The sequence below is a fragment of the Mesoplodon mirus genome (genome assembly GCF_964341445.2).
Source record: "Mesoplodon mirus genome assembly, chromosome: 10".
In the NCBI taxonomy this organism is placed as follows: domain Eukaryota; kingdom Metazoa; phylum Chordata; class Mammalia; order Artiodactyla; family Ziphiidae; genus Mesoplodon; species Mesoplodon mirus.
In genome coordinates this window covers 103047725-103118906 of record NC_138986.1, presented here as the reverse complement: position 1 = coordinate 103118906, position 71182 = coordinate 103047725, and the positions used below count along the sequence as shown (strand labels likewise).

The following is a 71182-nucleotide window of genomic DNA, read 5'->3' as shown; positions in this document are numbered from 1 at the left end:
TATAAAATTGACTATATTCCGGTTATAAAACAAGACTCCGAATAAGCAAGAAATTTAAAAATATATAACCAATATTTTACCAAATAGTTGGATATTAAAAACATACTTCTGATTATTATGTAGGTCAAAGATAAAGTCGCAATGGGAATTAGAATTTTATTAATTGAATGATAATGAAAACATGCCATAACAAAACCTGTGGGTTGCAAATAAAGCTGTGGTCACAGAGAAGTTTATGTATTCAAATTATATTCTCTAAATGTAAAAGGGAAAGGAATAAAGCAACTAGAAGATCACCTATCACCCTGAGGTAGGCAGCTCCTGGACTGTACCTGGTGGGGAAGGCAGGGCAGAACTTCAGGAGGCCAGCTGAGAGCACGGTGAACACCATGTCAGGAGCAGTCTCCAAGAAAGGGCACTTAATGTACAAAGGGATGACTAAAATATATTTAAGAGCTAGCACCTGACTCCTCTTAAGGATGACTTAACGTTGCTGGGGAAAAAATAAGAAGTGCTCGATGTAGAAGGTAAATAGCTTTATAATTCCCAGGAGCATCTTGGTACCAGGACCACACAATGAAGAACTTGGAGTCCCCATGGCTAATCCAGCAGAGAGAAAAGGAGAAACAGAGATGCGAGAGAAACTAAAGGGAACTCTTGGTGCAATTTGGTGCTGCTGCAGGCCCAAGTCCAGGTGTGTGCTCTCTAGCTCCCCATCTTAAATAAAAGCCACCATGTTCCTCAGTCCTTCAGGTACTTAGAATTTCTCTTTAGAACCTGAAAATGGGGTCAGGTTTCCTGTCTGCATTGCTACAGTACAAAATAGAGGCAGGATGTCTGAAATAGTTCTCCATCTGGCAGAGGAGGCCTTGAATCTGTGAGCCACTCACTGCAAACCAGCAGGACATGAAGGATTCTTGAGCAGATCTGAAGCTACTGGGAGGCCTTTCAGGAGTTAAATCCCATAGTAGGTACTGTACCTTCAATTCTCCCTCTCTTTCCAGTCTTCCTCCACTCCCATGGGGGCCCAAAGGGGCTAAATGAGCACTCTTTGACTTGTACTTGGTGGTCCCAGAACTTGACTTGGGCTTGGAGACTTCCATGAAAAGTCTGCCTTCCACCTACTGGCTTGGGTTTCTTTTTTCTTTTTTTTTTTTTTTTTTTTTGCGGTACGCGGGTCTCTCACTGTTGTGGCCTCTCTCGTTGCGGAGCACAGGCTCCGGACACGCAGGCTCAGTGGCCATGGCTCATGGGTTCAGCCGCTCCGCAGCATGTGGGATCCTCCCAGACCGGGGCACGAACCCGTGTCCCCTGCATCGGCAGGCAGACTCTCAACTACTGCGCCACCAGGGAAGCCCGTGGCTTGGGTTTCTTGGTCTCTCTGCTCCAGGCTAATCCCTTCAACCTGATTTTTCCATTTCTGCCAATAATCCCCCTCTCCAGACCTTCCTAATGCTCTTCTGGGGTGGGAGGAGACTTACTGAGGGCAATGTTTATTTCTAGAGGGAGAGGTGACCACATGACTTCACAGTGGTCATCCCCTTGATTCCTCAGTTTCTGTCTAGATTAGTCGTGGGTGTCTGTGCACCCCAGCCTCACCCCCAGGAGGCTGTAGAACAGTGTCCTTATCTCAGTCCTGAGCCGCTCTCTATCCTCCTTCCCTCTCTCTCCTTACCCTTCTTTACCCACAGACTCGCAGGCTTTCTGGACCTCTGAGGAAGATAAGCACGTCACAGAACCTCTGCTACAGAACAAAACATACTGAAACAAAGCTATTGAAACAACAGAAAAAGAATACATGAGGATTGTTTCTCCTGAGCGTTCAATTACCTAGGGGGCCTTTAGCAAACTTTGATTGATAAATCTAACCTTTCTTTCCTTGGCAATAGTTGATCACACTGTGAGGAAAACAAGTTAGAGAATGGAAAAATAATATTTGGATTTCAAGGAAATAATAAAGATGCAGGGACTATCTTTGACTTTTGCAAGGTGAGAAGAGAGTTTACATTTTGATTATTGATGGCAGGAATCCCTTTTAAAACAGGGCCAGTCTGCATGATGCATTTAAAAATCAACCTTTTCAAATATAGCCATAGCCCCCACAAGATTTCTTGATTTCTCTGGGGTCAGATAAACCATCACATTTCACAGTGGTGCCCTGTATATGAAAGTGATAAACATAATCTGGAAGCATGGCAGTGGCTAAAAATATGGAGCTGGCAGCCACACGTTGAAAGGATTTTTTGCTTTTAATTCACTGCATAAAATGCTAATGTCCAAATTCAGGCAGGTAGATCTTACCAACCATCAAGAGCTTCAACCCTGCTAACAGCTAAGTATGCACTTTTAAACCCTACTTTGACTGCTCCAGAAATTTACTGGGTTTCTTTAATGCCTCTGTTACTATTTCCTTTGTGTCATTTTGTTTTTCTTTAAAAACACAGCTGTGTGACCTTGGGGAAGTTATATTATTTCCTTGAGACTTGGTTGCCTTCTCTGTGAATATCTGGGTATAATTTTAGTATTGCTCAATAGAATTTTTGGTGATAATGAAAATATTCTATATCTGTACTATGCAAAGCAGTATTCAATAGCTACATGGAGCTAATAAACATCTTTGAAATATGGCAAATGCAACTGAGGAACTGAATTTTTAATCTTATTTTTAAATTTGTTTACATATAAATAATGCCACATAGCTAGCATCTGTTGACAGTACAGATCTACATAATATTTTAAGGACACTCTCCACTCAAAAACTCTACCATTCATTAACTCAATCTAAATATTTTTGCCCTCTGACAAACAGAAAATAATTTATGCTTCCCTTGAAATTATCTGTCAAGACCTTTATCAGTTTGGGGACATTATATTCTTAAAATTGACTTTGCTTTATGAAACTTTAATAATGTTGGAGTTCCCTGCCCTTGGTATCACCTTTGTGATGATGGGAAATATTGTGGATGATCAAGAACCATTTCAAGAGATCATGGAGAGAAACCTCCTTCTGGATTTAATTTCATTATGACGATGTCAAAATGCTTAATTACTTAAAATAAAACCCATACTGTTTTTATGCTGTTATATTCTACATGTAGCTGGAAAAATGTTAAAAATATTTTTAAAGAACTGCACATCTATTTTTGAAGTTGATTTGGCTGTTTAAGGCTTGCTAGCACTTTATCCATCTCAGTACTATTTCACTTAGTAAACAAATGCAGTTGCCATAATTGCTGCATATGTGTCTGTGTTCCCTGCTAGGTTATATGTTTTTGAAGTTCGAAACTATATTTATATCACAGCCCCTATGTATAGCACAATATCCATTGCTAATTCAGATTGTGTTTTAAGATATGAGACAAAATTTAAGACTTTTATTATAGTCATAAACATCTAGCAAACCAACCAGAAAATAAAAGCTAATTTTCAATTGGTTGGCCAAGAACAAAAAAGAGAGGAATACCTAGTGCAAAACCATATCTCTAATAACTACTGTTGGATTTAGAGCACGCAGATGCTAAACTTCTTTTAAAATATCTTCTTATCAAAGATTTGAGGTTGGACCTGAAAAAATTATATCAAAAGTGAAAATAATCATGTGGTCTGACCAGCCTGGATCACACAAAGTAAGTGTATACTATATATAAAGTAGATAAACTACAAGGTCCTACTGTAGAGCACAGGCAACTATATTCAATGCCTTGTAATAACCTATAATGGAAAAGGATCTGAAAAAGAAATATATATATCTGAATCACTTGGCTGTACACCTGAAACACAACATTGTCAATCAACTATACTTCAAGTAAAAAAAACAAAACAAAACAAAACAAAGTAAGTGGAAAGGGAAGTATAGTTTTATAAATTCACCTCTGATATCCAATGGACCAACTTAAAGACAACAGAAACTACAACTTTCTAGGAGACAGGACATAGAATATAGCATGCAAAGAGTTTTGTTCCGTATTCCCAGCCTACTGCCTAGAATAAACAGTGTATGTGGAATTGAGCTCTTTCAGGAAGTAGAGAGGGGGAGAGATGATGGATGTTTGGAAAGAAAAGGATGTTTTCCTCTTTCTCTGTAATAGGAGAAGGAAGAATCAGACTGGCCCCCAAAGTCTTCTGTGTACCTTGAGGTTTTGTATCAAATGGCTCAGGGTATCATAGCAGGGGCCCATTTGAAGGAAAGCTTCTAAGCTCTCCTTTTCTTCTTCTTCTTCTTTTTTTTTTTTTTGTTTTTGCGGTACGCGGGCCTCTTACTGTTGTGGCCTCTCCCAGGCTCCGGACGCGCAGGCTCAGCGGCCGTGGCTCACGGGCTTAGCCACTCCGCAGCATGTGGGATCTTCCCAGACCTGGGGCACGAACCCGTGTCCCCTGGATCGGCAGGTGGACTCTCAACCACTGCACCACCAGGGAAGCCCTATCCTGTGGTTTTTAAGTATCCCTGCACACTCTGCCTGTCTCTAGAGTATTAAGTCCAGTTGCGCTGTTTTTACCTCTTTGTTTATTGAGATTATTATTTACTTGCATTAAAATGTACCAATTTCAAAGGTACAGTTTGATTAATTTTGGTAATTGTATACCAGGTGTAACCACCACCACAACCCAGATATAGAAAAGTTACTTACCCTTTAAAAGTTTTCCATCCCAATTTGCCCCAATTCAGTTTTGAGACACTTTATTGAGTTTTACTGCTTTCTCTAACATCGACTCTCCGGGTGATTTAGGAAAGTCACTTTACCTCTCTGGATGTGTTTTTGCTTTTATAACATGAAAAATGCCAGAACAGATGTGTTACCAAGGGCCCTTGCAATACTTTCAGGAAATGAGGGGGTAGGGTAAGGGCGGGAATCTCAGCCTTGCGTCCTCATTCTTCACGTAGCACACGCATGTGGCAGATCCTAGCGGGAAAAGCCTGTGGTCGCATCAGAGAGAATTAGGTTTCCATCTCCTCTCTTGCTAGTGTGTATGTAACCTTTTGTAAGCATCAGCTTTCTCATCTCCAATATCAGGCTTATTAACAAGGCCTATTTGTTTACTGTTGTGAGGATGAATTGAGATGCACCGGCAGCCTTAAATGTTAGTTGGTATTTGTTATTATGGCATAATAGAAAGGCACTGCATTCAACCATCTCAGTTACTACACGTTTATGCAGGCTGATTCTCACAGCCAAAACAGACGCACAAAGTACACCCACCCATTTACCCACCTGGGGAAGCCCGAAGCCTCCCTGCCTGCCTGCCTTACGGGGCTCAGAGAAAAGCTGCGCATGCGTGCAGTGCTTCCAAAGAGCCTCGCTAGGGGGCGGAATGGGAAACAGGAAGTTCTAACGCCTGTCGTACAAGCGCGACGTAAAGCGGGTCTGCTTTATGGCACCCTGCTTCCGCCGTAAAGCGCCGTTGGCAATCCCGCGTGAGTGGGTTGAGGAGACTACTTCCAGGTGAAAAACGCGATTCTTGGAGGTTGGGTGACTTGACGTCTTCCCCGTGGGCAAACGCGGGAGCCGGAGCCGGCGCCAGAGCCAGCTGCTCAACTCCCTAACTAAAAAGCAGAAGAAGCATCTAAGGGATTTCGGCGAGGAGCATCCCTTCTATGACAGGTATGGAGAGGCAAGGCTGGGACCGGCGCTGCCGGCGTCCTTTCCCGGTGGGAGCCCGCGTGTCCCCGCGTTTGGTCCGCCGGTGCCCCGGGGGTAGTGACAGGGCAGCTCCCGCCGCGTCCCACGCTGCCCCGGCGCCGGCCTAGCTCGCCCGGGGATCCTGGCGGCTTCCCGCCTGAGATGGGATTCTTCACCGGTCTTCCTACCCTTTGTTGAGCCTGTAGTTTTATGCTAGACGGCACGCCTCCTGTGTGGCGACTGGGCAGAGATTTTATAAGCTTGTGTTCGTTTGATATGTTTTTAAAGAATTGCTTGGGGGCTTCCCTGGTGGCGCAGTGGTTAAGAATCCGCCTGGCAACGGAGGGGACAGGGGTTCGAGCCCTGGTCCGGGAAGATCCCACATGCCGCGGTGCAAGTAAGCCCGTGCACCACAACTATTGAGCTTGCACTCTAGAGCCCGCGAGCCACAACTACTGAGCCAGGGTGGTGCAACTACTGATGCCCGCGAGCCTAGAGCCCCTGCTCCGCAACAAGAGAAGCCACCTCTCGCCGCAACTAGAGAAAGCCCGGGCGCAGCAACGAAGACCCATAGCACGCAAAAATAAATAAATTAAATAAGTTAAAAGAAAATAAAAAAAGAATTGCTTGGGACCTTCGACATCACCTATCTATTCAATGACCATGAGGAAACTAATGTTTGGGTAGTTGTGGGTTCCTCTAGAAGTGTCCAGACTCTCAGTTATGATCTTAGTGCTCATCCCACCCCTTTGGGCTGCTTTAGCAACAGTTAGAGGGATAGTCTACTTAAGAAATTTGCTAGAAAAGGTGAACCCCGAGGGCTTTTATTTGCCAAAATTTCCCATCTTTTGGATGAGAGCCTGTTACTGTGTGACTGTAGTATTTGTCATGTGGTCTTGTTAGACTTTTTCATTCGTCTCTTATTATCTATTTGGCATATCCTTCCAAAACCTGTCCAAATGCATATGGAGTTTTTACTTGACAATAGATATAATGTATTTATAGCGGTATAGTCTGCCACGTTCATTTAAAGTTGTATCATTAGACTTTTCCTAATTGCTACATACTAGTAGTTAAAGTTTAACATTGCCTGTTTCTTCTCAGGGTTTCCAGAAAGGAAGCAAAACCACAGACTTGTCAACTGGTAATGCTTTATACCTTCTTTATGATAGTAGATTCTGGACTGTTACTTTTTTTTTTTTAATATTTATTTATTTATTTATTTATTGCTGTGTTGGGTCTTCGTTTCTGTGCGAGGGCTTTCTCTAGTTGCGGCGAGTGGGGTCCACTCTTCATCGCGGTGCGCGGGCCTCTCACTGTCGCGGCCTCTCATTGCGGAGCACGGGCTCCAGACGCGCAGGCTCAGTAGTTGTGGCTCACGGGTCCAGTTGCTCCGCGGCATGTGGGATCTTCCCAGACCAGGGCTCGAAGCCGTGTCCCCTGCGTTGGCAGGCAGATTCTCAACCACTGCGCCACCAGGGAAGCCCCCTGGACTGTTACTTTTAAGATTATATATGGTAATAAAGTTTGGCTACATTTCCACTCTTTTTGATTTTAGATGTAAGCTATATTTTAGTAATATTGCTTAGTTTTAAGTGCAGATGTCTGTTAAAATGCCATTGTGATAACTAATATAGTATAGAGTATGAAACTGTCCTGAGAGATTAGCCTGTTAGAACCTGGTAAGGAGGCTTACCAGAGGGCTCTTGGTGACTCCTAAGAGGGAATGTCATGTTTGCTTAACATAAAATATAGTGCAAAATCATCAAAGGTCTTATTTCATTACCACAGACTCAGAAATAAAGTACACTTTTTTGTTGTAAGTTTTCCTGTTGCTCCTTTAAAGGTGCCAGATGTCTGACACATAGGTTAGATCGCCTTATAACCTAAAGCTCCCTGTGTTTAGTTTGCTGTCTTCCCATGTGGAACATTAGCAGTTCAAAGAAGAGGAAGCGCTTCTAGAATCATAGCTAGATTAGCTGTTTTAAACAAATTTGGTGGTAGGTTTGGTTGAATAGATAGGGTTGCATATTTGCAGAAAAGCTAGTTTTTATTTAGAAAAGTCTGAACTTGGTTCCACTGTGGGCCTGATGATAGTCATGGGGTAGCAACAAGAACAATATAATTTTTGTTTTTAAAATCCCCATTTTCCTTTTAGTCAGAGAGTTTATAGATACTTCCAGTTCTGAAAGTGAAGCACAGAGTGAACCAGAACAAGTTTCTGGTTACAACAGACTACTTGCCACATTAAAGGATGTTTCCAAGGAAGATGAGGAGGAGGAAGAGGAAGAAGACAGTGTTCTAGATGAGACGGAAATGAATCTTGAAGATGGCGATAGTGACATCGTTGTGGAGGAAGAGATGGCGGTAGAGTCTACTGACATGCAGAAGAGTAAGTGTCTCTGCAGGGACCACAGACAGATTGCCCCAGGGGCAGGGTGCCTTGTACCATAGAGCTGGGTGAAAGCACATGGATTCAAAGCAGAGAGTCTTAACATGGTTGGGCCCTGTGATATCTTCAAGAATCTGATGAAAACACAGGACCCTCTGGCCATAAAAATGCAGAAATGACATTTTTGCTTATGATTTCCAGGATTTCATCAATCCTACTTCAAATTCCCCTGATTGAGAGGAAAGGGAACATAATTCTGTTTTTGTAATGGTCTCAATTTATGAAAGAGATGATTGTTCCTGCCTTAGAGGAACCAAGTTTAATGGAAGATAGACATAAAATATACAAAACTTTTCAAGCATCAAATCTGAATGGAACCAATAAATACAAGGTGTTAAAGAGATGCAGCGTGGTCCCATGCTGCCAGGGTGCATGAGGGGAGGCTTCAGAGAAGAGGTGGAACTGAAAGCTTAAAGGAACTCCGTCTCACTCAGACATCTAGGGGACTATTTTTTTTAAAATTATTATTAATTTATTTATTTATTTTCGGCTGCATTGTGTCTTTGTTGCAGTGCGCCGGCTTCTCACTGTGGTGGCTTCTCTTGTTGTGGAGCATGGGCTCTAGGCACGTGGGCTTCAGTAGTTGTGGCACACGGGCTCAGTAGTTGTGGCTCACGGGCTCTAGAGCACAGGCTCTGTAGTGGCGCACGGGCTTAGTGGCTCGGCGGCATGTGGGATCTTGCCAGACTAGGGCTTGAAACCACGTCCCCTGCATTCGCAGGCGAATTCTTAACCACTGTGCCACCAGGGAAGTCCCCATAGATGACTTTTTAATGTAACTTTAAAATCAACTTTATTGAAGTATGAATTACATTCAACAAGGTGTACCCATTTTAAGCATGTAATTTGATAAGTTTTGACAAATGTGTATATCTATATTGTCATTGCCAAAGTCAAGATACAGAACACTTCCAATACCTGCAAAAAGTTCCTTCTTGTCCTTTTACAGTCCGTTTCCCAGGCCTGGCATCAGGCAACCACTGACATGCTTGCTTTCACTATGTATTAGTGTTTCCTGTTCTAGAAATTCATATGAATGGAAGCATACAATAAGTACCCTTTTGCACGTGGCTTCTTTGGCTCCTCATGTTGTTGTGACTCATCCGTGTAGTTCATATTAGTCATTCATTTCTCTTTATTACTGGAATAGTAGTCCATTGTCTGAATATATCTGGGTAACTTTTTATACTCCATTATCTTAATGCCTATTTGCCTTACTGTATTTTTTTCTATACTTTAAGGTGTCACACACCATTCTTAGTATTTTCATTCATCACTTGTACTCGGATAAAAAAAATCGTTGCCTCAGACTTAGGGATTTTTTAAATTTTGTTGGTTTTCCAGTTTTCTTCCATGTTTTAGGTTTTTAAAAATGAAAAGTTTGGTTTTTTAAATTATAAAAGTAATATATATTTACTGTAAAAATTTAAGAGGGTAATATAGTTAACGTATATCTCCTCCACCCTGGGATGAACACCTTTAACATTTTATAGAACCTTCCAGACTAGTTTTTTATGGATGTATGAGTGAATATATATTTGTGTGTATGTGCATAATGGCCTCATACATTTCTGTAAGTTACTTTTTTCTTTAATAATGTAACGTGTGTAACTGTGGGTTACTGCAGCTAGAACCCTGGTGTCCAAACTCCCAGGCCAAATCTCCTTCTACTACATTACACTACCATGGGGAGGTTTAAAAAAGAAAGGGAAAGTATGAAGGGTGATTTTTCCATGAATTAAATCAACTTTAAAAGGCGCATTTGGAGAGTCAGAGAGTATTAATATTGTTAGAAAGAAGAAAGGTTTAAAAGCTGGTTAAATCTCTTTTTTAAAAAATCCATATGTACCACATTGTAAAAAAGAGAAGGAAGACGGCATTCATGATCACTGGGCTGGCAGGGTAGGGGACAGTTGCCTGCTGGGGGTGGCTCTCGTACTGGCTCTTCCACTCTTCACACTTGTGCTCGGCCAGAGCCAGGGACCGCTGAGGGAGATCAGAGGAGAGGGTGGTGCCTTGGGGGTTCCAGGGAGTTGTGCAGTGGGCTCCCTTGCCACCCAGACTGCCCCAGGGTTCCCAGCCCCAAGGATTATGGAGCATCCCCACACCTGTTTGCTCTGCAGTTGCTGTTCTGCACGCATTTTCTCCTCCGGCACTTTCTGCAGTGTCTCCTTGGCCTTCTGCTCATAGCTGTTTTTCTGGTCTTCCATCTGTAATAGCAACTTATTCATTCCCCAAGAAGTGTATTTCTGTAAATTTGAGGCAATTCAACAAATACACATTGACCTACTGTGTGCTAAGGCCTGAGCAGGGATACAGAAATGAAAAGAAATTGGTCCTTGCCCACAGGGCAGAGATGTCAGTAATCTGGTGGACCTTCTTCCAGGCTGGAGGCAGGCAGGGAGAGTCCCTCAGGTGATCTGAGAGGTGAGTGGGGATAAAAAACTGCCCTGGGCATGCTGGGCATTCTCCCCTAGGCCTTCCACAGGCACTTGAAATCCGACATTTCCAAAGGGAAATCATCTTTCTACACCTGCTCCTATCTCAGTGGCCAGCATCACCACCCACCCAGTCTCCCAAACCCTAAACCAGGGAATCCTCCTTGATTTCTCTCTCACCTTCTTCAAGGCATCAGTTCATCCTCAAGCTTTGTCAAGTCAGCGTCTCTAACGGCTCATGACCTATGTCCTCTATCCCCACTGCCACCTCCTCAGTCCAGACCCTAGTGACACTATCATATGGGTTATGCAGAGACTATGTAGTATCTTCGTGCCTTGCCTCCCTTCAAACCCTCTTCAGTCCTGCAGCTAGAGAGTTCTTTCTAAAACTTAAATCTGATCCCATCACAACCTGCTTAAATCCCTCAGTGGTTCTCAGAGTTCTAAGAATCAGGTCCAAACTCCTTGGCATGGCTCCTGCTTACAAGCCCAGACTTTCATCTGCTGCCTCCACGCAAGCTGAACTGCTTGTAGGCCCCCTAAGCACTGTGCTTTTCAGCCTCTGCCTTTGCCCATAAAGCTGCTTCTGCTTAGAGTATCGTGACCCACGCTTCTCACCTGGTTAACTTCTACCCATGTTCCAGATTCAGCCCTAGAATCATAAATTCTGATAAACTTGGCCAACCCTACCTCCCCCCCGACTCTTTATGGATTAGGCAGTTTTACTGGTGTTCACATGGTATCTATATTGCTAATCTATTGACTCATCTGTCTCCTTTAAGGGATTGTAGACTCCTTTGGGGCAGGGAGCATTTTCTTAAAAATAAAATTATTTTTGTAGGCTTGGGGATCTGAACACTATTCAGTAAAGTCAAGTTTTAAAAATGAATACATTTGTATTTTTAGAATTTCTCCTGGCTTCAAGGTCAAAAAGAAAAAGACACAAGAGCAGCTTTGCAAATTCACTGGGGGTCTTGCCTTTCCAGTGCTTTTCATTTTTATGTCCTGTGATTTTTGGGAAACCAGGAGCCTTTTAGTGTCGATTCTGGGTTACCCAACTGGGTAAGAGATAGTCTAGATAATGCAAATTTAGAGTTCAATATCAAATCATTTCCATTTAGCTTTGGAGTCATCTGAAAATTTGGATTTAAATGTTGAGTGGGTCTTATGTTCTTGGAACTGTCATTAGAAACCAGATACAGGAGTTACTGGTTGAGATCATACATGGTTATGTCCAGGTTATTGGACTTAACCATACTGGTCACTGACCAGCTTTATTCCTCATTGAAAACGAGTAGACTGGCATTCTGGATGATATGTCAGTCTCTTATGAGCTTGGTTGGCATTACTGAAAAAATAAAAGTTGTGGATCCGCAAACCCATAGACTATATAGACTATGTTGCCCTGCAGAATTCTAACTACGTGGCCACCTTATCTTCCTAATGTCCAGTGGGAGCAGTCTGGCCGGTCCATCTCGTTCTCTTGATCTGGAGTCCTCTGCAAAAGACATCCCCCTTTTCTGCACCAGCACATACGTCACAGCCCTGAAGAACGTGTAGACATCTGAGATATGTTAACAGTGGGGGAGGGCTGATATCCCGTGCACAGACACATAAATGCCTGTTAGACCTGGAAATTGAAAACCAGAGAGGTGGGGCCACACTGGTTTTGGCCCAGGCCACCAGCCACTGGTGTTCCCAGCAAAATGTTCCCAATGTGGGAGTTTGAGGAAGCAGGGAAAGGCAGGTGGTGTGAGTTTATTAGGACTTGAGGCCCTCAGCCTCGCACTGAGGCCAGCTGAACCCCCAGAGCGTGCTTCCTGCCCTCCTATGGGCTGCTACCCCTAAAGGTACTTGGTTTCAACAGTTATTTGTGCATCAGATTAAAGACTGAAGGGAGAGGGAACAGCAAGCCTGAATTCTTCATATCATACGCCACCTCCCTTTCTCTTATTATTATATAAGCAATTCATGTGAAAAACCAATAAGGCCAACAAAACAAAACAAAATTACCTGAAATCTTGCTATCCAAAAGTTACCATGAGTATTTTGGTGTATACTTGTTCCAGATTTTTCTTTATTTTCAACCCTTCATTAAGGCCATTGTAGTCTTGACAGATGATGCTGGCACAAGCACTTGAGATGAGGCTCCTCTTTTTAAAATACTGTATTTGCATTTGGCTTAATTTCTCCCAGGCCCTGCCTTGCCTGGTCCCCAGCGTGGTGTTTTCTGCTGCAGTCTCTGTAAATTGGAGTTGGGGTGATGGGGCGGTCAGGCAGGGCTGTGTGTATCTGTGTCTGTATGAGGGAGGGCGGGCACACTTTCCAGTGTTTCTGGGCAACAAGCAGGCACTCACTGCAGTTTCCTGTCCCTCAGGCCTGGGCTGTGGAGACAGGGGAAGTACCAGGAAGGGGTGGACGACCCCGACCCAGCTAAATGGAAGGCCCAGCTCCGCTGTGCGCTCAAGAAGAGCAGGGAATTCAACCTGATGTACGACGGCACCAAGGAGGTGCCCATGAACCCAGTGAAGATATATCAAGTGTGTGACATCCCCCAGCCCCAGGGCTCTGTCATTAACCCAGGTGAGGCCCCAGCTGCTGGGGAGAAGGTGGACAGTGTGCCAGGTTCTGGGCTGGACCCTGAAAGCGATAGTCGACTTGAAAGTCGCCTCGCTTACAAAGTTGAAGACTGGTAAATAAGGCAAGAAATCCTGTCCCTAGAAAGAACCCAGAGAACAAAAGATATAAACTCAGCACAGTCTTCCTGCCCACCCAGTGGAACAGTAAAGCATTAGAAAGAAGAGGGGGTATTGAGTCCTATAAAAAATAACTTCTCTTGGGACTCAACACTGAGAAGAGAGGCCAGGTAGTTTAGAAGAAGGAGGGATTAAAACTTAGAAGGTCTGAGTTGTAAACCTCGGTCTTTCCATTCCACTACTTGTGGGACATTGAATCAAGTCATTCAACCTTTTGAGCCTCAGCTTCTTCCACTATAAAATCTGGGTTCTCATCTTTCCTGCATATTTCAAAGGCTGTTCTAAGAATCAATTGACATGACATTATGAATGCTATTAAGTTCTCTTTATAAATGATGGGTAAGTGATCATTTAATTTGTATGGTATTTTTCCTAGGAGAATACCACCTGAACCCTATATTTACTCAATGTTTAGCAAGTTCGGACTAAGAGCCAGATAATTTAGACTTGACCTCCAGTGAATCTAGTGAGGCTCTGCCATGAGGGAAGGGTCTGTCTTCACAGTAAGCTTATAAAGGAGAGAAGCTGTGCTCCTTGGGTCCTTAGAAGGGATGCTAATGTGTAGAAAGGAGTTTAGAGTAGGAATTAAAAGATTTCTAGGAGAAGGGAGTAGGGTCTGCAGCTCCTGGATAGGGGAGGGGATGAGAGCTTGCACTGGGGCTCCGTAGGAGGAGCTGGGAGTGGGGTGAACATCCTTGGTTCCCACTCTTTGGCATTGAGGGTGCACACTGAACCCAAGGCACCTCTGTGCTGGCAGTGCCTAGCTTGAACAGTGGGTCAGCTGCAGGGATGACAGTGCAACGTGAGTGCCTCACTTTTGACCTTTGTTTGTGTGTGTGTGTGTTTCTCGGGTAGGATCCACTGGATCTGATCCTTGGGATGAGAAAGATAATGATGTGGATGAAGAAGATGAGGAAGATGAGCTGGACCAGTCCCAGCACCACGTTCCCATCCAGGACACCTTCCGCTTCCTGAACATCCATGGTGAGTGGGGTGGGGGGCGGGATAGAGGCATGGAGAGGATGTAAGGGGCTTTGATTTTGCAACCGTTGACACCATATCCACCATTGCACTGGGAGCAGCGACCAGGCCCTGGGGCCAGGCTGCCAGTCTGTTAGCAAGTAGGAGTCGTAGGCAAAGGAACTCCGTAGGCATAGTTATCCCAGTGGGGTGGCTTCTAGGCAGAGAGAGCATCTTCTGAATCTTATGTGATAATTCAGAGAAATTAAAAAATTAAATTCATTCTCAATCCCGCATACAAATACACAAGCTGTTATAAAGTTTGCTGATTTCCTTCAGGCCAAGTGCAGGGATCATTTTCGTGAATTGTAGGCAAACTCTTGTGCTATTTCCCTCGGTACAAATTTTCTGTCACTGCCTTAACAGCCTCTGCTAAGGCTGTATCATGGGAAACTTGTGGCTCTACAGCTCTTAGTACGAGGCTCTGATAAAATTTCTCTACTAGAGACTTTTATCTTTTTTAAAATTTATTTATTTATTTATTTATTTATTTTTGCGGTACGCGGGCCTCTCACTGTTGTGGCTTCTCCCGTTGCGGAGCACAGGCTCCGGACGCACAGGCTCAGCGGCCATGGCTAACGGGCCCAGCCGCTCCGTGGCATGTGGGATCTTCCCGGACCAGGACACGAACCCGTGTCCCCTGCATCGGCAGGCGGACTCTGAACCACTGCACCACCAGGGAAGCCCTATCTCTTTTTTAAATTGACTTTTTGAATTCAGCTTCCCAGGAGAGATGAGTTTAGAGGCTGGAGGGTCACAGTGAGACACAGCAGGTACTGCACCTCCCACTGCACATTCTGAGGAGGCTCGAGCACAAGGGGAACTGCTCTTCCACAGCATCTGCACTTGAACTTGTCACTGACCTGCTCCTAGTCATATGACTTGCATTCAGTTGAGTAGCTTTTCGCTACTTTTCTAAGTTCCATCTGGCTGGTAGGGTCCCATGAGATCCTTTGGCCACCTAGAGGATTCAGTGTATCAAGAGGATTCCTGTAGGATTCCGGAGTCCCTTCCCGAGGTGATGCCCCTTCTGTTGAGAATCAGGACGTGACTCTTACCTGTCTACTTGCCCTCCTTCACTTACCCTGTTATGTATAACCTTGCAACCAAGTGATGAGTAAAGACAACCATCATAGAGCTCTCTCAGGTTAATATTGCCACGGCTACATTCCCACTTGGTGCAATGTTAAGATTTGGACATTTGGAAATGTGAGATCCTTTCCCAAATCTTTGGCTCACTCATTCTGTTATTCTCACCCCTTAAAAGGATGCAACCCATTTCCAGGATCATGATTTCCCTTTTTTTTTTTCATGTTTTTTTAAAGCTAATATTGTGTGTCCTTACGTTATGGGCCACCTTGGATCCTTTATGGAAACATGTGAACATATATTAAAAATAAAAAAGTAAAATGTGGCCACACCGGGATTTCATTGCCCTGAGAGAGGAGTTGGGGCGCATCAGTGACTTCCACGAAGCCTATACTTTCAAACAGGCTCCGGGCCAGCCAGTTTCCGGCTTAAGCAAGGAGAATGTTCCAGTGGTAACCAACAAGGAGAACCTGGCGACGCCGGTCTCGACTCCATTCCTGGAGCCGACCCTGGGGAGCGACGGCTCTGTGGTCACTTTCGGGAAAACCCAAGAGGATCCCCAATCATTTTGCCTGGGCAGTGCCCCACCGAGTGTGGACGTCACCCCCACCTACACCAAAGACGGAGCTGACGAGGCAGGATCAACCGATGGCAAAGTTCTGAAACCGAAGCCATCTAAGCTGGCAAAGAGAATCGCAAACTCCGCTGGTTACGTGGGCGACCGGTTCAAGTGTGTCGCTACCGGACTGTACGCAGACTCCAGTCAGCTCAGCCAGGAGCAGCGGGCATTGCAGGTGAGCCCCCCCCACCCGAATTTCAGGAGCCTGACCAGTTGTCAGGTTTTTTTAATGTGTGAAGAGGAGGGGGCCGGGGGTATGATAGGGCAGGACACTGGGCTGATTTGGTTAATGAAGCTTAGGATAATTTAAATGTTTGAAATGTGTCCAGTAAGGGGACGTAAGTGGATACTTTAAGTTATTCTGTAGATTTTAAGCGAACTCCACTCGAATGCCGATAACGGAAGTTTTAATTATTGCGAAGGATGTCTAAAAGACTTCATGACATTGACCTATCAATCGCTTTGATTTCTCTGCCGTTACTGTACGTTAACAAATATACCTAAAAGCGCTGCTTAGAATGCCTTATGTGATACTTGGTGGAGGTGTGTAGCGGCCGCATGTCTGTGAGATTCGTGCAATTTTTTTTTTCCACCAAAAAAACAAACAAAAAAACCCAAAAAAACAAACCTTGCTTAAAGGGATAGAGTATGTATTTAACTTGCCAGTGAATGATAGATGTTGTATAGGAATTTCCTTAAGATGTTTTACTTTTAATTAAAAGACAAAGCCAAATTGTTTTGCAGTGTTAAGAAAAAAATTGGTTTATGCTTATAAAAATGGATGAAGTTATCTAAATGATCCATTGAGTGCCCATTTTAATTACATAGATGGAAGGATTACAAGAGGACAGTATTTTATGTCTACCTGCTGCTTACTGTGAGGTCAGTTCTTCAAATTTTTATTACTAGAATCTTACATAAACCTTTTGAGTTAAATTTCATTTCCAAATATACAAAGGGAAGTTTGTGGGCCATGGTCGTCTTTATTCATTGTGCATTTGTTTTCTTTTGTGTTTTTGTTTTGCTTTCTTTGCGTTGTGTTTTTGTTTTGTTTTATTTACCTTCGAAAGAGAATGTCTGCCTCTATGCCACAGTGTATGTATGGCTATACATACACACCACATATATCTCTACATACATATGGCTTTACGAATAAAGAGTGTGTGACTAGTTACACATAGACACTCTTACATTTTTATCGTTCAATTTTAAAATATCTCAGTTGTATCATAAATTGTGGTTGGTTTTGGGCAAACTTTTCTTTGAAAATACTTTCCTTTAAGGTAAGGGCAGTGAAATAGCTTTGGTGGTAAGGTGTGTCTTTTTTCCATCTCCATCTCCATTCTCTTTCTAGCGTGCAGTGATGCGCTTCTCAGAGTTGGAGATGAAAGAGCGAGAAGGTGGCCACCCCACGACCAAAGACTCCGAGGTGCGCAAATTCAGCCCCGCTGACTGGGAAAGGCTGAAAGGAAGTCAGGACAAAAAGCCAAAGTCGGTCGCCCTGGAGGAGGCCATTGCCGACCAGAACGACAGTGAGAGATGTAAGTGAACCCAGGTGGCTCGCGTGTGGTACCACGTCGGTGGGAACGGGGCAGTTCCGCTGCCAGTGCCGAGGGAGGTGAGAGGAAACAATACGCTTGCGACGGCCCAGCGTCGGGGTGCTGGCTGTTCGGAGAACGGGCTGCTCTGGCCACCCTTCCCAGCTGTGGATTGCAAGGCTGGGTGTCCTTTTGAGCGTTGCGGCATCCAGGAGTGAAGCACCTATGAAATGTTGTTTCCTGGCACGCATCTCCTTTTTCCGGAGAAATGCTCGTCCTGTAGTTAGTAATAGTCTGATACAGCAGAGCAGAGGAATGGCAGTGCAAGACCTCCAGCGTAGCAGGTACGTGTTCTGTTTTGTAGCAGGTACGGATCCGGGTTTTTGGTAGCAGTGGAATGACACTTGCAGCCAGAGCCAGACCCTCCAGAGTGACAGTCTCCTATGGGAGGGAGTGGAGAGTACTCGGATTCTCCCTCCAAAGGCAGAGGTTTCTTTCAAATGAGATGAGGGCTGATGAAGGCACCAGAAAGATGAGCATAATTATTTTCTGTGGCAGGCTTGTTTGCAGTCATTAGGAGTTGACGGCACGCTCCAAGGGCGTGGGATAGACGAGGGCGTTCTTCCTACCTGACGGGGTGTATTATGTTTTGGAGGCAAAATGGAGAGAAAGCTAGTGTTTGCCTCGAGTCACACTCTGCGGTCCCATCAGCTGCTCTCCCACTGGGGTTGACTTCGGGCTTTGCCCTCGAGACTTCCTGGGCTAATGAGATGTGTTGGCAGCAAGTGGAGGTCTTTCTCCCGCTTTCTTCAGTGTGCGTGCTTGTGGCCTGCAGCGTGCTCCGGACCCCAGAAACCTCACCGGTGATGGTGAGTGAGGGCACCTAGGTGAACGTCGAGGACAGGGTGGGCGTGACATCCTCCTGAGACGGGACAGTCGGGGGTGGTGGGCACGTTTGGGAGGTCCAGGCCCTTGGACCCAGTCGTAGGGTCGGCGTTCACCCGCACGCTTAGGTCGTGGGTGCCTGATGCAGTTCGGGAAAATTGTGGTCAGCAACAGCGTGTGCTTCTCTCTGCTGCTTGGAGCACTGCCCTCCCCCCGCTCCTCTTTGGGGTCAGACAAAGGCCTGTGGCCAGGGTTCTGGGTAAGCCACACCGGGACCGGTTTGTCCTATGTGGCTCCCGTAGAAGGGGATTTCTGTGGCTAGTCAGTGGCGGCCTTCCCTGAGGGATGGGGCTCTTGTTGTGCCTGGAGTAGACGGTTCCGAGCTCCTCCCCCTCGGGACTGGAATGAAGAACGGAGGGTCCAGGCCACCCTGGAGTGAAGCAGCAAGAAGGCCTCCCTCCTTGCCTGTGCTCACAGCTGACACACAGCCCTTACCCTCCTGAGTGGCCTCATGACTCAGCTCCTGGGGAAGTTTCTCAGAGAGATGTGATAAAAGTGGGCAAGGCCAAGTTCACGGGGATGCGCTTTTCTGAGGAGGGCACCTGCCTGCTCTGGGTGGACGGTGAGGGAGGCTGGAGGAAGGGAGCGGGCAGTTAACCGGCCTCGCGTCTTCTCGCCCTTTTCTCCAGCAATGTGGCCAAACCCAGGGTGGCCGCTGCCCTTCACGTCTCAGTGGCTTTACCCGCCCTTCTTCCCAGAGACGTTTGTGTGCGTCCTTCCCAGTCTTTCCTGCTGAGCTTGGAGACGAGAACTCGGTGTGGCTGATGGGGAGCAGGGCCTGAGCCCCAGACGATTCCAAAAGCCCCCTCCCCCCACCGCCTGCCTCCAATCTTAGACCGACCGACAGGTGTCTTCCTGGAGCACCCGGGACATGGCCCAGTGAGCCATGAATCGCCACCATGGGAGGGCAGGAGAAGGGTTGGGGAAGGTGAGGGGCTCCGTTTGAAAGGTTGGGGCAACGGAGGTGGGTTCCCCACCCACCCTCTGTCTTGTAGAGACGTGGGGTTTGTAAATAGCTGGTCAGGAAAGGTCACCTGAAGGGGCCACTGTTCTTATTGCGGCCTCCACATCCAAGGCACAGCAGGTGTTCATTCCATTCAGCTGGAAATGAATGGGCCTTCTTGTTGTTGGGCCATCATGTCTTGAGCTGATATGGGCTCAGGTCCTGCGCATGGGTGTCGGTGTGGCCGAGAGCCGAGCTGTGAGCACATGGGAGCTGGGGCGGGGATTTGGGGTGGGCAGGGGTCACAAAGAGGGTCCAGGACGCCTTCGAGATGCCTTCACCCTTGTGAGGCAGCCCCTACCCATGGAGGGACCAGGAGCTTCCAAGGTGGTGGGTGCTGTTTGCGTGGCCCTGGTTGTCCTGGTGCGGGTGCATCTTGTTGCTAGGGGCTTGTTTAAAAAAGGAATTAACTTGAAAACACAGGGGCCGAGATACTCATTTATTCTTTATGATCACATGGGTGGCTGAGTGACATTTTTATTTTGGAAGTTCACCAAATGAGTTTGGAGGTTCCTCAGACTTGGAAGTTCATCACTAGGAACCCTCAGTGGCATTTGAAGATGGGGCGGGGCCAGGAGGCATTGGTCCCTTCCTTCTCAAACTTGGAGTAAGCATCTCCCTTGCCAACCACTTGGCTGGGACAGGCCTAGGACCTGCTCAGTGGCAGTGCCTGGCCAGGAGCTGGAGGAAGCCTCCGTCAAGGGGCTTCATGAAACTTCTTGGCTCAGGGAACTTCTGTTCCAGCTGAGCACCTGCACATTTGTCAACTACTTTGGAACAGAGATCCCCTGCACTCCTTCTGTAGCGGGTGTAACTTTGAACAAGGTTAGCCCTGACTGGAGGTGCTATAGTTAAGCTAGAGAGAAGGGGATTTTAATCCTGGGGAGCCTTCCAGCGACTCAGAACCCTCTCACCTTGTTTAGGCCTCACTGGGCATGGCTCAACCGTGGTGAGGGTGCTTTGCTGCCACAGTGACTTGTAAATGTTGCTGTGGTGATGCTTCTGTGAGGTGATGCTGTGGTACAACCATAATGCATTTGGGATATGTGTGCTGTGAGCCACAGGACCATGCTGCAGGGACCACGTTCACATCTTGCTTAGACTGGGTGACCAAGGGCACATGGCTTCCCACTTTTAGAAGGGCCAAAAGTAGCAATGATGGCAAAGCCTGATGGTTAGGATCCCCGTGTATCTATTTCTCTCCCCATCTCCTTTGCCCTCGAGGGTAGTCCTCCTGTGGGTCGTGGTTAGAACAGTCTTGGAGAAGCTCCAGGTGACACGGAGCCTCTACCCCATAGCTGGTGGCCATGGGGCTCTTGGGCAGTCGGGGTGGGTGTCCTTCAGGTTTATTACTGGCCTGGGTAAGGTCACACGAGCGTAAGGTCTTGGGGGGCCTTAGCTGAGGGGAATTGAGATCTTTGCCCTAAAAGGCTCCGGGGTTGGGGGAAGGGTGGATGGACCTAGTTTGGAAAAAGAAACTTTCAAATTGGACATGGGGTTTCTTAAGGTAGCCCTTCCATTCCTCCATGGATCCCCTCCCACGGAGCTTTTAGGGAAGGCTGATTGGACCAGAGAAGTCCGGTGGTGTAACCAGCAGGGCTCACCTCTTAAAATTTCCTACATTTCAGGCCTGAGATTCAGGCTGGTCTGAAAGTCTTGGCATCTTTTGGTTAAAGGGATTTTTCCAGCCTTTCTCTGTGCTGAGCCCGGCCCATGATGATGAAGCCCACCCCTGGAGGGAGGCTAGCAGTAACATTCCCACTTTACAAGTGAAGGGGACCGAGTTGTAAAGCGGCGCCATTCCTGCCCGAGTGTTTAAGAGGGTCACAGAGCAGCCGGAGTGAGAGTTGCAGCACGCCGTCTTCACCGGGCCTGCAGCAGCCTGGGCTGCATCACCCGTAAGCACAGGCCAGGAGTTTGGGGTTTCTCCTGCTGCCATGACAGGAGACCCTCGTGGTTGGGGTGATTCCACCATTCCGGCAAGAGTAGATGGGGATCCGTCCCACCTTGGGATACCCTCGGAGAAAAGCTAAGTGTGTTCCACCATTGAGAACACAGGTCAGGCTAGCCCAGGCCAGGGTGAGGTTCATCCCCACAATTGACTGCCATTAAATGCTGGGAATGGCCCCAAGAGAGGCTGATCAGGGGACCAGCCGGCTGGGCAGAAGTGGGAGTGATACTTGAAGGGGTCTAGGGAGAGGAGGAGGAATGCGAGCAGCATGTGAGGGGTGTGTCCATGATTTCATCTAGAAAAACGTGCTGTGGGAGCTTAGCTCAGGTGTTAACGAAATACCAAACTCATACACCCACCCCCACCCCCGGCTGGTGATGGACACAGGGTCATCTTCGGGGAACTCTTTAACAGCACAGTGATCGTTATGGAATTATTTGTGTGTTAGAAACAATGTGACTGGCAAAGCAGTTGAACTGTTTCTATGGCTAGAGCAAAAGTGAGGAGTGATGTTAGGCTGGGGTGACTGGAAGAAAAGCCCCAAGTGGATGCTAGATTGAGCACAGGGGGCAGGAGCAACACAGGCGGAGCTGGGGTGTGAGCCGTTCAGCCCTGCCGGCCGCCCCCCCAAAACCCCCCATGAAGGGGGTTGGAGTCTTGTCTTTGAAATGTCCTTAGATGCTTGTTGCCTGGGAAGGAAGGCCTGGAGACGTGCCAGGTGGGTGACTGGTGTCACTGAGGGCCTTCTTCCTAGACAGGAAATAGGAGCAGAGCCTCGATGGCAGTGAAATGCTTTTCCCCCCATGGGTGTGGAAAGAGGACAGACAGACTTGTAGCAATCTGGTTGAGTTCTTTGAAATTGCCCTTGACCCTTGTGTGTGCACCGGGAAGCCTTTCCTTTCCCTTTGCCAGGCTCCTCTTCCCTTGGTCTCCCCAGCTGCCCAGCCTCCCACCATCCCTTCCCTACCCTTTTGCTTCCCCCTCGCCCCTGCTGACCCAAGTGAACATTGGTGCTATGTCTGTGTAGATGGCAGTTGGGGGCTATTTGGTATCTTGATGACATCAGCCTTTTTTGTTTACTAGCAGCTGTTTCCATAGTAATGTGTAGCTCCGCCCTGATGGGTTGGATCTTACTGTGAGGTCACTCACCCCCCTTTAAGAGTAAGCCACCTTGGAGAGTTAAGCAGTCAGGGAGTTATCTCACATGCCTACAGAGGGCTGGTGTAGATGCCTCACCTTGACCCTTGAAGGATGGATTGTGAGTGGGCTACGCGCCTCCTTTTCTGCTTTCTTTGCTGGTTGTGTTCAGCTGTCCTTCCTTTGGGACGTCTTTCTGAGGGTTTAGTGCTTCCAGAGTGTGAGGCCCCTGGTCTCCAAAGGTGGGGGGTGGTCTGTTGGTAGCAGATTGCCTTGGGCATGGGGGTCCTGCCTGCTCCTGGTGACCTTTGTTCCCTCCTTTCCAGGTTGTCTCCCCTCCCCTAGGGGAGTGTTATGATGGAAGCAAACCTGACCCCTTCAAAGCCCCAGAAGACAGTGCTCTTCCTGAGGACATGGACACGGAGCCCCCCAGAGAGTCCCCCGCCGACCAGGCGGCCCCGGACACGTCACGCAGCCCCACCCTCCGCCTGAACAGAAAGCGCAAGGTCTCTGGCGTTAGGAACCACACTGAGACCAGTGTGCTCCCGGAGGACTCTCTGCTGAAAGCCAAGCGGAGACGGGTCTCCAAAGGTGAGCTCGGTTTCGCTTCGGGCCCGCAGGGCACCCTACGGAAGTCCTGGGGCGGAGCAGTGGAAAGTTCCAGTCCCACCCTGGAGCCCTGGGGGGAACCACTCACACCTCCCCACCCCCTACCCCCCACCCCCCCAAAGCCAGGTGCCGGGGCTGGAGCCCAAAGGTGGCCAAAGGCAAATAGGCCCCCTCCCGAGACTTGGTGACAAGTTCCAGCCAACACAGTGGCCACACCCCTCCCCTCCCCCACCCCTGTTAGTGATGTGTAAGACAGTTTGTCTCCCCCCGGCCCGTTCCGTGGGGCTTCTTCATTAATTTGTAGTTGTTTCTCCATTAGCGGACTGGCCTGAGAGGGAAATGACAAACAGTTCCTCTAACCACTTAGAAGAGCCACATTATAGTGAGCTGACCACCCTGAGGTGTGCATTGAATTAACAGGGCTCCATCCCAGAAAGCAGCGCCGCTCGCTGCACCTTAGAGACCGGCAGGAGCAGAGAGCAAACCTGGCCGGCAGGGCAGGAAGGAGGTGGCCCAGGCGGTTCAGCCTGCGGTCACCCCCCAGGGCAATAGCATCTCCGAAGAGAAACCTGGCAGGAAAAGGGCAGAGGCCAAAAGCAACAGAAGCTGGTTGGAGGAGTCCCTTAAATGCAGTGACAGTGAACAGGGTACGCACGGGGCGGGGGCGCTCCTGGAAGGTGGATCACCCGCCCTCTGTGGGAAACGGCCCTGGAGGGGGCCTGAGTGCCATCCAAGTTGACAAGAGTAGCGTGTGGTGAGTGGGGAGTTTTCTTCATGAGGTCCTTTCAGCCTGCTCACTTCCTTATGGAATGGACAGTGAGGCGGGAGCGCGACTTCCTGGGCTGCTCCTCATCACCCAGCCCGTGGCTGGGCAGGAAGGGAAGTATTGGGTGAGCCCGGGCGCTTGTCAGTGCCCTCATTCCAGCCTCAGGCTGTCCCCAGTCGCCCTGTCCCGAGCCCCCAGGCCCCCCACGGGTGGGGACGGGAGCGCACGAAGGCCTGGCTTCTGCCCGCTCTTGTGGCCCTTTGAAGCGACTTGCCATTTGGCGTGTCGTGGCTTAGCCTATTTGCCGGTTGAATGTGGGATAATTAAAATATTAGTGCTTTGAAAACATAATCGGTATATCTTTAAAAACTGAAGCTGCTCCAACGATCCGTGCTAACAATGGGCTTTTCTTTCCTCACCGGCTACAACTGTGTGACGCCCGCTTCTTCTCCCCCTGACAGATGTGCTGTGCGTGGACGAAGAAATGGATTGGCAGCCTTCGCCCCCGCCGCAGAAAAACACCGACAACAGCGAGAAACCATCCGGGAAGCGACCGTGCAAAACCAAGCATTTGATCCATCAGGAGCCCAGGTGGGGCTTGCCGCTGCCAGGGGACTCCTATGTGGACAATGCGGATGGCAAGGTACCTCTTGCCCCTGGCTCTCTCCCGCCCCCCGGGCCTGTGCAGGCACATCCCGCCTGCCTACTTCTCTGCTTCTGGGGACAAAGCTTTCCTTTTCCTGAACCCCTCCCCCCAGAATATCACTGCCCCTTCCTAGGGGACCTGTCTCCTGGGTGGTGGTGAGGTTTCCAGCTAGTAAAAATGCACCCCCTGCCCCCCGCCCCGCCTCCCCCAGACAGAGAGGAGGAAAAGTGCTTTCCTCCACTCAGGTTTGTAACTCAGGGAGGAGGCGAACCAGGCGGGCGGTGGAAGGACAGCCTGAAATGTGTGCGCTGCCTGGTTTCGTGATAGGTGACCATCCGGAGATTTTGAAAGCAGCCTGAGCCCAGTTCCGACTATGATCTTTCGCCGGCCAAGCAGGACCAGAAGCCCTTGGACCGTTTGCAGCAATTGTTACCAGCTTCCCAGGCCTCGCAGCTGACGTGCTCAAGCTCCCCTCCAGAGACCACCCAGTCCCGCCCGATGCCACCGGAAGCGCAGAGACTTACTGTCAATAAGAACGTGGGCGAAACCCTCCTACAGCAGGCCTCCCGGCTTGGCTACGAGGTGAGCATGCTTGTGGGTGCCCCGGATCAGGATCCGCCGGCTGCTGCTCCTTGGGTGGGGGACACACTGGCTGGGGATGGGGGGGCGGGTCTCAGAGCCCAGCCCCCTCCACGTGGCGGGCTGGGCTGGGTGTTCCAGCAGGGTGTTTGCGTTGGCCCCGCTCACACTGTGGGCTCTTTGGTGGCTTGTTCAGTCGTGGTGTGAAAAGAAAGGCAGGCCTCTCTGACGTTCCGTTCCCGTTCAGGCAGGTAGGCTGCTTTGGCCAGTCCGGCTCACTTATCTCTGATATAAAATCTGACCTAACCCAGGGCTTGGCGACCAGGGGAATTTTAATGAGCCCTTTGGGTTCTGAATAGCAAGAAGGAGAGTAGTTATTAGCTCTAATAACTTGTGCTGTTTGGGGCAGAGTGATGCCCCTGTGGGGTAGCGGGTGGGAAGTGTCTGTGCAGAGTAGGGGTGGGAGTGGGGCAGACGTGAGCAGTCTCTTTCTGAGAGGGCACGGGAGCCGAGGGCTGATGGGCGGGGAGCAGGGGTTGAGCCTTGCACAAAACTCCTGTCCACACTGCTGTATCCCGACCCAGCACGCTGATGCCAGTGATGGCCTCTATTGCTGGAGCAACATAGAAAGAGAGCTGACGTCTGCCTAAGCCCGTGTGACCTGTAGTAACTCCTTTCACCCTTTTAACATCTTCACTGGGAGTAATGAGTACTAGCCCACTCTCGGATGAGGAAACGGAGCCTCAGAGGGGTTGGCTGATACCTGTACAGGTAGCAACCCAGCAGTGCCCCACAGCCCACCACGCTCCTCAGCAAGACTGGCTCACACTGGAATTGCCCTTTTTACAGTTCAAAACCTCTGTGAGGCAGATGACTGTCTCTGCCCTGTGCAGTTCCCCCACCATACTTGTCAGGAGCAATTGGGATGTAATAGCCCACAGGGCAAAGGCATTTTTCTGTGCTGGCGTCAGCCCTCTGGGAGTTGAATGGTGACAGTAAAAGGCGGTTCAGCAGGCTGAGCGTGGAGGTGTGGCTGAGCACTGGGGTGGCAGGACCCAGGCTGGCCCGCAGCCCTGGCGCCCACACCCTCAGCCAGCTCTGTGCCCCCGTCCCCCGCCTCCCGTCGTGTCCCCCCACCCCAGTCCATAGTGCCGTGAGCCCTTCGAAGTGTGCCTGCCTTGGCCCTAAGGCATGACTGGGGGTGGGAAGTTGGAAGCACTAGGGCTCTGCTTAGTTTGGGGGTGTTTTTTGTTGTTGTTGTGGGTTGAATGTGCTGTTGTTTATATCTCCACGTCCCTTGGAGACCTCTCCATTAGCTAGAGAGCACTTTCTGGTAGTTGGCGCAGTTACTTGCAGGTGAAGTCCAAGGAGCACCCAGTTGGCTTCCCAAGAGCTGAGAGCGGGCGCCTAGGAGGACGGAGCAGATGTTGCACATGGTGCTGAGCTGGAACCCCCGTGGTTGAGAAGATCGTCTCGTTGCTTCCAGCAAACGCTGGAGGTGGGGGGGAGACCCCTCACCCCAACTTTTGGGTTAGGGTTGAGAAAGTAGACTCCCGCTTCCAGCAAGTGCTGGAGATGGGGGGGTGGGGTGCTGCTGCACCCGCCGTGGAGGGCGGGGCTCCGAGCCCCACCTGTGAACTCGGCATCATTTCCAGCAGCCTCCCTTTGGGACCAGAGACGTCAAAAGACCCTCGTTGGTCCTCTAAGACAGTTTCCATTTTGGTTTGGTGGCTCTGAGGCCTGGACCAAGGGGCACTTGATCCATACTGTTTTAGGCTACCTGGCCTTTGATTGCACAGGAAGCCTTGGGAATGTTTACGGTGGGATTTGTTTTTTTCTTCAAATGTAAATTTCAATATGTAGATTACACAGATCACCAGTGTTGATGCTGAACATTGTGACAAGTAGATGAACGCTTTCAACGTTGAACCCAACTTTCTGGGATTTCTCTGGGCAGAATTTTAAATGTTGGGATGATGGCCCAGTTGGGAGATGTGGCAGCTTAAACCTTTTAAAATGGAAGGACAGTTTGCTTAACCATATAAGGGTGTGGTTTGGGAGGGTTTTCCTGAAGTTTTGTCTTCAGCATTCTTGGTTATTTTCTTCTGCTTAGCCAAAGATACCATGTGCAGTATAAAGGCTGTCTGAGCTTTATGTCATGATAATCTGGTTCTGGAAGTTTAGAAACACACTCTGGCTTCAGATCCGCGTTAAACAGATCCCTTGCGTGGCCAAAGACCTCAAACCTCTCCCTCCTGGGAAAAGGGCTTCTATTTCTTAGACTAAAACGCCAGTGTGCAACCACATGCTTGCGCCTTTAGCGGTGATGGTTAAATTTTCTATGAATTGAATAAGTCATGTTTATTAAAACGTTAATGAGGCATTTAATTAATTAACAACGTCGGGCTTATGGCCTTTATGGTTACATTTTGCGGGTAATGGCATTCGGCTTATAGCCGCTGAACAGAGAGCTGTCCGACAAAAGCAGTTTGACTTTGCTTGGGAATGGCTGGGCTGCCCTTCAGACACTCCCGTTTATTTCTAGCGGAGAAAATAAAGCAAGGAATGTGTTGCGTCGACAGACTCGCCCCGCCTCTTCGCCTTTCAGTTAGAGAAAGTGTTGGTGGCGACGGTTGCCATCCATTTAGAGGCCATCACCCTCGTAGCTAGGAGAGTGTAGTCAGCCCACTTGACCCCCAACAGAGAAGGCCTGTGGGATGCTCGTCACAGCGGGATTGCATCCCTCTAACTGGGGCCCTCTTGGGCCTTTTGAATCTTCCCAGCTGACCAGGTACCAAAGCCCTGAGTTATAGGTCTAGTGCTTCATGTTAATTGAACTTGGGGTTTAATATCTCTGGGCCTCAGTTTCCAAGTGTTGAATGAGGATAGTACTACCTTCCTTTCGTGCTATCTCCTGGGTTCCTGTGGGTGACAGAAGACGTCCTCATCTGGGGAAATGAGAAGCACCGTGTAAATAGTGGGATCAACGTGGTTGGGTTAGGACAGCCCGTGGCCAAAGGTCTGACCTGGCCGTGGGGCCACTGCTGCCTTTGCTGCCATCTCCCAGGAGAAGAGAGTTGACTTACCCATTGGCTCGGACGGCCTTTCATTTCTAGGTACCCTTGAATCTGCCCTCGTAGTGATGAAGGTTTCCAGGCGAAGGCCATGATTGTCACAGCACATAAACCCTGGGTTGAGTAAATTGATCTGTGCACAGCAGTTGGTGGCGTTCAGAACTGATCCCAGAGCCACGTGACGGGGCCTCTCCCTGGCTGGGGCACACAACTCATTAGCTTGCAGCCGTCCACTCAAGTCTGGCTAGTGAGGGCCTGCTAAAAGAGCAGCAGCTTCATGCGGTGTCCTGGATACCAGGGCTCGGGGCAGGTGGCCTGGGAGCCCAGAGGATTGTGGGCTTTCTGGCAGGTTGGGATGTAAACGGAGAAACGCATTCGTGGGCGTGCCTTTTCTCTTCCTCCTGTTGTTTTGGAAGGGAGCTGCTGCAGTGACCTGAAGTAACAGGGCACCGATGGCCAGGTTTACCAGCATGCCCCATTAGGTTCACGTGGTAAGCAAATGGAACATTCTAGTTCGCTCCCAAGTGAGTGGTCACCTTTGATTGGCGTGTCCTCCAAAGGGCATAAAAGGTTTTACAGAACCCATCTCGCACTTATGGGCGGCTAGAATGACCCCCGTTTTAGGTTTAACAGATGAGTTACCTGAGAGATGTCACAAGGAGGCCTGTTCTGACCCTATCCCATCCCCCCTTACCCAGCAGACCATGTGCTGGGCCACATGCACGTTCTGCCTACTCCCAGCTCTCAGAACCTGACAGCTCTCTGCTGGGCATGACTTACCCAGTATAAACAGTATAACGTGTTTTCTGGTGGCAAATGCTTTCGATGTGTCTGAAAACTTTCTTAAGGTAATAAAACATGGAATAAATTCCTGCTCTGCTTACTGGGAGTGGTTCATATTAATATTTTAACAAGCCAAAGAAATAAGGTTAATAACAGTGATTCTAATGCACAGTGTTGACACAGAACATCTCCGGTGGGCGGGGGCGGTGAATGTTTTATTTGATTCTTGAAATGTGGAGGTTGCAGCCTGTGGTGTATCAGGTTCCTGTCATTAACTTGAGTAAATATGAAAATATTAGACTGATTCTGCCCCGAGAGGGTGGAGTGAGGCAAAATAGAGGGTGGGGTTATTGGAGGCATTTTGTGTCATTCCTCGAGGATGGAGGGAGAGAGCTTCTCTTTAACTCTACTTAACATACAGACAAGAGCATCTGAGGCCCAGGTTCTGATTTGGGGTCTTAACCGGGGCCGCGAGGATGTAGCTGACCTGGGTGTCCCTGCTTCTCTAAGCTGGGGAATGTTCTCCGGCTGATTTAAGCTCTCTTTAAGTGTTGGTCATCCATACTTTTATCTAAACTTGTGTTATCGTCCACTGCCACCGACTGAACAGACCCATCAAGTGAGAATGGTCTGTGCTTGGCAATGTGTCATCTAAGATGTTAGCAGCCGTGACACCTCTGTACTGGTCACGTCGGCCCCTGGGCTGAGGGCTTTCATCGCTATCCGAATGCATCCTCTCAGCAGCCCTGTGGAAGCTTGGAGAAGTTCAAGGGTAACTTGCCCATGGCCAGGCCACTGGTGCAGCAGAGCCTTAGACAACACTGTCTGTATCTCCAAGCCCTTCTCATGCACTCTCGCCCCCCACCAGGATGCCTGCCGCCTGCCCGCGCCATGGTGGGCTTTTGGTCCCCAGGATGTATGCCTTTGAAAGTGGGCACCGCCAAGCTATGGGGAGGTCACCCTTACAAGGTTCACTGTATGGTGGTCTGATGGTATTTCCTCTCCTCTCCTCTCCTCTCTCTGTAGGAAGTGGTCTTGTACTGCCTGGAGAACAAGATTTGTGATGTGAACCACTGCGACAATGCAGGTTACTGTGCCCTGCACGAGGCTTGTGCAAGAGGTTGGCTCAACATCGTACGACACCTCCTTGAATATGGCGCCAATGTCAACTGCAGTGTCCAGGATGGAACCGGGTCAGTGGCGGTCTTGCTCTTGGCCTGGCCCTGCTGGGGCATAGGCAGTGGTTCTCAGGGTGTGCGGGGAACCCCAGAAGGAAAGATGGAGAGTGAGTGCCATGTAAGCACACTGATGGCGGAGTCCTCTAGAATGGAATTGGACAGATCTTTCTGGCAAATTTACATAGAACTTTAAAACTCTGTGACGCTCTTATGGACAGAAGTCCCTGAAAACGTTGAGCCTGCATGAATAATCAGGGGTGTTCTCTTTTAAGGCCCTGGACTCTTCACCAGCGTCTGTTGAATCACAATCTTGAACATATATGTGAGCTGAAAGTTGTAGGAGTTCAGACAGGTCCAGTGGCACCTGGCTTGATAGGACCTGCCGTGTCCACCCACATCCCCGGGCCTGGCCCCCACTCTGTCCTTGACCTCGGTTTACTGGCCAGAGGCCCAGGTCTGCATCAGCCCAAGCGTCTTCCCGGTTGTACCTGGGACGCCACCACGAGGCAGGGCACCAGGGCTTTCCTGACGGTCATGAAATCAGCAGAACCGTGAGGTGTTTGGTGGTTCATGGCGTCCACACAGCATCCTTTCTGGATGGGGCTGTGGCCAGTGTTCCCGACCCCAGCGGACACGGGCAGGAGGACTCTGTGCCCTCCTGAGGACTCGCCCTGCCTGTCGACTGCTGCTGGGCGAGAGGGTTGATCACTCATCTCCAAGTTGGTTTCAGGAGAGGTTCCACTTTGCCCCTAGTTTCTTCTACAAACTGCACTTTTGGGGTTTTGTTTGTAATGGTGTAACAATGGCTTCTCGTATCTGCTTCCGTGATGCTGGGGTTCTTCCCCCGACCCTGCCGTACGTTACCTTCTTACAGTCTGTCACTATTTAAGTTCATTGGAAAAGTTTTCATCGTGGCCTGAGTTCCTCCTTGGGCCATGCATTAAGAGAGATTTGCATTGAAGAATTAGGCCTGAGATGGTCCCTTCACCTGTCCCGTAAAGGGTTATGTGTTGAAATAACAGAATAATTTGTCACAGCGACCGTACGCTCACCTCCTCGGTGAAATAGCGCGCCTACGAGGCTTGGCCGCACACGCTCGATGTTGCCCCGTGTCCTTAGAAGCAAGCGTCGCGTGCACAGGTGTAATCCCCCACACCTCTCCTAGGCCTCTCCACGATGCTGTCAAGAATGATCGTCTCGAAATTGTCCGCTTGCTCCTCTTCTACGGTGCTGATCCTACCCTGGCTACATACTCAGGTAGAACCATCAAGAAAGTGAACCACAGCGAACTTCTGGAGAAGTTCTTAACAGGTACGGCAGAGGTCAAGACGCGGTCTTGTTCAAGCAACTAGACGGTGACTTCACAGCCTTTCACCTGGGTTCCCCCTACCCCCACCCCCCGTTTACTCTAAGTGACCCTTTACTGGGAAAAGCGGCCCAACGTTAGTCTGTCAAAGAAGAGATCCATACTTTGAGTTTTGCAAGGTGGGGGGCTGGAAAACTCTTAGCTAGCCAGGCTAGCTTTTGTTTGGCAGGCTGGGGCGGTGAGGCGGGCAGTCCCTCAGGAAGGCGGGTGGACGCGTGGGGAGGTTTCAGTCAGATATCTGGAGGCGTGTGCAGTGGGACTTGTCAGGAGGTGACACCAGCCCCAGCGTGAGATGTTCCCGAACTCCAGCAGCATTTGCCTCTTACCAGCAGGCGTTATCTTGTTTCTCTCTCTCTCTCTCTCTCCCCCTCTCTCTCCAGACTGTTTAAATAACCTGCAGGCTCCTGACGATGGTAACCCCGGGTTGCTCATTGGAGTTCTCTGGCAGCTGTGTGTGTGGTGAGCAGCCTTGTTCGTTTCAGTTGGGCTTGTGGGGGTGGGGGTGGTGCTGTGAGCAGGGCTTGCTTGGGAAAGAATTTTTCCAGGGTCCTTTTGGAGAACAGCTGGAATCTTGCTCCAGCTTACTGACCTCTCTCTTGTTTGCCCCCCCGGTTAGAACCAGATGATGAAAGTGGTTACGATGTTTTAGCAAATCCCCCAGGACCGGAGGACCAGGATGACAGCAACGAGGCCTATGGTGACCTATTGGAATTTGAATTTTCCGAAGACCCCCTTTTGCCGTGTTACAATGTCCAGGTGTCCGTCGCTCAAGGGTGAGCGTGGCCAGCGTGTGGTCAAGAGCCAGCCCAGCTGCTCTGTGGGGTGGCAGGAGTTAGAAATCCCCTTCAGCAGATGAGGGTGGATGGGTTCGGGGGGTGAGTGAATTCCTCACCAAGTGTCCACCGACCTCACATAATGCAGTGGAACTTTTCCAGAAAAGTTTGGGGGGTGGGAGGGCTCCCCAGCCAACTGCCCTCATTGGAACACACCCCTAGAGCCCAAAGGACACGGGAGTCAGTGACTGCAATTGCACAGTTTCAGTCACTAAACTCTTGGGGAAGGGATCCTCCCCAAATGGCTACCGTAGGGGCCTTCCAAGGCACGTGAGGTCCACGGGACGATACTTATGTGTACCCTCTTCTCGTATAAGATCAGAGAAAGCCGTATGTGGCACCTGGGATCTTATGTGTCTTCAGATTTGCTTAGATTGAGTCTTGTCCCCACGGTCAGGCCACTGTGCCCCATGACCAACCCTTCGGAGTGAACACATCAGGAGACCTTGCTCTGCTGTGTGTTGACCCCGGTGCTTAAGGAGTAGCATCCTCCTTGGACTCTGAGGCTGGGAACGTGTCTGCCTTTGTGGTGACATTCTATTTGGGATAGAGATCATAAAGTGTGGCAGGGTATCAGGAAGGATTGTACCACCTCCCTTCTCGAAAAAGCCTCACTCCCGGCAGCATTGAGGGGCGGGTTGGAGGTGTGGGAAAGGAAAGGAAAGCCAGGTGACCTCGAGTGTTTCTCATGCTCTCTCCGTGAGGGCCGGAGGAGAGGAGAGGTCAAAGAGGTGTTTGCCATCTCCCTTGGGTTGGCATACAGACTGGTTTTCCCCAGTGACTAGAACGGGGTGCACTTACTTGGAGAGGGGTGACCTGAGTTGTGGCCAGAGCCAAGGCAGCACTGGGGTAGCCTGCAACGAGGCTCGTTCAGGGGCGCTGCTCCTGCTTTTGTCTAAGTTGGCTGATCCGCCCTAGGTGGTCTCTTAACACATGCACCTGAGTGCAGAGTTCCCCCGCTAGAAGTAGATCTTCTGGGCTTCCCTGGTGGCACAGTGGTTAAGAATCCGCCTGCCAGTTCAGGGGACACAGGTTCGAGCCCTGGTCCGGGAAGATCCCACATGCCACGGAGCAACTAAGCCCGTGCGCCACAGCTACTGAGCCTGCTCTCTAGAGCCCGCGAGCCACAACTAGAGAAAGCCCGTGCGCAGCAACAGGCCCAACGCAGCCAAAAATAAATAAATAAATAAAATTAAAAAAGAAAAAGAAGAAGTAGATCTTCTAAGGACAGTGAGAAGTGGGGTGGGGGTGGGGTAATCAAAGGGGAAGTAGCAGGCCCTTCCACCGCCAGGAGACGGGTAGTTCATAGTTGGCAGCGCCTCTAATTTTGCCGGAAACTCAAACCACTGTCCTTTCTCTGGTGTAGGCCTCGTAACTGGCTGTTGCTCTCAGACCTGCTCAAGAAACTGCAAATGTCCTCCTGCATATTCTGCTGCAATTTCCCAAATGTGGAAATTGTCACCATCGCGGAGGCCGAGTTCTACCGGCAAGTATCAGCAAGTCTCTTATTCTCTTGCCCCAAAGACCTGGAGTCCTTTAATCCGGAAAGTAAGGAGCTCTTCGATCTGGTGGAGTTCACGAACGAGCTTCAGACTCTGCTGGGCTCATCCGTGGAGTGGATCCTCCCCAGAGACCTGGACTCAGACGACGACTGGTGAGCTCGCCGGGGCCCGCCGTGTACAGTGTGTCATGGTGTTAATCCTCGTGCATATGTGTCATAATACGACTATTTCTGTAAAGAAAGGACACTATGAGACACGACTCGAGTCGGAAGGACTTTGAAACATGTTTTTTTCTTTTTAAAATTTTAAGTCAGTTTTTATGAAGTTGTTAATAAAGTTTCTTTACTTTTCAATGAACACATGCTTTGGAATATGTTTGTTTTTACTCGGAACAATTGTTTATTTTCTTTTTTAAGGAGGAAAAAAAAAGGAAAAGGAGCTCCACACTTTGACTTAATTTCCTACAAAGCTCCGACGACAGAGGCCATAACTATTGAGAGTTGCTTTTGGGGCAAATTAAACCAGTAAAATTTTAAACTCTTCCTCCATATTAAAGGGATTGAATAAATTGGCCACTTTGGTGCACCTGTGTCCTGCGAATTGTCCAATTGGAGATGGAGGTTTAGAAAGTGAGTTTCAGTCTTGTTTAAGTCTCTTCCCATCAGACTGGTCTCGTGATTTCCTACACACCATGACTGTCTACCTTTTCCTGTCTACCTTTTGTTGGTGTTGTTCAGGCCTGGATTGTCTCCTGTACCTGCTCAAACCTTGGTCCATTCTCATTTGTACCATGGAAGTTTGTCATGCTGGATACTGTCAGAATTAATCTTACTTAAGTTTGTGTTAAGCCACAAACCACATGTTTTGTATATTTTCTGTTTTCTCTGTTTGTTTATATTTTTATGGTTTCTCTTCAAGAAATAGGAAGGGAAATAGCAAGATGAAGAGCAAAAAAGTCATCATTCTCTTTCAATTGTTAGAACATCTATCTGCAATCATAATTATGATGCACTGTGGTATGTGTTAAAATAGTAAATACATGTAACGTCCCGTAGGAGCCGCAAACTCCGTGGTGTTGGTGAGGGTGTGTCATGGAAGTAGTCACAAAGCAGGTGACTCTTGATTAGGGTCCTGAAAGATTAGTGTGTCTTCCCTGTGTCCAGCAGTGGTCTGGAGGGGTAAGGAAGCCTGCCTTTCACTTTGAGGGAACACAGGGTTTGAGGTCCTCTCTCTTCTATTGCTCTAGTACACTGCAGAGCAGCTAATAAAATACCGGGTTTATAGTTGACATTTGAATCGCTGATTGATCATCAAGATTGGCATGTATCTTTGGAAATGAAAATAGGAAGAATCGTATGCTTTTACTTTTTTTTCTTTTTTTTTCCTATATCTGAAAAGGTATGTAGTAATTTGCTGAGTGGTTGGGGATAAAGTTTGCAGTATTCAGTGTATTCAGTTTTAGTATCTAAATAGAATTAAAATGTTGCTGTAAACTGGAATAGCATTTTGTTACTGACAAGTTTTAGAATGCATCTGTTCGTCAATTACCTGTTTGGGAAGATTGTAGTTAATGATTTTGAGAATGTGGCTATAAACCTCCAACTGACTCAAGAAAAGCAAATAAGTCAAGATTGACAAATGTATAGGCTCTTCATCTTATTGTGTGTGGGTTTTTTTTTTTTCCTTTTAGTTATTTGTCAAGGTATAAAGAATTCTATCACACTTAAGACAAGTTAAGTAAACTTCACGGGGTGTATTCTGACATGGCATGGAGCAAATCACATGGCCTAGATCTTTTTTTTTTTTTTTTTTTTTTTTTTTTTTTTTTTTTTTTTTGCGGTATGCGGGCCTCTCACTGTTGTGGCCTCCCCCGTTGCGGAGCACAGGCTCCGGATGCGCAGGCCCAGCGGCCATGGCTCACGGGCCCAGCCGCTCCGCGGCATATGGGATCCTCCCAGACCGGGGCACGAACCCGTATCCCCTGCATCGGCAGGCGGACTCTCAACCACTGCGCCACCAGGGAGGCCCTGGCCTAGATCTTAAAGGTGATTTTATGTTTAAACTTTCAGGAAAACATATGTGATTGAAGCACACTAACATATTGATACAGAAGGCAGTTAGTTTTTGTCTTTTTGTGTGTGTGTGTGTGGTACTGTTGTGGCCTCTCCCATTGTGGAGCACAGGCTCTGAACGCGCAGGCTCAGCGGCCATGGCTCACGGGCCTAGCCGCTCCACGGCATGTGGGATCTTCCCGGACCGGGGCACGAACCCATGTCCCCTGCACTGGCAGGTGGACTCTCAACCACTGCGCCACCAGGGAAGCCCTAATTTTTGTCTTTTGATACATGTGAGCGCAGCTTTCATTTTGCTGAAAGAATATGACCAGTTTTCAGTTTGGGATTCTACCATTTAGTAAAAATAGTCCACTTAATTTTAGAAATAAGACATTTAATATATAATACCTAATAATACTTTTATGTATGTTTTTTTACTGAAAACATTTATTGTAATACTGTGAAGAAACTATGCCATTCTAGTCTTCAAGACTTAAATGAATCAAGTGTTTATTAGCTGTTGTAGTTTTTAAACTAATAAAAGTCAGTACATCAGCAATTTGTAAATACAGTTTTAAAAATAATGCCTTAACAACTTTACAGTGGTTATAATGACTGTATTTAGGCCTAAAGTTAGTTAATAATTTGACTTGAAGGCTTTTTAATAGTTTGATGGTGCAGATCAGGGATAGGTAAACTCTGGCTGGTGGACCAGATCCAGCCCGTCGCCTGGCTTTGTAAAGGAAGTTTTTCTGGAACATAGTCGCACCCATTGTTTACATGGTAGTTATGGCTCCTTTCACCCTACACCAGTGGGGCAGAGTAGTTGCAACAGAAACTGTATAGCCCACAAATCTGGAAATGTTTAAATTTAGATTTTAAAAATTGAAAAATTCTTTGAGCCTATACAGGGCAAGTCCATTGACCCCTGAGGTAGAAAACAGTCAGGAACTTGTGTGCGGAAGCCAAATGGCCTAGGTTCAAATTCCCTTTCTCCCATTTCATAGCTAGTGACCATGGGCAAATCACTTAACCTCTATGCCTCATTATGAGGTTTAAATGCACTTATTTGTATAAATAGTGCCTGGCACATACTAAGCACTGTGTAAGTGATTGCTGTTGTTTCTGCTTGGAGCTTTAATAAGTTATTGTTAATAGAAAACTGACACTCATGATTTTCCTTTTAGAGTAACAAAGGCACTTTGAGTCTTTTACTTTTTTAGGAATGTAATAAGACTTTTTTCATTTACAGTCAGTGTTCCCTGTTACCAAAATTTACTTTATGAATATAAAGAATTGAATGTCTTCAAGACAGTACTTTTGCTTAAATGTCAAACCATTATTTTCCCAAGGCACATCAAACTGGCTCTGCATAGTCCAGGCCTCTAAAGCTTGTGTGCATACCTTAGGTAGCATGTGAGATACATTTTGTAAATATAGTTTTTTAAATAATGCTTGAGACTTCCCTGGCGGTCCAGCAGTTAACACTATGTGCTCCCAATGTAGGGGGCTTGGGTTCGATCCCTGCTCAAGGAACTAGATCCCACGTGCCTGCCATAACTAAGAGCCCACATGCCACAACTGAAAGATCTGGCATGCTGCAACTAAAGACCCGGCACAGCCAAACAAACAAACAAACAAATAAATAAATCTTTATAAAAAATAAGTAAACTAAAATAATGCCTTAGGAGTTAGGAAAAGAAAATATTAGAACATTTTTACCTTTGTATTATTTTAAAAAATCTGTGTAGTTTATCATGTACATAAATTATATGTATGGAACTTTGTGTATATAATTTGTTAATAAATAAGATGCATATTAAAAAGTTTTCTTATGGTTTGCCCAGTCAGGTGTTTGGAGGCCATTGGAGGACAGGATGATGAAATATAGGGCCTCAGCAAAGATAGACTTTAGAACCAATTCCCTGACTTAGAAGATAAGGAAAATAATTCATAGACTGTAATTGAGTTGTCCAACTTTACATAAGTGTTCAGCAACAGGAAATCCAGTGGCTAGAATCTAATCACTGACCGAGCAGAGTCTGGGTCACTGTACTCGTAAACCAGAAGTGACTGTTGAATTTCTCAGGTTGATGCTCCTGGCATATATGCTTGATATGTGTGTGTGTGTAAATCTCTGACATAATAAGCCATACTCAGGCACACCCTGTTTCCTTATTCAAGCATCTTAATTTCATCCCATTAAATCTTTGAAGTATCAGACTACCAGAAGGCATGAAGAAACCTGGGCTGAGAGTCTTCATTCCAGGAGACCTGATCTTGACTGCATGGCTGGTTTGAGGCGCATCACTCTGAACTGCAACACGCTCATTGGTGACCTGGGTGCAAGTGCTTTGGCAGAATCTCTTAGGATTTATGGCTTAGAGGTAAATTCTAAAATTGAAAATATTGAATTTTTAATATGAAACATGCTTAGCTTTTGGCATGATACTATTGTGATAGGATTTTTTAAAGCCTCATTTTACTGATAGCTTTTATTTTGCTTTTAAACTTTCTCTAAGAGTTGCATATATCCCTTATAGAAAATACAGAGTAACAAGAGAACAATTACCTATAATTTTAATACCCAGATATAATCACTGTTCATTTTGGTGTATATACTTTCAGTCTTTTTTTGTCTACAAATATATATGTACACTTAGGGATTACAAAAATAGAATTGTAGTATACTTGCTATTTCATATTCCTGCTTTTTTCACTTAATGATGTATCATGTAGTATTGTGTCGTATTGATGTCCCATAGTTTAATCAATTCTTTGCAATTCTATTTAGACAGTTTGCTTTTCCCTGTCAGAAACAATGTGAATATGTTGTATATACATCTCTGTGTCCATCGGGATTACTTCTGTAGAATAAGGTACTACAAGTGGAATGACTAAGTGCAACATATTTTTAAGACATTTGATACACATGGCCAAATTACCACCCAGAAAGGCTATGCCAATTTGTAGTCCACCCCAACAGTAGATGTGAAGCCTGCCTCTCACAAACACTGGCCTGTAGCACTTGTAAAAAAATGTAAAACTACAAAAATGAGTACCTCTCCATTTTCTATGCAAGTGGGATTACTCCAAATTTTATAACTTTTTTCAATTAATTTAGTATGAGCATTTTAGCAAGTCAGTAAATTTGCATCTCCTACATCATTTTTTGTGATTGTTCAGTATTCCATTATATGAATATGCCAGAGTGCACATAGCTTATCCATTCTTGTATATAAGCTTTGTCCAGTTTTTCAGTTACAAATAGTACTCTGATATATATCCTTACCTATATCTCTGACTATTTCTTTTGGTTAAATTCTTAGAAAGAGAGTTGTTGGATCCAAAGTGTATAGACATTATTTAAAGGCTTTTCTTACAGAATCTTGGCTTCATCTGATAGGAGAATAACCACATTTTGTTTTATTTTGTATTCATTTGATTTACTGGTGAGGTTTACTGGCTGTTTGTATTAATTTGGCTATTTGGTTAATTATACCCTGTGTCCATTCTTCTGTAGTGAGAGTTTGTAAGGGTTGTATCATATCCTGTCAGATCCGTATGTCTGACTTGCTATTTCTATGTGTCATGGGGGTGTTGAAAGACTCCAGTTATTTTAATGTGATGGTCCACACAACACTTAAAAAAAAGACTCATGATAGTTTCCTTTCATGTAATATTTTTTAATACCTGTGCTTTAGTGATGATCCCTTTGGTTTAAATGAGTAGGTTGTTCAGCCCCAGAACTACTAGAATTCATGATCAGTTTTTCAGGTTTTTGTCTGACCTTTTACTGCGAGGGTTCTTGACCATCATACTTTCATGATAGGTTTTTAGTATGTATTCTCTATTCACACATTGTTCAAAGTTTTTATTATTTGTATCCTCTTAGACTTGTCTTTTTTTCCTCTAAAACTAACAGTTATTACCTTTCTTCTATTTTGTTTTCCCCTTTGAACTAGTTTCAAGTGTGATTTGGAGCTGAAGATCATGATCAAAAGAATGCAGTGCATTTCTGAGCTCCACCAGGTTTTGCTTGTGAGGTTTACATGCCCCTGCCGCCCTTGCTAATTATGAACTGAGATTCATTTTGTGATGCTTTTTGCTCATAGGTTCTATACAGTTATTCTTCAGTTCTGTAATTGTAAAATATGTTGTATGATTTATTGGTACTAAAGCCAGGGTTATCATTGCACATCCAAGAAGAGGTTTTTAAATTGGATTATGCATTATGTGTGTGCGTATATGTTTCTGTTTTTTTCCATACCCAAAATTACAAACCTGCCATGACTTGTCTTGTGCAGGACTCTTCCACACGTGAGAAAATGAGAGTTGTCTATATGTTAAATCTGTAGAGTTAGCAAGTGACCTTTTGTCTTTCATCGAAAGCACTTGACCTGCAGCAGTGCGGCCTCACCAGTGAAGGAGCAAAGGCTTTACTAAAGGCCCTTGAAACCAACAGAACTCTGCTCGTTCTGGATATGAGAAAAAATCTGCTTGTTGGTATGTGGTCACTTTTTTTAAATTGATAAACACATAGCAAAACAAAAAGAATTTGTTCAGGTATTGACAGTTTTTTAAAACTTAATGTGTTTAACTTTCCTCTTCATATACAGTTGGCCCTTGAACAACGTGGGCTTAGGGGTGTCGACCCCTACGCAGTTGAAGATCTGGGTATAAGTTTATAGTCAGTGGTTCCACATCTGTGGATTCAACCAACCTTGGATCATGTAGGACGATAGTACATATGTATTGAAAAATATGCGTGTGTCAGTGGACCCGCGAGGTTCAAACCCATGTTGTTCAAGCTTCAACTGTACTTTTCTAGTGTTGCACTTCCCTTATGTTTTTAGCAGATAATGTACTAATTAAAGTGAATTATACTTGTAAATTTTTCTTATCTCTACTCTGAATAGAGGTGAACCTAGATACTAAGTCTGCTTCACCAAGAGCATTATTTCTTTCCTGTGCAACCTCTGAATTCTTGCCAGGAGTACTTTATTCATTTGTCAGATTCACAAGTAATTTTTTAAATATCTTCTGTGTGCCAGATACGGGTTTAGGGACTAGGGATAAAGCAGTGAACCAGACAGACAAAAGTCTTGCCCTCATGGAGCTTACATTCTAGTGAAGGAGATCAGATAGAAATGAGTAAACAGATAAGTAATATAATTTTAGAGAGTAGGAAGTGCAAAAATATCTTAATGTAAGGAGAGTGAGGGAGAGCAGGTAGGACTCCATTGGATAGGTTTGTTAGGGGACAGCTTCACTGGAGAAGTGGCATTTGAACGGAGACCTGAATGAAGAGAGGAGCAAGCTATGGAAGATCTGGAGTAAGCACATTCCAGGACAAGGAGGCAATGAGTATGTAGGCATGTAGGTGGGTGGAGTATTTAAGGAAAAGCAAGGAGGCCAATCTGGGCAGAGTACTGAGTGAAGAAGAGTGTGGTATGACATGAGGTCAAGGAGCTAGCCAGGGGTCTGCTCTTGTAAAGTCTTGAAGGCCAGAGTAAAGATGTGGATTATTCTAAATGAGTAGAGGGGTTTGAACTGGAAAAAGGCATGATCCAAATCGTATCTGAATAAGGTGACCTGGTATAGAGAAGGCACTTGGGAGGATAAAGAAGAGGAACAGGGGGCTTCCCTGGTGGCGCAGTGGTTGAGAATCCGCCTGCCGATGCAGGGGACGCAGGTTCGTGCCCCGGTCTGGGAAGATCCCACATGCCGCGGAGCGACTGGGCCTGTGAGCCATGGCCGCTGAGCCTGCGCGTCCAGAGCCTGTGCTCCGCAACGGGAGAGGCCACAACAGTGAGAGGCCCGTGTACCGCAAAAAAAAAAAAAAAAAAGAAGAAGAGGAACAGGGAGACCAGTTAGGAGACTATCACAGTGCTCCAAATAAGAGATGTTTATGGCCTAGGTTAGGTTGGAAGTTTGCAGCAAGTGAAAAGTGGTTGAATTCAGGTTGTGTTTTGAGGGTGTAGCTATCAAGACCTGCAGATAGATGTGAGGTATGAAGGAAATAGTAACAAGGAGACAAGTCGTTGATGATTATGTGTGCAACTGGGTAGTATCACTTAGAAGAAGGGGGCTGATGGGAGGAGCAGCTTTTGAGGGAATATCAGGACTTGGTTTGTTATCTTGGATGCCCTGGTTTGATATCTTAGATGCTCTTTAGGTATCTAAGCGTCTGGACGGTGCTCAGACTGTACTTTGTATCCAAAGGTATCCAAAGCCACTTTAGATGCAAAATGTTTAAAGTTGACCTTTGCTGCTGCCAAAATAGTAGCCACTGTGGGCAGTCTGCAAGATGGCATCTTAGGTTTCTGAGGAAGAAATTAGAATACACCAAAGGGGAAATAAGTGTATAATTATATAATGTAGATTTCATATTTAAATTTATGGGAAAAGCAATAATTAGTTGGCTTTTGGTTTTAAATGGAAATAGCCACTCATTGGAAAATAATTACTCTAATTTCAATTCATTTTACTTTAGATCATTCTGTGATGAAAACAGTTACCAAAAAAGTTCTCCAGATGGAAGGAGTGCCAAGTCAGAGGTATATAACATGTTTCAGTTCTCTCGGAAGAATTTCTCTTTAATGGCTTGGTTTTCTTTCTTTCTTAAAAGAAAATTATCAAGGTACTTTCTGCCATCTTAAAACTAAGATTTTAGTCAAATCAAATGGCTTTTCTGTTTTTGAAAATGTTGTGTGATGCTTTAATTTAGGTTCCCAGATATGCAGATTGAAAACCTTTTAACTTTTTACTTTCTGTAACATATTATCGTTAGTCACAAATAGTCTTTTTTTTTTTGGTGATAAGAATGAATAGCAGGAGCAGCATTTGTGAAACCAAATCTAATATATGAAACTGACTCTTTCTTGTGAGTAAATTTGAATTTTGAAACAGCAAAACAATAAGGTTTAATAAAAAGCAAAATAAATTTTTTATGTTTATGATCTGCCAATTTCCCAGAAAGAGTTTTGTGGTGACTTTAGTTATATACCAGATACATTAAAATCACCAGTGGACAACACATCTTTTATTCAGGTGCCCTCTGAAAGTTTTAAAAATTTGTTGACTTCATATCACTGAACGAACGGTCCACTTTAAAATGGTTAAAATTATAAATTTTCTTTTTTGTCTAGTTTACCACAATTTTTTAAAAATGTGTTGTTTGAAGATTTTGGGGCTTTATAAAGGTATTGTATTAGCATAAAAATGAAAAATTTAAAAGACCACCTCTAATCCCATTATCCTATCAAGCAATATTTACATTTTTATTTTCCTGCTGTCCATAAACATAATTCCACATAGCTTCAATATAATTTGCCATTCTTATCTTTTCATACTAAATTTAAATTCTGTGATTCATAGTTAATACTTTTTAACATTGCATTCACAAGGTTTCATTGAGTAGGTCAATTTTTTAAATTGGTGAAAAATTGGAAATAAACTAAAATAAACTATTGTAAACATCTTCATAAATACAGCTTTTTTTTTTCTACTTAAAGTTGTATGTTTTTGATTCTCTATTAATCAACTTGCTTGGACAATAGTGTATTAAATAAGTTGTTAAGAGTGTTTATGAAGTCAAAAAAAAGCTTATGATCATCTGCCAATTGTTATTTCAAGAGAGTGATATTTTAATAATCAAATAGTACATTCAAAGAAGTTAAGATTTGTGATATCACACTAATTAGATATTATTATTAAAAATTTATATCATATGTAAAGCATTCTTAAAATAGCTACATTGACTTTTGCTATGATATTAGAAATGGAAATATATATAAATAAAACATGTATATGTAAAACATATTAGGAATTCTGTAAAATTAGTACAGAATAATAGGGCATCATGGAATGAGACCAGTTAAACATTTTTTTTTAGTTAGCATGATTAAACAAAGTGGAAATGTAACTGAAGTATCCAAGCTCATTGAGCTCTTTTAAGAGTAATTTTATTTCTTGGGCTTTTTTTTGTATTTGCCTCCGTTATTTGGAGCAAATAACGGAGGTTATTTAGAGGTAAGCCAAATCAGTATCTGGGTATATACCTAGATCCAGGTGAGTATAGGGGTGAAATAATGGTGTGAATTGTGTCACATTTATATTGTACTTATGTATGCCTAATAAAAGATGGGAACTTTTATTAGAAATTTTTTAATCTTCTAACAAGAAAAGTGTAATTAAAAAAAATTTTAATACAAATGTATTTGCATTAGTTTCTGAAAGTAAAGGAAGGGTATACACATACAAACCATATGCATACAAACATTTTTTTTGATGGCAATTAAGTTAAAAAACAATAAAATAGCACAAAATGAACTGAGCTCCTATATATTTTTAAGAGGCATGTAAATCACACAGGATCATGTGGTGATTATCAATAAGCTACACTCTATGAAATATTTGTCCTATATTACCGCATACACTCCATTTTACCCTGCATCCTAATGCTGCTAAAATATAGTAGAAAGCAGCAGCATAGCACAGGGAGATCAGCTTGGTGCTTTGCGATGACCTAGAGGGGTGGGATAGGGAGGGTGGGAGGGAGGCTCAAGAGGGTGGGATATGGGGACATGTGTATGCATATGGCTGATTCGCTTTGTTGTGTAACAGAAACTAACACAGAATTGTGAAGCAATTATACTCCAATCAAGATCTATTAAAATAAATAAATAAAATAACATAAAATATAGTAGCTTTGAAGGATAAATATAACCATTTTAACCTATGATGTTTGTTTTCAGTAAATTTAAATTAAATATTTAAATGTGAATTTTAATATATGGCTTGTTCTAAGTAAAATATTAACACGTAGGTCTAGTTTTTGCAACCAAATGTTTCATATGAAGATACTTGCCTCTTTACTACTGATATATAGGGTAAAAGTCTCCACATTTCACTCTTTCATCCAGTGGGTTTCATTTGTTTTTGTGTGTGTTTTCTATATGAAATCAAAGGAGCAGTGAAGGTTGACAGGCTTATAGGAGGGTAAAATTGACTCACCTACCCCCCAGCAACTTGCAGCCTTATAACTTGTATTGTTTTTACATAGAAAAATTCATCTTAAATTTAACTTTTGGTCTACTTCTGAAGATTCTGTTTGGCAGAAGTCATGGGTGTATCTGTGTTTCTGTGTCCTTGAGATTCAGAAATGCCAAAGGTGTTCTAAGATTCAGGAAACTTGAGTGTTTCTGCATGATACATAAAATGTATCATACTTTGGGATTTTTTTTAAACTTTATTTTTGCATTTCTGCACATCTCAATACTTTTAGTTAAAATAACTTGTTACTGTAGAGAACTTATATTTTTTAAAAATGCTGGCTTATGTAAAACCTTTGTACAAAACGATCCTCTTTTTACTGGGCTTGGCATCATTGTCAAGTGCCTTTTTGATTCCTTTCGACGTGTGCACGAGTGACAGTTGCTCTGTAGACCTTTGGTGCATCTTGATTCCTTCTTTTCATGCTTTGTCAAACGTAGTCTTGGCCGCAAAGAAGCCTGTAAGTAATGGAAGGAAACACTCTGCTGGTAAAGAATGTTACCCTCCTGAACCGCTACCACCTGGAGTGTCTGGTTTCCGGCCATTGTGTCCTGCAGAAAGTGCAAAAAGCAAAAGGTAACCTGTTTGCATTCCCTGTCTTTTTCAGTCATTTAGAGTTCTTTATTTTGGAACTTCTATATGTGGGTGGTCTCTGGTGCTTTGTGTAGAGGAAGAAAGGTAACTCACACATGGCTTCTGCCTAATGAGCCCTCTAAGGAAGAAAAATTAAAAGTAATTGGGAGTTTCAAGTTGTTTCTCAAGTGTCACAACAAAGGTAACTCCGTGGGAGTCTTGAGGAGACTAAAATTATCACCAATTGTGCATGTGAGAAAAGTTTCATTAAAGGCAGGTGTAGTTGAGCGAAGCCCTACAGCACAGAAGTAGGAATTTGGATACGTACAAATGGGAAAAAAGACATTTTAGGCATGGGAAATAGTTTAATGCAGAATGGATGAAAAATATGCATTAGACCTATTCTAAATCAACTAGCTTATTAACTCAGTAAATCAGATTTAGTGAGTCAAACTAGCATTACCTGATTTCTTATCCAGGGGATAGCTGTTCATAGTAATTTTTGTCACAGAACAGTAAATAAAATGGTTGAATTATAGCTTTAGGCTTGGTAAGTGAAATAGATGGCTCTAGATGATCTTCAGGTGACTTACTTGGTAGTAATCACGAAATTGGGGATTAACAATTGCTTAAGAAAACAAAGAGAATTGATTTTGAATAGTACTTGAAGTAGTTACTGTGTAAAATATCTGTTCAGTTGCTCATGTTAAATGGATGTTTCTAATCCCCACTGGACAACCGACTACTTTTTTGCAAATGGTAATGTGAATTGCTGTTGCATAAACTATAGTGTTGAATCCCCAGTGTTTGCACTTGAGTTTCACAGCTCTGTGGTTTCCTGTCTTCTTCCTGAGACACTTAATCGCAGGTCCATCCTCGTCACACAGGGTGGTAAATTAGAGAACGATTAATATCACCATTTAAAGAAGTGAGACTGAAATCTCAACCATCCTGAGCATAGGAGCTGATGGGGCCTCTCAGCAGTTCAGAGAGTTATTACCAAGCCAGTCGGCTGAATTCTGTTCTGTTTTCTCCGTAGCAGAGCCCTCCAGGTCCTTGTTTTGAGCTTATTTATTTTTATATACAATTCTGTATGGATACTGTTCATACTACTAAATAGTTGTATTAACTGGGTTTAACTGGTGATGTATTTACATGAAGATCTAACTTCGTTTTGTTGATATCTTTTTAGGGGCTTTCCATTCATCAAAGCTCGTGATGTATGTAATCAGTTGCTGGTGTGTAGCTATCATATTTATGATGTATAGGGCTTGAATTGGGAAAGGTGGATGGTCATTCTTCTTGCTTTTTAAACTGACAGAGCCTTACAAGAAGCATTTCCCTCTCTGAAATAAATCCATGTAAAACATGTTTGGTCGCTCTCCCAATGCAACTGTGTAGTTGTGTGGATTTGGCACACAACGGGCAGCCTTGTGGCTATGTCTGTAAACAAGGAAGCCTGTTTTCCAGTCCACAAATCAGCTGTTACACAGTGAAACGAACTTGACTGCCATTTCTGACCCCTCACACGGAGCTGTCATACTCAAGAATGTTCACGTTTTCAAGAAACGTTGTTTGCGGGCTATATGTACAAATTCCTGATCTGAAAGCCAATATAAAGCAGCATCTCCCAAACCTCTGCTCTCTCACCAAGGCCACACACATTCCCTCGCTTATGGCCTCGTGGCAAGCTAATACTGTCAGTATCAGATTCTCCTTCCCAGTGGTCTTGGGAGACTGCATAGTTGGTCTGTGAAAGGCACCACTGCTGAGGTTGAGAGAAGAGCGTCTTGGGTGTCAGTCCTGGCCTTGCGTCCCCAGAGAGAGGGCTGTGCACCTCGTTCTCCTGTTAGGGTTTTCCTCTGCTGCAGGGTTTGCTGCCTGTTGTCAAAATGATGTCCTAGTGACTTGTCTTCTGCGTGGTTATATAATCCCAGCACACTTCTTTATGATCTGTAGACTTTTATGGGGTTGTGGCCAGGTCAGTTTTTAAATGTTTGGAAATGTCCTATTGAACAACATTGCATTGGCAGTGAAGCTTGATGGGAGAATTGTTGCCCTGGTTTTGGCTTAAGGGTGGTGAGAAGATGAAATTTTTGATGGGTCAGTTTTAGTTGTGTATGTGTATGTGATTTATTTTTTTAAATTCTAATGTCTATTATTCACAGCTTAGATATGTTGACTTTCTGATTATTCATCAGTCCCTTTACTGATGTATTTTCCTCTGAAAAACTACATTTTCTTCCAGACTGTTTTTGTCTGATGGTGAAGAATAAATTTTTCATTTGCAGTATAAAGTTGATCTGAGAAAAAATGTTTACCTTGGATCTTCACTTGGCTTCTGTGAAAGAAACTTAATAAAATAATATGGACAATTCCCATTACTAATGCTAAGCATGTACAACAGAGGTCTGTACAGTAACATAGCAAAAATAAGTTCCTGTATTTTTACTTAGTCATTGCCTGTTTTAGACTAAGGAGCAGTGAGAGACATTTATAAAGAATGATACCTCAGATCACTTTTGTTAAATGTCCTCTAATATTTGGATACTTGGTATCTGGCTTGTGTTGTCTTTTATACAATCTTGTCTTCTTTCTTTGCACTTTAGTTTAACAACTCTGTGATCTCTTATCTTCTTCCTCAGACACTCAGGTCCATCAGAATTTCCTGTGACTGTGACAGTAGAGAGTCCTTCCTCCTCAGAAGTGGAAGAGGCTGATGATTCCTCAGAACGTGTTCAGGAAGAGCCAGAGAAAATCCGTTTGAAACAAGAAGCAGTGCAGGTACAAAGTTATCACTTTAAAGCTATAGAGAAGATTATTTTTCAAATGGAAGCCTGATTGCAACACTGCACAGCTTGTGTGAGGGTTCTGTTTTCTCCTCCCATCTTCATTGTATCCCCTTGAATGATTCCTTAAGCTTAGACCAAGGTGAATGGTGGACATTTGAACTCTAAGAAATAAAAATCAAAACATGTCGTTAGTAATGTATTTTCCTTTCCTTAGAACCTTAGTATATTAGATGTAGGGAGAACCTTAGTGATCATAAGATAAGGAAATTGAGTTCTGAATGAATACAGTCAGCTGATTCAGTGATCTTGTTTAAAGATGAGAAAATTGACAGTTCTAGTTGAACTCTCTTTTTATAAGAGGAAAATATGGCCTCATTTTAAATAAAAGTAAAGTTGAAAAAAGATTTGATGTTGATATTCTCCTTTCCTAAAATCAAAAATATCAAGAAGCTACATTCTATTACCAAATAAACCTGACCTCTAATGTCATTCCATACTTTTGTTTGTATGGACAGAAAGGAAAAATTGATTTTTATAAGAAATTTTTGCACCTCAAAATTAGTATATTTATTTTATTTCAACTTTAATGCAGAGCTGAACATTTCTAGTAAATAAAGGAACACCATTTGGGGGGGACCTTGTCTTTGTGCTACAAAGTCCATGTTTAATTTTTTAAAATTATTTAATATGACTTTCTCTTCATTTGAAACATGACACCTGACAGGTTTCAGAACTAATTATCCCATTATTGTAAGACTACGGGAATTACTCTTTGATTTTCAAAAGAGAAAGTTAGATTTTTATTTTTTAATTAAAATTAATGATAATATAGAGAAATTTTAAGAAAAGAACTTAGAAAATTATGAAATGTTAGAGTAGGAGAAATCTATAGTTCATGTAGAGTTACTCCCTTTCGTTTTATAAATGAGCACCTACAATTTGTAGAATGTAAGTGGTTTATTAGTAAATGGCAGAGTATGAGAACACCCTAGAGCATCTAACCCGCATTCCTTGTTATTTTAGATGTGGTGTATTCATTTCCTTCACGAATAGACCACGAGATTGTATTTCTAAAAGCAGTAATAGACACTGGGGAAGTCCAAGAAGTTTAAACACTGGGACCACAGAATAGCAGATTCAGAATGCACTGAGAACCCTTTTAGCTCTTCTCTGTTTTGACAAGACACTACAATGATGGTATCAAAGTGTTTCAGTATATAAGCCCACAACAATGAAGAGATTTCAACATAGTTTTCAAAGACAGAAGACAGGTGGAAGAGTGTGAAACCGAAGCAGTAGGACAGAGGAAAAGCATCACCTAGAATATGCACAGGGACCACCTGCAACTGAGGAGGATTCTGGCCCCACCTGAAAAAGTAGCCCCATGCTCAGGTGCGCATGTAGGAGAGAGGGTGGAGTTAGTTAAAAGTGTGACTGAGATAGGGGAGCTCATTGAAGGGTTGTGTTTGGAGGAGTGGACTCCCAGCCCTGCCCTCACGCTCCTGAAATAAGATGATTTCATTTTGAAAACAGTGAAACTGGCGAGAACTGGGGCAGCTTGTGTGAGTTTTTATACCCTAGAAAATTGTGTTTGGGGGAGATCCTGTTACAGTTACTCCCCACTTCTTCCTGCATAAGAAGCCAATCAATCGTTGACTTCAGGGAGCTTTCTGCACTCATTCTTAAATAGAAAATAACTGTCATTTGCCTGTTAGTTGAGTAAAGCTTACAACATGAGAGAGGGGGAAAGAGTGCAAACATATCCTAGTAGGACCAGGGACAATTTAGGGAACAGAATAATTTAAGAAAAAACCCTAATTAGTATCCTGAGAGAGGTTTAAAAAGAGCTAGCAACTATAAAATAAGACTAGGGTATTAATGAAAAGGAGAATGGTCAGAAAGCAAGAGAGGTCTCCTGGAAATGAAAATATGGTTGCTGAAATAAATTCAGTAGGAATTTAAAAACTTTCTCAGTATATAAAAAAGAAAGACACAATGGAAAATGTGATAGAAATATGTTAGAGAGCCTGCATCTGGGAGATCCCGCATGTTACTATTAGAAAGTCCAGACCCAGAAAAAAAATGGAGGGAAGCTGTCAAAGGGCAACAAAATTCCCCACAGCTGAAAGTAGACATCAGGCCTCAGATTGAAAATAGTTATGCAAGACGAGCAAGAATAGCCTCATACCTAGGCACCCTTCATTGTGAAACTTTAAAATACTGAAAAAATAAATTAAAATAGAATAAAATACTGAGAGGATACATCCATTCCAGAGAGAAAACTACTGGTCACCTAATAAAAAGGTTAAAATCTGACTTTATCATACTTATCATCAGCACCATGGATCCTGGAAGGCATTAGAAAGATACCTCCAAAGTTTTTCAGGCACATAATTTTCACCCTAGGGGTTTGTATCCAGCCAAACTATGAGTCATAAGTGGAGGCTGAAGAAGATATTTTGTACAGAAAGAAATTTGAAAAATTGACCTCCTGTGCTACACCTTAAGCTATTTATAGAAATAATCCAGCAAAATGAGGCAATAAACCAAGAAGGAAGGTAATAGGGGATTCAGTGCAGATTGCAGCTAGTCTAGAGTGGAGAGGCTTCTATTGATTGTGTGATTGAGAGCTTAGAAACACCTTGAGGCATATTGTACTTACTAGGTATTGGCACTGTTGGAAGGGAGGAGGGAGAGGAAGAGGAGAAGGAACTTGAACTCCAGAGGAGAAAAGGCTATACGGACATAAACCTGAAGCACACTAAACTATGGTTGATTTTTAACCTACTATTGGTGAGGAAGGGAAGAATCCACTTCAACTTGACACTGTAGATGTCCCCCTTCTCAGTGACACTCAGGGGTAATGACCACCTATCTAGTTTGTTGTCCAAACCAGAACTTGTCCAAACTCCTTACACTTCAGTAGTGTAAGGAGGGACTCTAATGCTGTAACATCAGGACAACAGGTATAAAGTGGAACAGCCCAAGGCGGCTTGGGGTATGTGGTCACCCTGCACAAGGGCAGTGACACTGGCACAGTATGGAACGAGGTGTAGTCTATACACAGAGACACAGTACATCTGGGGTGGGCAATATTAATTTCATTGTAATAATGGCAATGCTGTCTTGGTTTGCAGCTTTTATTGTCAACTTGCATGTAATCACAAATAACTAACGTAAACTATACTTAGTATGTATTAGTATTAACTTGGTATGGACTGAAATGTATTGTGTACTAGTATGTATTTAGTATATATTAGACTCTAAGTGCTTTTGCATATATTAACTCATTTAATCCTCTGAATAGCCTTATGAGGTTGGTGCTAATATCATTCCCACTTTTGAGAACAGGAAGCTGAGACAAGGAAGGAGCTTGCCCAGGCTGTACCTAATTTAAGGTTGGATCGAGGCTTTGAGTTTAGGCTGTCTGCCTGTTCTCTTAAACCTTACTCCATACTGACTCTCAAATAACAGAAGACTTAACTGCACATAGAACAGAATATAAATTTCAACTTTGACAACGTAAAAGCTAGGTTTGGAAGGTAGACAGGAGGTAGAAAAAAGAGAAGATGGTATGAATGTCCTCATTTTACAAAGCGTGACGTTGAGAGTGTTTCTAGTTGATCAACAATGTAGGTTTTTAAGTATATCACTACAAGTCAAAGAGATCATGAGCAGTGGAATAACTCATGATGACATAACTTTACTGAGCAGTGTGGACATAGGAAAGAGTGTAAAGGAACTAAACCCTTACTTATTAGTAAGTTAGAAAATGAACAGATAATGCCTCCAATTTAGTGAGAAAATAATCATGGAAGAGTATTACTTGGAAATGGAGAAGAATTCAAAATAACAATAGTTGAACCTCCCTGATGGCGCAGTGGTTAAGAAACTGCTTGCCAAGGCAGGGGACACGGGTTCAAGCCCTGGTCCGGGAAGATCCCACATGCCGCGGAGCAGCGAAGCCTGTGCGCCACAACTACAGAGCCTGTGCTCTAGAGCCTGCGACCACAACTACTGAGTCCACGTGCCACAACTACTGAAGCCTGCACGCCTAGATCCTGTGCTTCATAACAAGAGAAGCCACTGCAATGAAGAGTAGCCCCCACTCGCCACAACTAGAGAAAACCTGCACGCAGCAACGAAGACCCAATACAGCCAAAAGTAAATAATAATAATAAAATAATAAAAAATAACAATAGTTGATGTAAACCTCATAAAAAAGGAAATCCAAACAGTCAGTAAACACAGAAAAGCGTACGACTTCATTAAGTAATAAGAGACAAGTGAGTCAAAACCAAGGAAACTACATGTCAATCAGATTGACAAATACATAAATAAAAAGTCTGGTAGTATCAGGTATTGTAGACCTGGAGTACTATGGGAATCTTCTACCCTGCTTACACTGGAGTACAAATTGACACAACTACTTTGGAAAGCATTTAGCACTCACCATCCACTGAAGGTATATAAATAGCCTGTGAGCCAGCAGCCCTCACCCCCGCCCTGTGTAAATGCACCAGAATAACCGGTACAGCAGGATTCCTGTCCATGATGTGCATTAGCACAAACTGAAAACAAACCAAATGTCCTTAAGAGTCAAAAATTAAATAAATGATGTGTATTTGTACAGTGGGAAAACTATCCAGCAATAAAGTTGAATGAACTAGAGCTACAGGCAGCAATGTGGATGAATTTTTGAAACCAATGTTGAGAGAAAGAAATAAGATAGAAAAGACTTCATATACTATGATCCTGTACATAAAGTTAGATGTTGACACAACTAAACTCTTTTGTTAGGGATGCATGCAGGTTAAAGGAAATGACTGTCAAGAAGTGAGGTTGGTGTTTAACCGGGAAGAGGGAAGGAGCTTGTGATGAGAAAAGGATATGGGGGGTTTTTGCGATGCTGACAAGTATCAATACTTTCAGATTCGAGTAGTGCTTATGTAAGCTCTTTTTATTTGTCACATTGACAGTTTTGTTCTGTGCACTTCTCAGTACACATATCGTATTTTACAATTAAAAACTGCGTAAAGAATTGGTCGCTTCTTGAGTGCTGGATGTGGGAGTGGGATGAGACCGTTTCATTTTAAGCCCTTCACTACTGTTTGCATTTGCATGTTCATTCATTCAGCATTAATTGCACATATTCTATGTACCAAGCACTCTTCTAATTTTATATGTGTTTTAACTCATGTAATTCTCACAAGAGCTCTGTAATATGGGAGCTTATCTCCATTTTATAGATGAGGAAGTTGAGGCCTAGAGTTATAGAACTTGTCCAAGGTTATATAGCTAATGGGTAGTGCCAGGCCCATTTGCCTCAGAGAATCTGAATATTTACAATATAATCTAAAATATAAGCAAAAAAATTGCACATTGGGACTTCTCTGGTGGTGCAGTGGTTAGGAATCTGCCTGCTAATGCAGGGGACATGGGTTCGAGCCCTGATCCAGGAAGATCCCACATGCTGTGGAGCAACTAAGCCTGTGTGCCACAACTACTGATCCTGCGCTCTAGAGCCCACCTGCCACAACTACTGAGCCTGCATGCTGCAACTACTGAAGCCCGTGCACCTAGAGCCCATGCTCCGCAACAAGAGAAGCCACCTCAATGAGAAGCCCATGCACTGCAATGAAAAGTAGCCCCCGCTCGCTGCAACTAGTGAAAGCCCGCACGCAGCAACGAAGACCCAATGCAGCCAAAAATAAATAAATAAATTTATAAAAAAAAAAAAAAATTGCACATTAAAGAAGATGACAAGTTTTCATCTATCCAGTTAGAGAAAAACACACAGTCTGTCTTTCACACACATACATCTTATATGTACGTGTGTGGCAGGGATTTTCCTTATTAAGCAATTATTTATTGACCGTCTACATTGTGCTAGGCACAGGTGCTGGGGATAAACACTTAATAAAATACACCCCCTATCTTCAAATAACTTGCACTCTAAGTGAGGAAGTAAGCCAACAGTTATAGTAGAGGTTATATACCAAGTGATACATCGCTGATGGCAGTGTAAAATCTCAGAAATCTTTTGGAAAGAAGTCTGGAGATAGATACCTCAGAGCCTTAAAAATGTTCATTTGCTTTGATCTCAAACTCATTTTTATGGATTTATTGTAAGAATGTTATTCTCAATATGGAAAAAAGCCTTCATGCATAAAAACGGTTATTTTGTCTGATAATATTGAAAAGTTGGAAAGAATTTAAATGTGTAAAATGGTTAACCAGTAAACCCACTCAGTGGAATATTTTGTAGCCCACACAAAAAAATCAAGGTTATGAATCCCCTGATTATATGAGAAATGATTGATTTCAATGTTAAATGGAGAAAAGTTGAACATAAAATTTGATATCCAATATGATGGGAGCTTTGTCCCAGAAAAATCACCCTAGCCGGTGTACAGAAGGGAGGAAGGGAGAGCAGACGGCAGGAAGGAAAATTCTTCCAAAGCCTTATCATTAGTCTTACTTAAGTAATAGAATATCAAGCAATTTTACTTTCTAACTTTTTTGGTTCCATATTTCCATGTAAGGGACATGAATTCTGAATACTTTGTAGGAGGAGGGTACACTTTTTCACAAAAATTTAACACTGTGTTCTAATTCCCTCCATTAGAGGGAGAAACTGTTGCATGTAATTGCACTTTGATGTGCTATTTAGAACCAGTCAGGAATTTTAGTCTACTTTCCTCTGACCGTGCTGAGGGTTTTTGTTTTTTTGTTTATTTGTTTAGAATTTCTTTGAAATCAGTTTTAGAAGATTGATTAAACCATTATATTAAAAGTAGAGGAATTTTGCAATTTTTTCCCCTTTTTCCCCATTGAAAACTTGACTGGCTTTAGTAATGAAACATTAAAGAATTTGAAGTTCTTAGACTCTCAATTTTTTAAACATGTTCGGAATATAAAAATATATGTTCATTGAGCAAATGTTTGAAAACAATGAACAACTTCTTGAAGGAAATAAAAGCCACCTCTGCATGTACACACCCCTAATCTGCTCTTTTGTCTTAAAAAAGTATCAGAAATATTTTGCCATGTCACTAACTACTCTTCTACATCAGAGAATTTGACTAAGCTTATGCATCATCTCCCAGGAAAAACGCACAGGTACATTTTGAATGTAGCACTCCTGAAGCCCATTCATGAACTCTGGTTGAGACCTCTTGTCATTCTTAGTGGCTTCATAGCGCATTCCTTCAGACGATGAGCTGTTTTTATTTAAACCAGTCCCAATTCGGAGGCTCTTAGCTTTCTTCTAGGGTTTGGTTATAAACAATCTTATGACATCATGTTGGTAGATAAATCTTTGCCCACATCTTTGATTTCCTTAGGGTAAACTCCTGATGTAGGATTGTTGTTAGGTACCAAAAGCTACTCTCCAGAAAGTGACACCAGCTCCTCTCCCAATGATGGCAGGTAATAGAGTTCCTCATTCTTTAAGTGATTGTTCAAAGCAGTTAACATGTATAAATATACCTTACTGTTTTCATAAGTATAGGTATTATGATTGTTTATCACTGCATAAGAAACCACCCCAAAACAGTGGCTTAAAACAATGGCAATCATTTATTTTGTTCACGAACCTGGAGGTTGACTAGAATATTAATTCTTTTACTACACTCTTACTGACTGAAAACAATACCTATTTGACTAGCTCAGAGTTCTGTAGGTCAGAAGTCCAGGCACAGCGTGACTGGGCTTCCTGCTCAGATACACACGGGAACATGTGGGTTCCCTCCTGAGAGTGTTAAAGCACGTGAAATTTAAGTGTAAGATATTGAGCCCCAAACGTTGGATGTTCACCATAGTTTGTGTGGGCCACAGAGCTGAAATCAAGATGTCAGTCTGGCTGTGTTAGCGTCCAGAGGCTCTGGGAAAGAATGCCTACAGGCTTCTTCTGGCTTGTTGGCATAATTCGGATTCTGCAGTTGCAGGACAGAGGTCCCCATTTCCTTGCTGGCTGTCAGTCGGGGGAGAGTTTCAGCTCCTAGAGGCCTCTCGCTTGCCTTCCCTGCCGCAGCATTGGACTTCTTCAGAGCCAGCAATGGAGAGTCTCCCTCTTGTCCCTTTTGTACTTCAATTCAGGAAGAGTTCAGGTCCTTTTCATGGGGTGCCTGAGTAGGCCACATCCACCTAAAATAATCTCCCTATCTTAAAAGATCAACTGATTTTGAACCTTAATTCCATGTGCAAAATCCCTTCACTACAGCACCTACATTTAGAGTTTGATTGGATAAGTGGAAGGTTTGTGTACTTCAGTAAGTGGTAATCTTGGGGGCTCTGTCAGAATTCTGCCTATTGCAAGCAGTGTCCCCACTTCAAGGACCGAAGTGTCTTCGTTCCTAAAACTCCTAAGATAGTTAATCAGTGTTCGTTTTATTTCAGTGACCTTGGTGAAGGGAAGACTACCACCTCCGTGAGCAGGAATGGCAGCCAGCTTCCTGAGTCCACCGTGTGGCTCTGCTACTTCGTGGTGTGACCTTGGCTGTGCTGCTCTGCTTACTCGACTTCTCTGCCTCTGTGTCCCTCATCTGTAAAATAACATGGAGTTAGTGATCGTTCTTTCCTCGTAGGGTTTTTTGTTTTATAAATTTATTTTTGGCTGCATTGGGTCTTCGTTGCTGCTCGCGGGCTTTCTCCAGTTGCGTCGAGCGGGGGGCTACTCTTCGTTGCGGTGCGGTGGCTTCTCTTATTGCGGAGCACAGGCTCTAGGCGCGCAGGCTTCAGTAGTTGTGGCACGTGGGTTCTAGAGCGTAGGCTCAGTAGTCGTGACACACAGGCTTAGTTGCTCTGTGGCATGTGGGTTCTTCCTGGACTAGGGCTCGAACCCGTGTCCCCTGCACTGGCAGGCAGATTCTTAACCACTGTGCCAGTAGGGAAGCCTCCTCTTAGGGTTTTGATGATTCGATTATTTAATACCCAGGGAACTCCAGGAACAGTGCTTGACTGTAAATTGCTTTAAAAGTGATTACTTTTTTAAAACATGCTTTTGAATCTGCAATTATGCAATTCAGGTATGCTAAGCAGGTTCGTTAATAGGACTTCCTGCTATAAAGAGACCCACAAATAAAAATAGAATTTTTCTTTCTTGGTCGTAACTTCTTATTTCTGACTTACTATGTTATATGCATATGCCTTTTATGGTGGGCTGCCACAGATTTATGTTGGAAAGAGTGGAATTTAAATAAATCTTTGCCAATTTGATAGATTTTGATCATTCATTTCACTGGCATGGTATGATATTACCAGTAGCAGACTAAAACCTGAGTTCACTTCTGGCTCTGCCCCTAAACCCTGATGAGACCAATAGCTGGAAAGGCTTTTGGATATTATACTATGAATTACTTATAATATTGACTGTTTGCTTAGGAAACCCTGGAGGAGTGCCTAAAGCAGTTAAAGGAGGAAAGAGTAATAAGACTGAAGGCTGATAGACGAGTCAGTGAGGTAAACACGTTTCATCTGCTTTTGAGAGTGTTTTGGTTTTATTTTGATTTGATTTTAAGCCATATACACATATTTTGTAAGCTTTAAAACTGTAATATGTTGCAAATTGGTTGTATCATATGGACTTTTGCATTTACTGGTATTTAGTGATCATATGATCTATATTCCAGAAAGCATGTTTTTAAAGATGTGAAAATCTGGTTTTGTGTATATGTGTGTGTGTGTGTGTGTGTGTGCTTTTATATGACATTAGCTTATTTCCTGTTCATGATTCTTTGATTCAAGAAGGCACTTTCTGTGCATATATTGTATATACAGTAACATAAAAGACATGATGAGACTCTCCTGGCAGTGAATTAGGAAAGTGAATCATTTAAATAAATTTAAGATATCGGAAAACTTCTAAGAATGCAATGAAAGATAAAAATATATACTATGAGAATTACATTAGGTAATGTGCATGAAAGCAGGGCATAATCTAAAAAGTTCTATCTAAATATAATTTATCACAGGGTGAGTGTAGGGAGGAATTTTTGAAAGTGCATCCATTGGATTGGCAGACACTCACTCAATAAATGTTGAGCACCTGCTCATGTAAGGCGAAAGGGGCATCATGAACATTAACGGCCTTTCTGAGAAATACGAGAGCTGAGCTTACAAGGGGTTTTAAGTGCATAGATGATGAGCAGAAGGGGAGGAGTGCACGGGGTGAATATTTTCCAGAAGCCAAAGAAAACAGTGGTGATTGGACAGTTAATAAATTGGGTTGGGTACAGTTTAGGACTTTTAAACGTAAGCATTAGATATTTTGCTCACTAAAGTTAATTCTTAACATTCAGCAGAGTTGTAATATGTTTTGTTCAAATCAGATTCTATAATTCACTTTCTAATTCAAGGGAAACTTAAAGCAGGTAATTTTCTAATGTGGAATGAGGCTCCATTATGAATTGAACCAGTTAGAAATGTGATCTTTTGTGAAAGATCATTAATAAAACGGTAACTTTGGTTTATTTATATACCACCTAAGTGTTATATAGGAAACTTTGTTGGGTGCCTGTGGGTTTTGGTTATTATGTGATATGGTCTCTGTCTTTACTGGCGGAGGGTTACATTAATTATAAATTAATTACATTTTGAGTGTTTTAGTTTTGTTCCTTGAAACTAGGCAAGACTACTTTTTGTTTGTTTGTTTGTTTGTTGTTTTTTGGGGTTTTTTTTTTGCGGTATGTGAGCCTCTCACTGTTGTGGCCTCTCCCGTTGCGGAGCACAGGCTCCGGACGCACAGGCTCAGCGGCCATGGCTCACGGGCCCAGCCGCTATGCAGCATGTGGGATCTTCCCGGACTGGGGCACGAACCCGTGTCCCCTGCATCGGCAGGCAGACTCGCAACCACTGCGCCACCAGGGAAGCCCAAGGCAAGACTACTTTTGATGACAATGAGAAAAAATCATGTCAGACGTTTTCAGTCTTCTTGTATAGCTGGAACATGAAAATGCCCAGTTAAGAAACACAACTTTCTCTTTGTCTGAAGCCCTTCATGCCCACTCATTGACAAGCATGATCCTGGATGATGAAGGTGTTTTGGGCAGCACTGAGAATTCTTTTCAGAAGTTCCATGCTTTCCTGGTTCTCCTTAAAGATGCTGGGTTAGTTCATTTCTCTTCATGGCATTTTTCTCTTTGTGACTATAATGGTAGTTTGCTGAGGAACTGGAGCAATTTTCATCACTTACGTGGCTATATTTAGCCAAATTTAGTGTTATTATAGGTAATATAGTTGACGTTTTAAAATGAGGAATTAAATTTTTTAAGAAATGCAAATAGGGAAGCCTGCTTTGGTAGAGTGGGGAGCCCATTATAAAAGAGTAACCTGTAGACAGAGTAATTAGTAGGTATAGTTGTTTTGTAAAGACTAAATTAAAGGCAGTTTTCATTGAAAATATTCGGGAATGCATAAGAATTTTCCTATCTTTCACTTATTTTGCTTGTTTGATAAGTTTGAATTAAAGTTATCTTTGCCTTAGACATAAAAATGATTATTAATCTGCAGGGGAGATATAGGTCAGTGGTTCTCAACCGGGAGAAATTTTGCTGAAAGAGGGAAGTGGAGATTGATAGTTGATGGAGTGGTGTTTTGTCAGTGAATGAATTGGTGTTGGTGTTGGGAAGGAAGGAACAAACACATTCTTGGAAACTGGAGGAAAGGTGGTAAAGAAGTGTGGGAATGGAGGTGTGACAGGCAGTGCACAGGGTGCATGGTACATATTGAAGCTGCTAGTGAGACAGTGGGATGTCTCCTAGAGGATGAATCTGGAAAGGGCTGAGGATTTGGGGGAGAGAGAGGCTTGTAGTCTGGAGTAGGATGTTGGCTTTTAAGATTTTAGAAGTAGGGCTTCCCTGGTGGCGGAGTGGTTGAGAGTCCGCCTGCTGATGCAGGGGATACGGGTTCATGCCCCGGTCTGGGAGGATCCCGCATGGCGCAGAGCAGCTGGGCCCGTGAGCCATGGCCGCTGAGCCTGCGCTCCGCAACGGGAGAGGCCACAGGAGTAAGAGGCCCGCGTACCGCAAAAAAAAAAAAAAAAAGATTTTAGAAGTATTTCATGATTGTAGGTCTGGGGAAATCTAAACTGCTCTTCTGTGATTATAATAACCTTTGTCTTTTCTCCTTTCCTCCTCTCGTCTAGGCTTGGGCAGTTGGCCACAATGGCTGGTATAGATCAGTCAGATTTTCATTTACTAGGTCGTCCCCAGATGAATTCTACTGTTAGTAGTCCACCTAAAGAAGAAAAGAAGGCACTTGAAGAAGGAAAATCAGAATCAAAACAGGGTGCCCCATAACAAATGCAAAATATCCAAGTAAATGGACAGAACAGCACTTAATGATTCTAAGAGTGATTAGCAAAAAGGAAATGACCAAGTCAGGGAGAAAACAATAATGATCAGTCTCTAATAGTTCACATGCTCGGGAGCTAGAAGACTCTGGAATCCTTTCCAAATCTGAGATTAGTAAATGTGTGCCCATTTCATGATACTGTACTTTTGTAAATAAGGAGACTGGAAGTTCTTTAGAAAATTTATGAGTTAAAGCAAACTATCCTTAATGAAGAAAGAAGACATTAGAGAAAATATTCCAGATTTTAAATTGTATAAATGTCTATTCTGTTCATATTTTATCTACGTTTCTATTTGTATGCAGTCAGCTTACAATGAAGGAACACTAATGAAGGTACACATACTGATATAATTTTTAAAATAAGTAATCCAGACATAGCTAATAGGTAACATATTAGAGTGAATCACCTGGTTATGGGAATGGGAGGGGAAAACCTGTCAGCTTTTCCTCTAGCCTTACTTGGAGCCCCCATCAACCAATCTCAGAGTGGTCTTGGGAACTGACAGCTTGAGAACACAGTCTGGTCACAAACTGTATACGGTTTACATGTGCCTGGAGGATAGAAAAGAAATTAATTATCTTACAGAATAGGGTTTTATTTTTAGTGAGGGAAAGGAAATGGGTAATAACTACCCCAATCACCAAAGTCTGAAAACGTAGCGGACATAGCCTTGGATATAGCTAGGTTAAGCTGAGAATCACTTGGGTAGATATAATTACAAAAAATACTGGCTCTGAAATCTTCTGATTAATCAATTGACTGTGTTAATAATAAGATTACAGAGTAACATTGAAGTTTTGAACTCTACTTTTTAATGGTTGGCTTTGTTCATCACTGAATTTTTGTCTTTTGTCTTCCCCTCCACTTTCTGAAAATTACAGGTGATGCTAGGATTCCTTTGCCTCTCGACTCCTTCCGTGTCCCAGCGTCTACTCAGGAGGCCTTAGAAACTTCCAAAGACAACCTGGGGGTCCCAGTCACAGAGCAGTGGCAGGAGTCTTTTGAATATTTCATTGCTAGAACATGTTCTCCTTCAGCAGACGTCATTTCTGGAACTGGAAGTCAAAGAAAAGAAGAGGAATTATCTAGAAATAGCAGGTCTTCTTCAGAGAAAATGAGCAAAGCAGGTGAATATACCAAAAAATACTCTGCTAAGAAACAACCTGGGAAGGACCTGCATTCCTGCTCTGACTCACCTGTAAAGCAGAAAAGCAAAGGAATTGGGCAAAATAATTCTTTGGTTAATAAACCAATTAAAAGTGAGTCTTCGAAAAAACACATTTCTGTTAAGAAAGAGAGTAGAATAGTGCCTGTTTCATCAAAGACAACTAAAAGTAAACTCAGTCTACTAGAACAGTCTGAAAGTGATACTCTTGGATCTGATTGTGAATTTCAAGAAAGCATCCATACTCTATCACGCCTAACATAGGTCTAAATCTTTTAAAATTATGTTTTTGCCTTCAACTTTTAATAAATTACTTATGTTTTTATTATAGCATATGGTGTTTTCAGTTACTTGACTGGAAGCCATTAGAGAAAGATTTTTTTATCTATACTTTTTTATTATAATGAAAGTTTTGGTGTACTTTTCCTTGTAACACTTTGCACCATTCATTCAGCTAGTGTTTACTGAGGGCTTCATATGTACAGTACTTTTCTGGGTGCTGTTGCTTTCAGCAGTGAACAAAATAAAGCCTTTACTCTCCTGGAACTAGCACTCTGTGGTGGGAGAAAACATAAACAACAAAGCAGGCTAAGGGTTAAAAAGAGATGGGAATAATAAATGGAATAGTTTTACCATTTGGTTAAACATCAAACTATTATAAATCACACGGCCAGAAGCCATTGACATATTTTAATTCATAATAACCAGAGAGCCTCAAACATTTACCAAGGCACTTAACCGTGTTTATGGATTACAGCAACGCTCTGAGGTAGGGAACTCTTACCATCCCCATTTTATAGATGAACAGTCTGAGGAGACATTATGTGAGTTGCCCAGAATTACACAGCTATAAGTAAGTGGGAAGTTGCAATGTGACCCGAACACATGCTCTTTTTTTTTTTTTTTAATGTATGGACTTTATTATCTTTCATTTGTTTCTGATTTATGTGAATTTTTTCTTTAAAGATTTTTTCTGATGTCAACCATTTTTAAAGTGTTTATTGCATTTGTTACAGTATTGCTTCTGTTTTATATTTTGTTTTTCTGGCCTCAAGGCATGTGGGATCTTAGCTCCCTGACCAGGGATTGAACCCTCACCCCCTCCATTGGAAGGCAAAGTCTTAACCACTGGACCACTAGGGAAGTTCCCCTTATGTGACTATTTTTCTGGCAATTTTTTTAAATTTTATTTTTTATTGACATACACTTGAATTACAGTGTTGTGTTAATTACTGCTGTACAGGAAAGTGACTCAGTTACACACTTATGTACATTCTTTTCCATATTCTTTTCCATTACGGTTTATCACAGGATATAGAATATAGTTCCCTGTGCTCTACAGTAGGACCTTTTTGGGGTTTTTTTAAATACATGCACTTTTTAAAAATAAATGTATGTATGTATTTATTTATTTATTTTTGGCTGTGTTTGGCCTTTGTTGCTGCACGCAGGCTTCCTCTAGTTGAGGTGCACATGCTTCTCATTGTGGCTTCTCTTGTTGCAGAGCACGGGCTCTAGGTGCCTGGACTTCAGTAGTTGTGACATCCAGCTTAGTTGCTCTCTGGCATGTGGGATCTTCCCGGACCAGGGCTTGAACCCATGTCCCCTGCATTGGCAGGCGTATTCTTAACCACTGTGCCACCAGGGAAGTCCCATGTAGGACCTTTTTGTTTATCCAACCTGTATATACACCAGTTTGCATCTGCTAATCCCAAACTCCCAATCCAACCCTCTCCCACACCCTCCTCCTTGGCAACCACCAGTCTATTCTCTATGTCCTTGGTTATGTTTCTGTTCACACATAGGCTGTAACCAGGCTCTTAATTACTTTGTTATCCTGTTTCCTTGTTAAGAAGGGTTTAAGGAAGGCACTGAGAGAGAAGCCAGTGACCACTGGAAGTGCAAAAACAGTGGGGATGTCAGAAAGCACAGCTGTCTCCTTCCCCCATCGTGAGCAGAATTTTTAAATGGCAGAGTATGTAAGAGTATGTGATGACACGTCTCTGGATTAAATTATGTCTCCCTGGTAAAACATGTACAGATAAGTCTTTAGTTCAATCAGAGTGAAAGGTGAGATCAGAGAAAAGCCGGAGTGTCAGATTTCCTGTAGAAGGTCCTGCCTGATTGTTACTAAGAGGGCTACCACAGTACTAGTTAGTTCATTAGTCATGGGTTGAGTGTTAGAGGAGTGAAACAATGAGCAAGATGTAGTGTTGGCCCTTTAGCAGTGGAGTGAGAGGGGAACACGCACAGCAGATGTCTCATCCTGCACGTGACATGCTGTGACGGGCATATTCAGGGCGTTTAGTCAGTGTTTGTGGAAGAAGAGGGGGAGCTGTGAGGCAAAGAAAAGTCATCGAAAGAGGCAGTCCCTAAGCTAAGTCTTAAAGGACTCGTGAGAAACTGGTGAGTCAGCCAGTGAAAGGCAAGGATACTCAAGGCAGAGTGGACAGCGGAAGTCCAGAGCCATGAGTGTGCGAAGGGTGTGTTACAGAGCCACAGGCGCAGGCTCTGGAGGATCCGTGCAGTGTCCCCAGGCAGCGGCAAGTGCCCCTAAAGGAGGCAGCGAGGAGGAGGAGAGCAGGTCTTAACCATCCATGTGCGTGGAGCTGGTTTCCTCAGAAAATAGCTAAGAATGGAAAGGACAAGTTCAGGTGGCATTTTAGACCACTGACGTCAGTATGGATGAGGAATCTGAAGAAGCCTGGGGATAATTATTCCCCACTCTTCTGAGGAGCAGTGCTTTATATTTTCAAGTGGGATTTTCATGCTGCCACCTCCTCTCCTGTCCCTACTGAAAGGTTTATAGGCCGGAAGAAGGGAGAACCTGGCTTAAGGAAAGTTAACCAGGTTTATTTACTGTACAGATTCTCAGGGCTGCTGTAGGCTAATGTTCATTCTGGATCGTCACAGCAGGCGTATGGTACACAGCCATCCTCAAAGCTATTTGACCCTAGAGTCCTTTTTTAATAGAATGTCTAACAACTGGTTCCACCAAACAGCAATTTCGTAACTTCTAGACCAGGTAATAGCAAGAAGAAAGGGGTCTGAAATAAGGTATAGATGAAGGGAGGAAATAAGTTCTAATTGTATTTAGGAAATTACCAGCAAGACTTGACCTTGGGAAGTAAGGAAGAAGTAGGAGGCGGAGGCTCAACCCCCATCTGTGTGACTAAGGTTGGGTGGTGGTATTGAGTTTGGAAATAGGGGATAAAGAACTGAAGTGGGGAAAAGACTTTAGTTCTGGACATGTAGAATTTTAAAGCACCTGTAGAATTCAAAAGACAAACTGGTAGATAACTGGACATGCACGTGAAGACATGGAAAGATAAAAATTTGCATATCCTCAGCACATATCAGCAGTCATTAAAATCATGAAAATGGATGAGATTTCAGAAAATTGTGAGTACTGACAACGTTTAAGTAATAAGCAGAGAAAGAACTCTGGGAAGGAGAGAGGTGATAGAGTTTCAAGAAGGAGGAAGTAGATGACAGTGTCATCCTTCAGAGAATGTGAGTGTCCATTGGATTTGGGCAGTTAGGTCCCCAGTGACCTTAGAGCAGTTCAGTGAAGTGGACAAAAAGCCAGATGGCAATAAACTGAGGGTGTAGGGCTGCCTGTCGGGGCCAGGCGGGGCTCGTGAGGACAGTGGGAATAGGCTACTCTCAAGGAGTTTGGATGAAAAGAGAAAATAATTAGCAAAAAAGAATCTTTTAGAATGAGAAGGAAATATATTTTATATGTTGAGATGAAGGAACTGATAAAGGAGATCCTGAAGATGTAGATAATAATTTAGAGAATTGGGGAAACATGGACATATGAATAAGAAAAAAAACCTTGCACAGTATATAAAAATCACTTGTATCCTTCGAGCTGGATGGATACTGGTAAGTTTGGGAGGAAATAAAGGTAAGAAGAGATAGAAGTTAAATAAGTTTATACTGATAGCCTCAGTTTTCTTTGACACAGATTTTTCAGAGACACCTATAGACACATACATAATTACCGTTTGAAAATTCTTTCATAGTTACATGTTTTATTAATCACGTCTGAGAAAAGTCACTGATTTTCATTTTGTACAGCATTATCTTGTAAGGACAAGATACAGTGACAACTTCCATGCTTTTTGCATATCAGAGCTGACACTGAAAGTATCTGCATAATTGAATTTTCACTTCTTATTTGTAATAAGTTTATCCTTAGGAGGATACTTTCATAGTGTTTGATCACAGATGAGTTTGGGCATTGCTATCACTCAATAATGTTAAGCATCTGTCAGGTTCTCTCCTATACTATATATTAATTTTTTGTCCGTTAAGCAAATATTTATTGGCGGCCTGTGGGAATAAGATACACCTAGGTCCTCTTTCCTTGGTATGTTCACAAAAGTCTCTGAAACTAAATTTCCAAGTCAGGCCATACTAAGGCCTGGCAAATGAGTTTTCATTGTTAACAGTTTTTTTGTGTTTGTGGGGTTTTTTTTTTTTATTTTTTTGAAGCAAGGATAAGACACTGTCTTAACTCAGTAGTTGTCCATTCATTAATAAGTCAAAGAAGACATTGATGAAGCATGGTATTTTGAATATCCTTTCCACAGAATAGGTAATGGGCCATCCTGAAACTCTGGTGAGATGCTTATCATTTTCAGATTTTGGAGTGGCTGAGAAAACCCTATTACACCTTGAATTATCACTAGAAACATGAATTCGGCCAAATAAAAACAGTGCCCCTGCCTACTGAGGTTGTCAATTTCCATCTCAACAAAAGTGACCATTTCTCCTTTAGATTAAAATCAAGAAAATCCCCTCTGTCCAGGATGCAATAATGGGGTGCACGAAAGAGGAAAACTGAAGCTATTCCCTCTTTACACCTGAACAGTGAGTTCATTCTGATATCAAATATTTGTTATGATTCTGTTATGACCAGGTGCTTTATTGTTTAGAGATCAAGTTACTGTTCATTCTTGGTAAGTAAGAAAAATCCACGTTTTAGGACTCTGAATAGTAACTTTATATATATATATTATATATATATATATATATATATATATATATATAATATATATATTAAAAATACATATGTATATTATATGTAATATACCACCTATTCAACAAAATTGTAACTTTCATCATCTCTTACGAATGATGAACTGTATTCACTCTTTGGAAAGGGCTTAAAGTCTCCATATACTTTTTATATAAGACCGTGGCAACCAAATTCTCAACTGGGAGCAAACTTAGGTTTTGCTATGAAGGTTTATGCTTGCCTGGCCTTAGAGTGGTAGGCCAGGAACTCAAGTTTTTTTCCTCTAAGTTACTTTCATTGATGCCACCCTGAAAAAATTTGGAGGGAGTATTTTTGAAATAGCTTTATCTCAGTAACCCTTTAAAAATGCTTCAGGGTATGGGGAACATAACTGTCAAAATGTTCAAGCAACTCTTGTTGATTTAAGTGTAATTGATCAGGAGCAATACGGGAAGGAGCTGGGTACAAAAGACAAAAGGCGTGAGGCTATTTCATGTATTGTTTTTGGCTTATTGTACAAAACAGAGAAAGTCTCATACACTCGTGCAGCCAAGGTCCCCTACTGTTCTCTCCTTTTAGTAGAAATAAAAGAGAGCTCGTTTCTCAATAGCAGCATTCTATCCTTAAGTGGGTACACAGTGATATTCTGATGGTCTCTGGAGCAGAGAATAATTCCGTGGCAGCTCTGACCTCCAGTCACTGGGTTCTCTGTAACTTAGTCTTTCATGGCCAAGGACTATAATCATTATTTCGATTTATATTTAGCATCTCAAAATTGAAAGGATTCCATGGACAACAAAACAGGAAGTGATTTCATGAAGTGTTTTAGTATGGATAAAACAATAAACTATAAAAATACAAATCATCAGTAAAGCCTTTTCTTTCCGGAGAACTATATTCAGAAATTAATGTAAGCCTCTAATGTGCGCATGTGTGTTTTTTCACCCATGATCATGTCTGTACGTGTGTGCCTTCCACTGCTACAGGAGACATGCAAAATGATAGCAGATTTGCTACTGTATGCAGTACTGGTTTCTCCCAAGAACTGTGCTCGCAGGGTTCGTTCAGGAAGGCGAGTGCCCTATCACCACATCACAGTCATATCTCATCACCTTCGGCAGGAATAGTTGACACTTTAACCTCACATGCAGGCTTATTAAATTAGTATTACTCATCAGAACTTGCTTACTAATAAAACAAGCTGAATTAGCCACTGCAGAATCATATTTGGAAATTCAATGAAAATTTTACATTTTTAATAAAGGCCCAGAAATATTATTTCAGAGCAGGTGGTACAGAAAACTGTGGTCAAATTTGACATTCATTAATCATTGAAGTGTGGAACGTGACAGGTGAAAATTGATATTGATTTCTTTCCTCTAATATTTGGAAGAGTTCTAACAGGTAAATCAAATGAGATAACAAGACATATCAAGTCTCACTCATTTCTATGATCACATCCTCCCCACATATCACTCCTTCGCCTGCCATGTTTTGAATAATTCAATGCCCATAGTCTTTCCAGTCCAGTGTATTATAAGACACACTCAAGCTGGGTTTCAATCATATTAGACTGAAAGCTGAACATTTTATGAAGGATTATTTAAAACCAAATGCGTCTTGAGCCCAACAGCCTTTGAAACCAAACAATCCTGGGAGTTCAGTTGGATTCAGAAAAGTCAGTAATCGTATTTGATGTATGTTAACCGTATCAATATTAACAACCTTCTGCTGGATTTCAGCACTGATTTGAGAGCTGAGTTACTACTGGTCTTGTATTTTACCTAGTTGTGAAAGCACTGAGAGAGTTGTTCTTGGGTTGAACTTGACCTGACTCTGGGAATGCTCTCTGTTCTATCCATCTTGAAAAGCTTTATTCAAGTGCATTTCGCTGCCTTCCTTCTCTTCACTTGCACCCCTTGGGGAAACGAAAGATGCTCAAATATAGATGTTAACACTGCAGGTGCTCTGCTTGGCAATGGTGTCTTTCAGCTTCCCAATAAAAAACTATATTGCTGACCACCCATTTGACTGGAAAGTGACTCATTTTACTGACAGATATCTGGATTGAGATGCCAAAAGAAATAGGTCATTTCAAATTTCCTTTTTAAGTCATAGCTTTGTGTTGCAACACTCCTTGTTCAAAACTTAGATCATGAAGGTTCCTTCCTATGACCTGCACATAATGAAAATGTTCTTCAATAGGCTATGTAAAAAGCAAGCAGAGGGGCTTCCCTTGTGGCGCAGTGGTTGGGAGTCCGCCTGCCGATGCAGGGGACACGGGTTCGTGCCCCGGTCCGGGAGGATCCCACATGCCGCGGAGCGGCTGGGCCCATGGGCCATGGCCGCTGGGCCTGCGCGTCCAGAGCCTGTGCTCCGCAACGGGAGAGGCCGCAGCAGTGAGAGGCCCGCGTACCACAACAACAACAAAAAAAGAAAGAAAGCAGAATATTCCTAATTATCAATCTTTCTCTTGAGTCATATAGTTCTTGTAATTTCAAGGAAGAGAAACTCAAATGTAAAGTGTTACAATAGCCAAGCATACCAGCACTATTATCTAACCATTCAGCAATTTTCTCTGCCAAGTCACTCTGAACCTTAGACTACTGAGGATGTTTTCTTAATTAATTTTTAAGGTTCTCCTCTTTTGAGTTAAAAAATGGTCACAATTTTATAAGGAAAATTAAAGAAAAATACCAAATAGAACACCTGAGATGTTTCCATTAGGCATTATATATATATATATATATATATATATATATATATATATATATATATATACATAAATTTAATATATATACATATATAAATGCACTGGGATAAATCTCCATCTTCTGTGTCAGTCGGACTAGGTCCATTTTCTTAGGAATAGGGAACTCCTTTCACAATGGAAGTGAGGAAATTGGCTGGACCATCCTTCTTGAAAATAATTCTGTGAAGCCGCCATTCCTTCTAGCAATCTACTACTCCAACAGTGTGTAGTTCATCAAATTCAGGTCTTCTGAAGCCAGGCTAGAAATGCAAAGTGAAGTGGACGACTAAGGTAACTGACCAAAAAGGAGGAAAGGAAGAGGAGCAAAACAATTTCCCAATTTCTTTCTTTCCCATATTCTCTGTGCTTGACAAGGGAAAAAATATTCGGGTCTGAGTGCCTTTCATTCTTAGCCATTGTTAGTTCAAAGTCTGAGAAAAAAAAAGGTAAAAACGAAAATATGGAGTCCAGAATTCCGTTAGCTCTCTTGCATGCAATATCACAACTTAAAAGGCCTTCCAAAATGGAGGGATAAACTTTTAAAAATATAGCCCAATCTTTTCAATCTAAACAAGTAAACACTAAAAATATATTTTAGAAATCCAGCAAACATACTAACCACAGTCAAAGCAAAGGAAGGCTTATGGCTTACCAAATGACAGTGGCTGTCTACAAGAGAGAGAAAGAGAATAGTCCAAAATTCTATCTGACCTGGCAGAGCTAGGAGGGTGCCCTGGTTAGGGTCTTTCATATACAGTTATTCAAGCTCAGACTTGATCATCTGTCAGGGATGCTACAGTAGGGAGAGTTTTGCCGTAACTGTGAGACTCAGCAAGATCACTTCCAACTCTAAAACCTACAACTTTAATTTAATCACCAACACCAGCCATCATTAAGAGCGACCTCAAATAACTCCAAATCTGTTCATCTACTCACATATTCTTTACACACACAACAGACCTCGAGTGATTACTACATGCCAGACACAGTTCTAAGGCCCAGAATAAGGGGTAAGAAAGGTAACAACCTCTGTCACTGTGGGGCTTGAGTTCTTTGGGAAGAAGTTCATCTAAATACAAAGAGACACCAAAGATAACATTTGGTTTGATTATTATTCTGTGAAAGAAGTAAGGTAATCTGTTAAATTGGGACTGAGTTAGGCTAGTAGGACAATCAAGGAAAAAATATCTTTAAGAGATGAGTGCCAAAGAATAGAAAGGAATCAGTTATGGAAAATTTTTCTGGAAATAATATTTCCAAAACATGGGAACAGTGAATACAAAGTCCCTGAGGCAAGATGAAGCTTAACTACAATCAAGGAACAAAAAGAAGCTAAAAGGTTAGGTCAGGAGATAACCACACAAATTTACACCAGCTGGTCCCTAACTTCAAGTCTACGTGGGTATATTCTTCAGGTGAGTTACATATATATCATCCAAAAAACAAACAAAAAAAATTGACTCCAAAATTACCCTGGAAATTCTGAGTGAGATTCTTTACAAAGGC

At 43.5% G+C, this 71182-nt stretch overlaps 3 protein-coding genes and 1 long non-coding RNA gene across 4 annotated transcripts; all 4 read left to right on the top strand.

The window, feature by feature from the left end:
* Positions 1-13009: 13009 nt before the first annotated feature.
* Positions 13010-25074, top strand: LOC309811460 (BCL-6 corepressor-like). Its single transcript, XM_082634225.1, has 8 exons — positions 13010-13048; positions 14120-14248; positions 15610-16167; positions 16821-16874; positions 17347-17533; positions 22912-23157; positions 24403-24584; positions 24915-25074. Exons 3-8 carry the CDS (start codon positions 15694-15696, stop codon positions 24933-24935), a joined length of 1164 nt encoding a protein of 387 aa, XP_082490351.1. The 5' UTR covers positions 13010-13048; positions 14120-14248; positions 15610-15693; the 3' UTR covers positions 24936-25074.
* Positions 24947-38704, top strand: LOC309811461 (BCL-6 corepressor-like). Its single transcript, XM_082634226.1, has 6 exons — positions 24947-25169; positions 30050-30216; positions 31367-31512; positions 32184-32340; positions 33767-34054; positions 38173-38704. Exons 1-6 carry the CDS (start codon positions 25086-25088, stop codon positions 38255-38257), a joined length of 927 nt encoding a protein of 308 aa, XP_082490352.1. The 5' UTR covers positions 24947-25085; the 3' UTR covers positions 38258-38704.
* A 6693-nt stretch (positions 38705-45397) lies between these two features.
* On the top strand, positions 45398-48779 carry LOC309811462. Its single transcript, XR_014295181.1, has 3 exons — positions 45398-45589; positions 48232-48370; positions 48695-48779. It is a non-coding gene; the product is annotated as an uncharacterized lncRNA (long non-coding RNA).
* An 11763-nt stretch (positions 48780-60542) lies between these two features.
* Positions 60543-63133, top strand: LOC309811214 (centrosomal protein of 78 kDa-like; the record flags this gene model as incomplete). Its single annotated transcript, XM_082633802.1, has 2 exons — positions 60543-60549; positions 61615-63133. The coding sequence occupies 2 exons, from the start codon at positions 60543-60545 to the stop codon at positions 62160-62162; spliced, it is 555 nt and encodes a 184-aa protein (XP_082489928.1). The 3' UTR covers positions 62163-63133.
* Positions 63134-71182: the final 8049 nt, after the last annotated feature.

Coding starts and splice junctions, on each gene's coding strand:
- LOC309811461 (XM_082634226.1), top strand. CDS start 25,086: ATGCCACCGGAAGCGCAGAGACTTACTGTCAATAAGAACGTGGGCGAA. Junction 31,513..32,183: donor TCTGGAGAAGTTCTTAACAG/GTACGGCAGAGG, acceptor CCCCCCGGTTAG/AACCAGATGATGAAAGTGGT. Junction 34,055..38,172: donor CTGGACTCAGACGACGACTG/GTGAGCTCGCCG, acceptor AAATCTTTGAAG/TATCAGACTACCAGAAGGCA.
- LOC309811460 (XM_082634225.1), top strand. CDS start 15,694: ATGTGGCCACACCGGGATTTCATTGCCCTGAGAGAGGAGTTGGGGCGC. Junction 16,168..16,820: donor AGGAGCAGCGGGCATTGCAG/GTGAGCCCCCCC, acceptor TTAATTACATAG/ATGGAAGGATTACAAGAGGA. Junction 24,585..24,914: donor TGGACAATGCGGATGGCAAG/GTACCTCTTGCC, acceptor GTTTCGTGATAG/GTGACCATCCGGAGATTTTG.